The sequence below is a fragment of the Cricetulus griseus genome, chromosome 2, assembly GCF_003668045.3.
Source record: "Cricetulus griseus strain 17A/GY chromosome 2, alternate assembly CriGri-PICRH-1.0, whole genome shotgun sequence".
NCBI lineage: Eukaryota > Metazoa > Chordata > Mammalia > Rodentia > Cricetidae > Cricetulus > Cricetulus griseus.
Window position 1 is genome coordinate 134,369,308 of NC_048595.1, and position 72,089 is coordinate 134,441,396.

General features: G+C 39.0%; 3 protein-coding genes and 1 long non-coding RNA gene across 8 annotated transcripts in view; 2 read left to right on the forward strand and 2 right to left on the reverse strand.

Annotated features, from left to right (window-relative positions):
- Positions 1–13,576: 13,576 nt before the first annotated feature.
- Positions 13,577–41,241, reverse strand: Ca13 (carbonic anhydrase 13). 2 transcript variants are annotated; one of them, XM_027398738.2, is made up of 7 exons: positions 41,156–41,241; positions 37,766–37,963; positions 32,599–32,717; positions 26,524–26,619; positions 25,080–25,142; positions 24,317–24,472; positions 13,577–15,647 (listed from the first exon to the last, which is right to left on the reverse strand). In XM_027398738.2, the coding sequence occupies exons 1-7, from the start codon at positions 41,190–41,192 to the stop codon at positions 15,528–15,530; spliced, it is 789 nt and encodes a 262-aa protein (XP_027254539.1). In that variant the 5' UTR covers positions 41,193–41,241; the 3' UTR covers positions 13,577–15,527. The 2 variants fall into 2 exon arrangements, with proteins under 2 accessions (XP_027254539.1, XP_027254540.1); XM_027398739.2 differs by lacking the exon at positions 41,156–41,241 and adding an exon at positions 34,007–34,171 and having other exon boundaries at positions 37,766–37,901.
- A 118-nt stretch (positions 41,242–41,359) lies between these two features.
- Positions 41,360–43,451, forward strand: LOC103160149. Its single transcript, XR_003481905.2, has 3 exons — positions 41,360–41,517; positions 42,301–42,465; positions 42,882–43,451. It is a non-coding gene; the product is annotated as an uncharacterized LOC103160149 (long non-coding RNA).
- A 19,740-nt stretch (positions 43,452–63,191) lies between these two features.
- Rbis (ribosomal biogenesis factor) overlaps positions 63,192–72,089 on the forward strand; it is a 13,420-nt gene continuing 4,522 nt past the window's right edge. Inside the window, exons 1-4 of one of the 4 annotated variants that reach the window (XM_035439986.1) lie at positions 63,192–63,326; positions 64,747–64,863; positions 66,745–66,861; positions 67,111–67,244. In XM_035439986.1, the coding sequence (XP_035295877.1) occupies positions 64,750–64,863; positions 66,745–66,861; positions 67,111–67,182 (303 nt within the window). In that variant the 5' untranslated portion in view covers positions 63,192–63,326; positions 64,747–64,749 and the 3' untranslated portion in view covers positions 67,183–67,244. Of the gene's footprint in view, positions 63,327–64,746; positions 64,864–66,744; positions 66,862–67,110; positions 67,245–72,089 lie in introns of those variants that run through there. The other 3 variants (XM_027398741.2, XM_027398742.2, XM_027398740.2) reach the window with 3 other exon arrangements.
- Positions 67,228–72,089, reverse strand: part of E2f5 (E2F transcription factor 5) — an 8,520-nt gene continuing 3,658 nt past the window's right edge. Inside the window, exons 4-8 of the mRNA XM_035439398.1 lie at positions 71,861–71,904; positions 71,008–71,072; positions 69,878–70,145; positions 68,386–68,430; positions 67,228–67,931 (exon numbers count right to left, since the gene is read on the reverse strand). Of these exons, the coding sequence (XP_035295289.1) occupies positions 67,822–67,931; positions 68,386–68,430; positions 69,878–70,145; positions 71,008–71,072; positions 71,861–71,904 (532 nt within the window). The 3' untranslated portion in view covers positions 67,228–67,821. The remainder of the gene's footprint in view (positions 67,932–68,385; positions 68,431–69,877; positions 70,146–71,007; positions 71,073–71,860; positions 71,905–72,089) is intronic.

Here is a 72,089-nt window from a genome sequence, read left to right on the forward strand (position 1 = left end):
GTCTTCCAAAACTACTATTTAATCTGCCCTTGCTTGCTCCAACCTGAAGGTTGACATCTATGTGTCACCACAGACTGAATGTCTCTGCTCTGTGAGAAGACGGATTAGCACCTTTGGACACTGTGTGACATTCCTCAACCACTTGCCACCACCCCTGCCTGGGTGATGTCACTTGAAGGCGAGGAGGAAATAGAACAATCGCTTGTTGTCCTCTCTGCTGAGTTTGAAGGCAGAAATGACAGTTGAGGAAGGCCAAATTCACACTTCACAGTACTAAGTATGTGTAAATTATTCCAGCTAGGCTATGTAAACACACACAGGTACACCCAGCTTGTCCCTTCCTGGATCTCATCTTGCTTTGTCCAACTCTTAAAAAGTGAAATAAATCATCTAAACATTATTAGAGCAAGACATAACAGAGTTTCACCATTTTAAAATCCCTGAAAGATGAAACAGTAAGGGTTGTTGGTATAGGAATGGACATACAAAAGATTGTCCCTTGTTTCATTTTTCTTTGTCATTGATAAATTTGAAACTGTTACTTGCAAAAATTAAATACATTAACATTTCTGCAATGAACAATCAAGACCAATTGAATTCTTTCCTATGTATACTTCAAACAAGATGCCAAATGGGAAGACTAGTTCCCAGGTTTGTGGCAGCTCCTGAAATTCCAGGCTAGGCATCACTTATCTTCTTTGCAGTCCCTAAACACCCTTCATAGTGGCACTTGTTCTACCTTGGTAAACTTATTCAGAGATAGATTTTTCTCACCCTCTGCAGACCTTGAGTGAATAGGAATTCAGCGTCATTAAATGGCCTTAGCCACAGTCAGGCTCCCTTTGGAGTAAGATGTTTCATCTTCCTTCTATTTTACTTAACTATTTACTTTAATTATCTACTTTACTTTAATTAATGTATTTGTTTAGGCTTTTTGAGACAGGGGATCATGTATCCCATGCTGGAGTTAAATTCAGTATGTAGCTGAGAGTAGCCTTAAATTTCTAATTTTCTTTTCTTTGCCTCCCAAGTGTGAGAATTACAGATGTGCACAACCATGCTTGGTTCAATCTTTCTTTAAATTAGGCTGATCAAAATGTACTAATATGTTGCTAGTTTTTTAATGCTTTGGGGTTTTGTGCATACATTATTGTTTTTTGTGCATATATTATTGTGCAAATCATTGTTTTTTTTTCCTTTTTTAATTTTTCAAATACCTTACTGTTGGGATCTGGGAACTTACATGACCATCGGCATCATTAAACAGGACAACTTTTCCAATTACCCTTCACACACAAATGTCTGTGCTCTCTACACCTCAATCTACATTGGGAGATTCCAAGTAAAGAAATATTAAATGGGAAAATTTGATTATGAAAAGTTGCCCTAGCAGTATTTTCTATGGTCATAGAAAAAAATGAAAGATTTGTAAATCTCATATGTAAATGAAAAAATAAACAAAAAAGGAAAGTCATGACTAGTTCTAGGTTTTAGTGGATAAAAAGAAGTGGATAACAGGGACATCTGGGAGAGTCTAGATGACCATGACCAGATTGGGTTAGCCCATGTGGGAAGAGGGAGGAGGGGAGAAGGAAGAGCCAAACCATGAGGCCAGGAGGATGAAGAATAAACAAAATGGCTAGGTCATCAAAACAGTTGGATTATATAGGGAAAAAGGCAGCCCAGCCCCTGAGCTGGAAAATTTAGTGTAGGAGGTGGTGTGTGCCATCCAGGATAGCCCTGTAATAGGGAGAGACTGAGGGATGCTGAGGAAACCTGGCCAAATCTGCTATACTGTGTTAAATAGGCTCCTCAGGCATTTGTCCCAGGATTTGGGACCTGACAATCCAATTAGTGAGATCTGAAAGATTTTGCCATGGGCTCCTCTCATCAACAAAATGATATGCAGGCAGCAAACACAGACACTGGTTTTAAATTTCAAGTTTTACAGAGAAACTGCTGTAGCAGGAAGAGTAAGGAAGTAAGGAAACTGAATATGTCTGTGCTCCTCACCCATCTCTGCTCCACAAGGGAGCTTGAAATATTTCTCAGAGGTGCTCAGAACATCTCACCAGAGAGCAGAGTGAGAGCTGCTGGCCCATCCTGTCCTGTGTGCTAAAGGGGCAATTTTGTCTACTAACACAAGTTAGAGCACACTGTGCTATTAGTGCACAAAACCAGATAGGGGATGTCTAATTCAGAAGGTCAGAATGATGGTAGATAAAAAGAAACCAGTCTTATCAATACTATTCTATAAATGTATACTTCTACTTAACAGAAATGCCATTTTAACAGGATGGCTGCTTTGGGCAATTAGCCTGGCCTTCCTTGGCATTGTCATCTGTAAAATGGGACCCCTTGTGATACCTGTGTTTCAGGTTACTGTGCTTTGAATAGGGCCTCATGGATTTGAGCCTCCATTTATAATACTGCCATCCATTATGCTTAGTTGTGAAACCTCTTCAGGAATGGTTTGGAAACCAAAGGGACAGGGTGAGATTTAGTCAACTGCCCATCTCCTTGTTTTGTTTTGTTTTGTTTTTTCTTTTTTTTTTCCTCAACCCAGTTTGTCTCTACAGTGCCAAGTGCAGAAAAAGGACAAAGAGTGCTCTTTCTGAGTAGAGCCCTCCAGATCAGATGCAGGGGCCCACAGTACAGCAGACAGGCCTACTCCCAGGATCCCCGAACTATTTTAATGCTTGCTAAAGGCATTATTTCCCCTTTTGCATCTCTAATGTGATTCACAAAAGCTCCTCTCTCCCTGAGTGCACACTGCATTTCTATTGTAACATATCTCCCATAGCCAGGTGTTCTAGTCACATTTCCATTGGATTTCGATTTAAAAGAAAACTTGAGAGACATATAAATTAACTTAAAATTGATGAGAAGGGAAAAATCCATATTGTTATGTTACCTGACATACACACAATATGGACAGTAAGACATTAGATTTTGACCTGTGTTTTGATTCTTCAATTCTTAATTGTGCTGGCACACCTTTACTATTTCCCCTTCCTGCTGTAACATCTGAGGTAGAGTCCCTTGTTTCCTTTCTCTACCAGAAGCTGTGGTTTACAGTATCAATATCTCCTTTAATATCAACTTTGATGGGTCAAATCAGCAAATCATGCTTGATCAACTGAGGTCTAAGTATCTTAATCAAAGCCTGGCAGATTTGACAGCCCTGGCTTGACTTTAATTTGGTATTCAAGGCATGCTCCCATGCTTATATTCTTAAGAGGTCAATCTCCCACCCATGCAACTTCTCAGAATTCTAGCATCTGTTGAGAAGTACTGAATGTCAGCAGTGTCACCTAGTATCAGCACCTAACAGGAATCTGGCAGCAGACTCCTTAACTGGCAGCATGCACTCATCGAAAATATAACACTTCATGTTTATTAAGCATCTCAAGCACTATGGTAATTCCTTTCAGAACTTGCCCCTCTGTAAAATGACATGAAGTGTATGAATTGCATTGATGTCACTACCATCCTCCATTTACAATTAGAAAGTGAGGCCTGGAAATGTTAAGAAATGTGGTGGTGTTTGCCAGCCATTGTGTTCTACCCGTTATCCTTCTGGTTAGAATCAGTATGTCTGTCACAGCCACTACTATTAAGCTAACCTCCTTTAAAAATATTCAGTCAGGGAACTGGAGGTGGAGCTTAGCAGTTAAGAGCACTGACCACTCTTGCAGACGACATCAGTTTAATTCCCAGCACCCACATGATGGCTCACCATCATCTGTAACTCCTTTTACAGGGGATAAAACACCCCCTTCTACTTTCTTCATCACCAGGCACATATTGATGCATCAACATACATACAGGCAAACACCCCTACACATTAAAAAAAAAAGTATTTACTTATCAAGTAAGTAAATAAATAAATTTCCAAAAATTCCATCAATGGTGCTCATGGTTAGCCTCAGGTGTCTCATTTGAGGGTGAGTTAAGCCTCTCAAATCATGAGAAAGATGTTTATTTGAAAAACCTTCGGAGGGTTCATACTACAAAATAATAATCAAGTTCCCAGAAAATGTGTTTGTTAGCTTTCTCTAATTCTAGAAATGTCTTTAAGGAGTAGAACTGTGTGGATGGACAGATCGGTGTGTGAATGGGACCCTGGGGGGAACAGTGAGGCTGAGCCAAGCAGCAGACTACTTAGAATACAACCTCTGAACTCCAACAGGGCTGTTGTCCCGAGCAACAGAAAGGCAGGAGCTGAGAAAAGTGAAGAGCTGGGCCTTCCACCTTGAATGGACAGGAGCACAGCATGGCAGACAGTAGAATGGGTGATGAGAGGAACTCTTTGAGACAGTGAGAAAGAAGCCTTGATAGATGAGCCTTTGGAATACACCGACAGACTGCTTATAGGCCCTCAACTCAAGGCTCAAAAGTAAGTCTCATTTCCATTTGTAGAAAACTTTGGGAAGGATTATGCAGTTACAGGGGTGCAGGTGAAGGGTTCCTGAACTGTCAGCACCCGAGGCTACTCCCCTAGTAAACCTCCCCACCCCCACCCCTGTAGAGGCTGCACAGGCTGTTTACTGTTGAATTCTTCTTCAACATTCTCCTCCCTGGCAGCTGCAGAAGTGGGGTCCAGAGGGATCTGTATGGCACCCAGAGGAGTGAACAGTACCAGAACAGGTGGCAGGCTGCTCCCTGAGGAGGATGGTGGCCAGGAGATGCACCTGGGGGCAGGAGGAGGAGGGAGAGAGGTGAAAACAAAAGATTGATGTGACACTAAGTGTGAGCTGACTGAGTTACTAATGAGCATAAATGAGACAGTCCCTGGGGATATTATCAATAAAGAGTAAATGGTGTCTGGAAAGAACTTGAAATTTGCACTGACCAAGTGGTGGTTGAAGTAGACTTCCACTCTTCTCCACTGGCCAACCCAGCAGGCTTAGAATGTATGTTTTGTAAGCCAACACTGCCACCTTCTGGTTACAATGAGGATGGAACATGGAAGTCCATGTACCCTCATTTTTCCTTTTTAAAGAAATCAGCTGGTAGTTTTTTCCTGCTGATGCTACCTTAATTGCTGCTACACTACACTTTCTTTTACTCCATATTCTCTTTTTCTGCAAGTTACTTTCACCCTCTGGCATCCTCTCCTGTGATCTCTTCTCAAAATATGTCTCTCATCATGATACTCTTTTGATAGGTGTGGTAGCAGGAAATCAGGTGTTTGTTATGTTGTAAAAAAAACATCCACAGCAGTTCAAAGTATTGAAACAATATTGAAAATAGTTTGTAAACATATGTAAGCCATGGCTGCAGAACAGCATAAACTTTGCTGTCTTTTGAGGGAGTCTGAGGAAAGCTGTGCACTTAATGTATTAGTAAAGCTAAAGAGATGGTGATGTCTCACACCAGCACTCAACTGACAAAGTCAAGGAAAATCACTGGAGAATTCAAGGCCAACCTAGTCTATGCAAAAAATTGCAAACAACAACAAAAAAAACTCCTAACATATATTTTTAATTCTGTGTCCAGTCGTATATAGAAGCACAAAACTTAACAGAAATTGAATTATACTGCAATCTATACGCTACTTCAAATGACGATGAAAAAACTTTGTTCTTGAAATAAGAATCTTTTCACATTTATCATGTGCTCTGGTGCTAGAACACTAGTTAGGAAAAGAAAGAGGAGAGAGGAAGAAAAGAAGAGCAGTATCCAGGTTCACAAGACAGAGCTGGCCCTATAACCAATGGGAGTGCCGGCCCTGTGCCTCACCTGGGCAGCACACTAGAGTTGGCCCAGTTGGCAAGGGGACAGGGGAAGCAGCCATGGAGGTGTGAGAACAGAAGAGCTGACACCCCTCACCCCATCTGCCTTGTGGAGACATGGGTGAGGGAAATATGTACCCCGACCTTGCCTTCTGGTGGCAGGTGGAAGAGCTGGCCTCAGGAGCATGAGAGTGGGACAGCTGGTTCTGCCCCTCACCAACTGCTGCACTTGGGAGAGTGGACCCTGCACCTCACCTGGGCAAAACCCGGTGAGTTCGGGTGAGCCAGCCCCCATGATGTCAAAGCAGGAGAACTGGCCCCACTCCTTTCTGCCTGTTGAATTAGGTGAACTAGCCAAGGCAGTGATTGAGAGCTTGCCCTGGCAGTGACGATGAGGGAAACCTGGCAGGCTGACCAACTCAACTACCACCAGGGGCCCAGAACCAGGGCTATGAGTTGGCCCACACCAACATCCATCTCATCTATGAACTGCTAGAGCACACGAAGGGGCCAGACCTGCAGATCCAAAGTTGCAGGATCGCCATGACACAAGGCAACAACAGGATATCCAAGAGGAGACCCAGTGAGGGTCCAGTGTTGATGGTGTAGCAGAAGCCAGAGGCCTAGAACCAGACCAAAGACTCAATGATATGAATACTTGTTGGGAGCTGCAAAGTACCGCCCAAAAGATGGCGCTGCTTTCCGCCTTCTGCCAGCCTAACGGGGAGTGCTCTCTGTGGTAAACAACTCCTAATTTGGTAAAGGTCATGTATCCTCTTAATTCTGCTTGGAGACAACCAATCCTGGCACACCACATAGGGTTAGGTGATTGGTAGATGTAGAATATATCAGGTTCCATCTTCCTCTACCCGGGGCCACCATTTCACTATAAATCAAGAAGTTCCCGATTAAACTGTGTTGAAGAAGATTCCTCGGTGTTGCGTCGTTCTTGCTGGTCAAGGGTGGATGCGACAAATACTTATAAATAAGAATATATAAACTAAGGAGTATGCTATGTGACTCACTGTGTCACATTAAAGCTTCCATGACAAGACTTTTTGTTTGTTTTTGTTTGCTTACTTCTTTTAAATTTTATTTTATTGGGGGAGGTTGCAAGGGCAGAGGACAGATATGAAGGAACAGGGAGATGGATGGGATCAGGATGCATGATGTGAAGTCAGCAAGGAATCAATAAAAAGTTTTTTTAAAAAAAAGAGAAGAAAAAGGAGTGTGTGTGAGAGAGAGAAGGAGCAGGTGGGCATGGAGACTGAGAGATAGGGGAGGAAGGAATACTTAAATTATGATGCTAATTTTATTGTACTATGAAAAAGTAAGAAAGTGGGGTAAGGAAAAGGAAAGAAACAGGAAGGAATATGTCTTCAGGAGCAGGATCCGGGTCAAGGAAAAGAGATAAAAATGCAGGTGCTAAGATTTCACCACACACTTATTTAAATAATACATACAGTTGTGGCAGCAGAAAAATAAAAATAAAAAAACCTAGGGAGTTGGCAAAGAGAGACAAAAGAGCAGACTAGGAAGGGGTACATAAGGAGCAACTAGGAAATACATCTCAGCTAACAAGTGAACAGATAGAAACATTCATATATTTATGAGATATGTTTAAGTCATTTAAGATACTTTGCTATAAATTGATGAATTTGTAATAAACAACTAGCTATGTGGATTAATTCAAGAATTCTGACATATTCAATGTTAGCATATTGAAAGAGCTATCTAAGATCCTTTGCCAGAGGGAGGATTACCTTATAGCTTATTAATATTAGGGAACTCTATTGGCAATGTATATGACAAGGAGTGTTGCTGGATATTCCTGACCTGGCTGGTCCCACTGCTGCTCTTTTCAGCCACAAATAAACACAGAGGCCCCATATTAGTTATAAAACTGTTGGCTGGTGGCTTGGGCTTCTTATTGGCTAGCTCTGTCTTAATCAAAGTAGCTTTTATTCAGATGGGCATAGAATGAGCCAGCCTGATTCCATCTTAAAATAAGAAGCCATCTTGTTACAAGGTCAAAATAGGTTCATTTATTTTTTCTATAAAATTTAATTTTCTATGTCTTAGAATTTGAGCTTACTGTAACGTGAACCTTCTTGGAATTGGACTTGGTCGATTCCTGAGTCTTGATCTACACCCACCCAGATAAGATAAGGTGTTCTGCCAAATAATTTTTGAGATATTCTTCCCAGTTCTTATATAACCAAAATTCCTCTGGAAATCCCCAACTGCTGGAAACCCCCTAACCCTGCAGTTTTGAGCTATATAAACTCTACTTTCTCCTATGTTCCTTTGGTGCTTTTCTTTCAAACCCCACTTTAGGGAGACAGTCCTGTCTGAAAGAAAATAAAGCTTGCTTAATCTGACTAAAATATTGGGTTAATGGTCTTTATTCCTTTCAGGGGAATTAACACATGTGAAGAGATAAAGAGATTAGGACCCTCTGTCCCATCACTGGTGGAGGAGCCTTTAGGAAAAAATCAACAGGGCTCACATCTCCAATTCTTGTGGCTGGTGAGCAAACAGCTCTTTACCCATGTGCTTCTGTGTAATGGCAGGGTGTTCGCAGAACCTTTCATTGTGAGGACAGAGCCAATATAATTTGTGATTTCTACTGAGAACACACAAAAGCATCTATCTCACAGTAAACAGAGGGAAAATCTACAGGGGGGAAAGAAATCTGGGTCTCGGGGTGCTGGGTGACAGATGGAAAACCCTACACACTGTTCCTGAATAAAAGGAACACTGTTAGGTACATATGGGGAAACCCCTTGGGACCAAGGCTGCAGGACTTTCATGGATCTAAAGATGTTGATTGTATAACATGTTTGAAATCTGTCTACAAAACCCTTTATATCTGTAAAATCTTCATTTAGTCACAGAATGTGATTACTGTGGCTGTTTATTTTCACAGTGGGTTCACAGTGGATGGTTCTCATCTGTATTCTACCTAGCTGAGAACAGAATGAACCTACCTGAATCAAAAGCCAATTTTCCCTAGAAGAAAACTCCCATGGGAATAAAAGGAAGGAGTGATGAACCTGCCTGTATTGAGACTTTTTTAACCAACTAGTTTGTTCTCTTTGAGATGGCTATTCTTTCTGTTTTGTTTTATTTTTTGTTTTTCGAGACAGGATTTCTCTGGGCTTTGGAGGCTGTACTGGAACTAGCCCTTGTAGACCAGCCTGATCTCAAACTCACAGAGATCTGTCTGCCTCTGCCTCCAGAGTGCTGGGATTAAAGGCGTGTGCCACCACCGCAAGGCTGAGATGGCTATTCTTGGTTGTTATCTTGACTACATCTGGAATTAACTGGAATCCAGAAATGGAGGGCACACCTGTGAGGAATTGGTTTTGCTTGGTTTGAAGTAATGTGGACCTTTAAGGTAGGAGGATACATGCCTTTGATCCAGATCTTCAGGCTTGGAGATATACTTCTAATCTGGGCCACACCTTCTGTTGGAAGCCTATATAAGAACATGGGAGATGGAAGCTTTCACTCTTTGTCTACTTGCCCTGACCTTGCTAGCAAGTCTTTTCATTCCTTCACCGGCATTAGAGCCTATTCTTGGGGATTCCATCATCTATTGAAGACCCCCTGAGACATCCAGCCTCATGGGCTGAGAAACTTCTGGACTCTTGGACTTTCCACTCATATCCAACAATTGTGGTATTCACTAGATCACAGCCTGTAAGTCATTATAATAAATCACCTCTCTCTCAGTCATATATTTATATGTGTGTGTGTGTGTGTGTGTGTGTGTGTGTGTGTGTGTGAGTGTGTGTGTGTGTGAGAGAGAGAGAGAGAGATTCATTCTGTAAGTTCTGTTTCTCTAGAGACCCCTAATTAATACACTATTTTTTTCTCACTCACTCAATAAATAGATGAAAACAACACTGCTATCAGTCCTTGAGCACCATCATGAAGCTTCATGCCCCATCACACACGAGTGTCACAATCATACATAAGAACAAAATAGCACTAAGAATTAGATATTACTACATATATTATGGATAAGAATGATGCTAAAAAATCTCTCCATAAATCAAAATTTCAATTATCCAACCTAGTTGGTGAATTTATAGACCAATATGAACTGTTTTTATTATTTGGTTATTGCACAATGTCTTCAGTAAACAAAATCAGGAAGTAGTTTCCTAGCAATATTTTATTATTTATCAATTAATTGATTATTTCCTCAAAAAAGAGAGACAAAAACCCAGGCTTTGACTGCTTTATTATTATTTATGTAAAGTTGTAAAAAAGGTTGTAGTGTTTGCTTCCAAGGTTTGGTTTGGGGATCAAGGAGTTCTTGTGCTTCTTTCTGACTTACTCTGTAGGACAAAGGTTACAGTAATGATTTGTGTTCTTTATGCTTTATTACTAACTGTGTCAAATCATGGTTAAATTGATCATGTTTATTTGCTTTTATGGATGTTTAGTCTACATATATCTGTGCACCACATGCATGCTTGGTGAGCACATAGGCCAGAAGGGAGTGTCTAATCCCTGGCACTGGAGTTATGGATCATTATAAGCCACCAAGTGGGTATTGGGAACTGAACCTAGGTCTTTTGGAAGAGCAACCAATTCTCTTAAGCTCCCAGCCCTTTTCCCAGCCCCTTTTACACCTGTCTTAACACCTAGCTATGGCTCTTTGGAATGCATGAGCTAGAGTAAGTCAGTTCTCATTTTAATAACATTTTATGGTTTGGGGTTTTGTATTCTTAACTAAATACGGAGTTAGAACAAATTAGAAAAATCATCAAATGTTTACATTTCCCATTTATATTTCATTTTTTGAAAACCTTCAGACATTCATTTAGAATAATGTAAATGTTATTTCATTTTGGCCATAAAAATAATAAATATAGCAAAAAAAAAGGTGTTTTGAGACTGGCTTTATACTGGTGAAGAAAATAATACTCAGAAATGTTTGTTGCTACAGTCTTGATTGTACTGAGAAATAAGCAGTCTTAGCCATCATTTCTTTAATAAGAAGCACACATATCCAAACAAGGAAACAGCAAGCAATATTTTGTCACTATTGTAAAGTAATGGTGACCTCACTGATCCCCTTAAAGTATCTCTGATTCTCCCAGAGGTCAGCAAGCCACTCACAACTGCTGCTCAGTGGCACTTTCCTCGTTGTCCAGAGGGTGTCGGTAGCTTTGACGCCAAGATTTGTGGCCTTGGCTGTAGGAAAGCTTCCCTCCCTTTATTTTGGAGTGATTTCCTAATCGACAAGGCAGTGTTTCTTTAGCAAGCAAATTGCATGTGTTTTTATTGGAATAATCTTGAGCTCCTGCTATTTCATTGGGGAAAAGTACACTGCAAACTATGCTAGTCTTGCAATTAATCCCAGCATTTATTTTCATCCATGTGTTCATTCCCTAGTATTCAACAAATACTTTCCTGCACACCCTCCCTTCCCTCTCACCCCATCTCCTTCTCCTTCCTCTTCTTCCTTCCATGACACCCACATCGTCCCTGAGAGCTCCTAATGTAGGCTAGGCTATCTTCAAACATGCAGTGGTATTTTTGTCTCTGCTTCTTACTTGCTGGGATTATATTGGTGTTTTTTGTGTGACATATCCACAGACTACTGGAGCTTGTAATGCATGCTGTGTGTTGAATAAGTTCAAAGGTAGCTAAGGAGAATAATAAAAGATTAAATACAGACACCTCTTCCCCTGATCTGTGTCTTCCCTTGGCTACGGTGACTTGGTTAAACATTGGGAAGGAGATTTGCTCTTGGCCAAGGAAAATTCAGGCAAGATACGTTTTAATATTTGTGGACATAGAACCTGTCCTTTGGCATTTTAGTTTGCCTCACAGAGGGGAAATGGATATACACTGATGGTTAATAGAACTCCCAAGAGTGTATTACACTGAGACTTGGTCTTGGCTTTTGCTTTGCCTTTGATTTTAATGTCTAGATTTTTTAATTTTTTAAAATATATTTATTTTTGTGTATTAATATTTTGTTTACATGCATCTGTGTACTGCATGTGTGCCTTGTGTCCCAGAGTTCAGAAGAAGGCATCATTTCTCCTGGAACTGAAATTACAGATGGTTGTGAGCCACCACGAAGTTGCTGGGAACTAAACCCTGGTTCTCTGCACGAGCAACAAGTGCTCTTAAACAATGAGCCATCTCTCCAGCCCCAACCTCTGGAATTTTTCTTTTAATTCTGAGAGTCAGTAAATTGCCTTATCTACTTTGAAGTTTCTATCATCTCAAAATAATCCTAATATTTGTTCATGCCCTATGTACCAGTTTCAAAACCCCCGAGAGAGGAAATGGGGTAATTCAGAATGCATCCCACCTGAAAACCTTCCTGATTTAGTTAACTTCTCCAACACTAGATCCATCTTCTCCTTGTTGCCATGATACTCCATAAGTACCCCAAGTTAATAAACTTAGTATCTTGTATTGATCAAATCTGTTCTCAGAGCTTGGAATATTTGAGCTGCCTAAGAGCAGGAATCATCTCTCAGTCATCTTTATATCTAGCACAGTAGTTAGTATATAAGATACCCAGTAAAGTCATTGTTAAATTTCCAGGGGGCGATAGATGTGTGATAGTGGTCTTGCACCTCTGGAGGGCTCCAGTCCAGCCTCACAGTGACCCACTTACAGGACCACCCCATTGGGGTCCACCACTGGAAAAATCTAGACTGTTCTCCATATTTCTCTACCTCAAGCAGGGTTCCAGAGAGGAGATGGTCCTCTTAATAAAAAATGATGAAGGATGTTGTAATGATAAGGATGAGGATGGTCTTCAAGCCTACCGAACTTGAGGTGTGTTGCCATGGCTCCTAGACTACCACAGGAATCACTGACTCCCACTAAGGAGTGTGGAGGCTTACTGATCTTAGTAATCTCTTGGTTATCTCCCTGTCCTGTGGTATTGTTTGTTTTTGTTTTTGCTCTTTCCATTACTTTCGGAATTAATTACAAATATTTTCCCCCTCCATCTGAAATACTGAGTAATTTGTGCCTTCCTGTGGGAAAACTGCCATCATGTAGAATTGTTTCAATGCTAACAGTTATTATGTATGTGCAGCTTCCTTATACCTCCAACTCCTTCCATCACCAATCAACCACAGATGACTGGAATTGCATGCATAAAGCTGTTATTTCCAGAGGTCCTCATCAAAATTACAGACCTTCATTGATTCTTTTTTTTAGAAGTCATTCCTTCCATCAGAAACTTGAGGCTGAGACCTTCTGAATTCAGGAACACATACACTCCCCAAGAATTTCTTGGACTCTCCTGCTGTGACCACTGCTCAGAAAAACCAGCTTCAGTCTCCATCCAGAATAACCTGTACTAAAAACAAACTCCTTAACAGGAATGTTTAATGAACCCACAGACTCCCACTGGGTGATTTGCTTTAATGGGAGCAAAGAAAGGAATTACGAGGCTCTGTCAGGAAGACTTCTCTCAATCCACAGCAGGACTGGAGGATTCATTGCTGGTATAATTCCTCTTTGGGGAGTCAAAGGTGAGTCCCCAGCCACTTCGGAAAAAAACCCATTTAATTCAATACAATGAATGGCATTTTTCATTGAACAACGTTGAGAATTCTGTGCTCTTACCCCAAGTTGCAAAGCATGAGGTTATTAGTGTGCATACAGTGAAACTGTAAGGACTTGGGATGGCACCTTACTTTAAAATAATCCAGAGGAAATGGTTCTGTTTGCTTTGCATTGTATTTGAAATGTTCTTATAAATTTGAGATTATTTCCTTTTAAATAGTCTAAAATATACTATCCAGTTTCATTTGTTGCATATATAAAGCTTTGCTACTGACAAGTGTTTTTCTTGTTTTCTTTATTAAAGATGAATCAAATTAAATTATAATACAAAATGCTTTACAAGAAGTAATCAATAGGTAATATGGGAAATAAGACATCCACATGAGTAATTTACAATTCTATTGAAAGAGACTACTATGACAACTTTAAAGCACTGACCATCTACCTCCAAGAGAGCTACATAAGCAGATGAACTCCAAGGAAACCAGTGCTGGTGGATAGTTTTAGTCCACTGTGGTAAGATGTACATCCAGAGCAGACACCATGCTGCAGTGAAAATATGAGTTATCAGTTGTGTAACACATAGTTGTCATTAGAGTCCCTGCCTTCACACATTTTAAATGCTGATGAAACAGACTCATTCTCTGACTAGAACATTTCCCTGCATGTGTTTCCAAACTAAAGAAATACCTTCCCACCCAACACTGACATGTTTAAAACCATTAGGATGTCTGGTTAAAAAAAAGTGGATTAAAAAATATTGCCTTTGAAAAATTTTCAAGAAATATCCTACTTTAATTGTTATATTCATTTGGCTGCATTGATCTCAGAATTACCAAAATTATCAAATAAAACCTTTACCTATCTAACTCATTAAATATTTATGGTATATGGGTCTTCCTCAAGGCTGAAGTTGTGCACTGCAAGGGGAAAACAATGGCTGAGGTGTCCGTTCTAATCATCAGGCTCTTGTCTTATGTGAAAGGACCTCATCATACAATTTTCTCAAAATGAAGTTATTCTACCAAGATACAGAGAACATTTTCAATAATTAACTTTACATTTAGAAGATGAGAGAGATCTAAAACAAAGCATTGAAATTAAGAAACCCAGGGACATTTTCTGAGAAAATAGCAAAAATGTAACAAATAACTCAAGTCTTAAGCATGGATATTGGGTTACTTGTAGGGTTACTCCATAATGGAAACATAGTACCCATCCTACTTCATCAAATGCAAAAAAAAAAAAAAAAAAAAAAAAACCGAACAGGTTAAAACTAGTACCAAACCAAATGGCATCTTATTAAATCACGTGAGAGACTTAGCAACATGTACAAATGTGAGCTGTACAAGGAAAATGCACTAGATGGCCTAGGGATTTATGTGAGACTCAGTTCCATTTTTTCACTAGTGACAGAAAAATCAACGGACACAGGACAGCTCCCTGCTCTGTTAAAACACAGGGCAAATGCAGGAACCTGTTCACCAGCTCAGGGTGGTTTTGCTGCAGTAGTATTGTGCAACCTGACAGTCTGAACCGTGTTAATGTCATGAGCCAGCTAACACTGCCACACAATACGTCAATCATCACTTTGGTGGTTATTAACATTCTTAGGTGAATATATTACATGAAATAATACCTTAAATAGCTGTTTACATGCTGAAGAATTCCTCACCAATGCTGTATGTTACTTTGATCAGAAAAGTAAACACATTATTCTATCTTAATCCCTGTGTACCTCATGTAGTATACTATATCACACAGTACACACGAGGAGAGTTTGAGAAAAAAATACATTAAAGGAAATATATAGTCTTGATTAATAAGAAACATAAAAACTCTAAGAACTACTTGTTTAGGAATTATAACATTTTCAAAGTGAATTTAAAGTCTTAGCAAATACCATTTAAAATGTGGCAGGATCAGCCAAAGACCACAACAAACTTTTAGTACAGTCTGAGGTTTGTAAGGTTGGCCATATGGTCATGAAGGCTGAAAAGGTGTACTTTGTGGTATTAATATATGCCCAACAATGTTTACCAATTGGACATGTGTTGATGTAAATCTAGGAGAGATGAGCTAAGTTAGTTCAGATCTCTGTGGTGCCAAAGCTGCTGGTAAAGTGGAATCTATTAACTTGAAAGTCTAGAAATCTGTTAGTAGGAATGACTGAGTTCTGTTTTGTTTGCCGCCCTCGTGCTCCTGGCTGGGTTGATCCACTGGTGTCTGTTAATAGAAAGATGCTCTCACTCTGCGGCCCTTCAAGGGCTGTGGTGGACGATGATTGCTTAACAGAAAAGCCGCTGTCTCACCCTCGGCTGTGCACAGGAGGCTACGGAATCTGGCCAACTGTTGAAAATTAGAGCAGAATTAATTTCACCACAGAAAGTCAGACTGATATTAATGAACTGTGTGGAAAAGATAAAAGAGTTATAATCTTTCATCTACCAGCATCTAAAAATATTGAAATGTAAGTTTCTAAGTTACAAGTCACAGATCATAAAGAAATGTTCTTTTCAGTTCTCTTCACTATATAAACAATGATGGAACTAAAATAAAGAATATAAACATTCTACACTTGAGAATCAAAGTTGTAAAAGTAGGATGTGCTCTAAATAGTTCACACTGGTATTCACAGAACAGTTTTCCATATGTCCTCTCTCTACTCTACAACAGACAGCTGACTTATTTTGTTACAAGAATGTGCTCAAACTACCCAATATTTGAAATCTGTTTTTCTACATAATACATGCTATAAGCATTTTTGCATATCAATAAACATAAATTTACACACTACTGCAATTGCTCCAGAGGTCTATATTGTCTGTTACAAATATGATTTGTGAAATTCCAATTATCTTGGGGTATTTAATATTGTTTACTACAATTTTGCAAAAGTTTACTTTTGCAAATAAAGTCTGGATAAATTGTCTAAGTAATCTTAACCTCATGATTTACAAAAAGAAACTGCTTTTTAGAACAAGGTTTGCCATTTGTTTGGATTTTTGCTGTTTTGATGAAGACAAATTAGTAAACTGTTATATTAAGAGTCTTTGTTCCCTGTGAAGTTTTAGTCCTTTAACCTCAGAGCCACATCAGTTAGGCTTCCATCCTCTTCATTTCTTGTACAGTATCAACCAGGAGGGAGGCAGAGAAGAGACTCTCACTATTAACACAGTAGCTTATAACCATGGCCTGTGGATGCAGAGTCAACCACTCAGAAGCAGATCTGTGTCTTTGAAAATGATATTCTGTTACATCTTTTTAAGGAACCCAGACATGGTAATGAGGAGACAAATGATTACAACTTATGAGTAGTCATTTGTATTAGAGTAGATCATTCTAGTTGAAAACTGGTACGTCTTATGAGAAGGAATCGCTGATGAAATTCAGTGACAGAGGCTAATGTAGCCCTGGTCATAACTCCAGTCAAAGTAATGGCGTTTGGAATGCATTTCAACCTTAAGATAGTGACCTGTGCGCCTTCCAAGACAACACACCTCCCTAGTGATATCACTGATTTCTCAGAAGAACTGACTTTTGTTTACACACACACACACACACACACACACACACACACACACACACATTACAATTCCTCTAGAAGCTTGTTATGGATCCCTACCTCTGCATCCCTTTAACCTCACTGGTGGAGAACTGCATCTTACTGTGGACCTTTCTTCTGTCAGCATGCTCATTTGCTAAGATTCCTAAGCCTCTCTTAGTATTCTCCAGGACCTGGCAAGCCCTGCTGAGATTTCTCTTGGCTTCATGACCTTCCTGGCTGGCTCAGATATCTTATCCAGTCACGTAGGCACAGGCCTACTCAGGCAAGAAACTTGCCCCTCTTTCACCATTGCTGACTCAGCATCCACCCATTCTTGGCAGAAATATCCCAATATTGCCTGGAGGGCAAGGTAGGTGTGACCTGCTTTGCTGGTTTCCTGGCCTCCACTACTAAGATCTTCATTTCCTCTAGTAGCAACCTCAGCAAAATGAAATCCTTTTTTTTTTTTTCAGAGTCCTCTAAGTAATTTGGTGTCACAATTGTGCTCAGCTATCTTTAAGAACTCTCCACTGCCTGCCAATTTGAGTAATAATGAAAATAATCTCCTTTCTGGATCATAGGGATCCAGACACTGTGGTAAGTGCCTTACACTACATTATTTTATTTAATCCCCCAAATAACTTACCAACAATGTAGTTATCCCATCTCAGTAATGGAAATCTCAAGGGGCAGCTGGGATGTTTCAACAAATAAGTTATCTGTCAACTAAATCTTTGGCTGCCACAGAAGTAAACTGTATTAAAATTTAAAAACAACCATCTTACTTTAATCTGCTTTCACTTAGCTTTTATTGTGGAAACATTAATAAAGTAGCAGGAATACGTCAACCACCAACATATGCTCCCTATTCAATCCACACTCCTACCAGGCTCAATCCAGCTGATTTTGAGGAGAAATCTGGACATTGTATCATTGTAGTCCAAACATTTAAGAAGGTATCTCTGTAAGAAGTGGCATTTCAAGCACTTTAATGGGAACGTGGTGTAACTTCGCAGCATCGATTCTGAGCCTTAGACTACCACCATCTTACTAACTTTTCTAGATCTTTCTAGATCAGCATCTGCAGATACAACACAGGTGTCACTTTTGTGACGGTGATCTCAGAATACCTAAATGACAAGACTAGGGTGATTCCAAAAAATTTCAGATCTGCATATAGTACCCTGGACCTCTGAACAAGAATTTGTAATGAGGCCTGAGGGTGCATATTACATCAGTTTCTCCAAGGGGACTGCTTGACAAACTCAACATTGACATCCACAAGCCTGCGGCCATATGTTCATATGCTGTTACTTCCAGAAATGCCCTCCTTTCCTTTACCCCCACCACACACAACCATTTGGTACCATTTAAGCTCTTAAACATCACAGTGCCTATTATTCATGGCATGTCCCCTGCTGTCTCGCCACTGAAAAGGTGTATGATTAGGATTTCCACCATCCTCTCTCCCCTATGGTGGCATTCTCAGTCCATGGTCTAACAGTTCTGCACATTTATTTCATCCTGTTAGATTACAAACTGTCAAGGATGAGGACCTCTTTTACACATTATTTTCTTCCTGGACCACAACTTACAAAGAAAAACCCTCCCCCAAAAAACAAAAAACAAAACAAAACAAAACCCTAGCATTTGGGAAACAATATTCCATAACTTAGTATATTAATTTCAAAGACACATAATTTTATATATGACCACAAAACCCAAATGGAATGGTTTGGGTTTGTTTCTTGATAGCTCTTCCTAAGATCCTCAAGGCAATCTCCCTGTGGACAGCTAAAAGCTCAGACATGCTGTAGAAAAAGCAGTAGGAAGAGATCGAACATGGAGGATGCCAGGTGAAGAATGCATGCTTGCTTGAAGAAGGGGAAATGAGGACACTCCAAATGTGATCTGTTTCTCCAGCTAGGGCTCAGTACAGAGTGTAAGGTGTACACAGATGAAATGTAGCACTTCTCTTGAAGAAAAATGACAAAATGGAGGAATATCAAATTCTCTGCCAATAACTCTGACTGATCTATTAACCACACTTGTCCAGGACAGGTTCCAAGCCAAACCACTGCAGCAAGACCAAGCCTGTGGCACAGGAAACAGTATGAACTTCTGTCCCACCTCAAATAATTACTTGCTAAAGGTAAAGAAAAAGATGCTCATCAGAGGAAACAACAGAATACCAGGATTCTACAACATACAATGAAGCGAAAAGGCTGCATGACACCTGATTCAAGACAATGTAGCACATTCTCAATGAAAAAAATAAATAAACATTGTAACTTAAAAGGATGTTGAAGTAGCATTTGTAACTACTCCAGGTTATAGGAAGTTAAACAAAGCACATTTTCTTGTATAGGAGAAATCTAGAAAGTAAAGGAGAATCTCAAATAATTAAAATAAAAATGAAACTCAAATAGAAATTTTAGAACTAAACATATGGCCTCAAAACTAAAATTTTCCTAATATAGAACTTTCTAGAAAGGCTGACATGACAGGAAATAAATGTAAATACATACAAATAGAAAACATTTATGATTGTTAACACCGAAGCAGCAATACTGAAGTGTGGCCTCTGGCTTCCATACACACTCACTCTCAAGACTCATACACACACACACAAAGAGAGAGAGAGAGAGAGAGAGAGAGAATGGCAAGCGATTTGAACAGATATTTCACAGAAGATACATGCACAGTTAGTGTATATATGAAAAAAGTGTTCAGCATCACTAGTTATCTGATACAGTCAAACTAAAATCACACACACACCTGTCAGATAAGCTAAATTAGAAAAACTGACAGCATCAAATACTAGCAGGGAGATTGAGCTACAAGAAATCTCATAAAACACTGGTGGGAAGAAGGTAAAGAGGTGCTGTCACTTCAAAAAATAATGTGTTGGCACTTTATAAAATTAAGTATTCCTAACTTAGTAATTACAGTCATGGGCACTGGCTCAAGACAAGAAAATGTGCCCATCCAGGCATGCATGTCAATTACTCCTACATTCAAATGTGAAACAAAGTTATTCATAATTACACTAACCTGAATGTCCAATTGCTGCATAGAATTTTGAGTGTGAATTTGAATCAAATATACATATATATATATATATATATATATATATAATGCAATTGACTTTACACCAATAATAGAAATGTGTGATATTAATAAAGCCTGTAATTATTATGCTAAAAGCAAAACACAAAAATTTATCTACTAGCCAGACCCTGTGGTGCAGACCTGTAACTGTAGCTATTTTGGAAGGTGAGGTAGGGTGCTCATAAATTCAATGCCTGCATAAGCTATAGAATGAGTTCAACGCCAGACTAGGTATGCATACAAATAATATTTACTGACTGAGCAGATTGTACTTAGGAGTATATATGAACACATATGCATATTATACATAGAGTAGCAATGCAAAAAGAGATCATGCATTGAAAGAGAGCAAGAGGTGTATATGGAATGGTTTGGGGGGAGGAGCGGGAAGGGAGAAATGTAATTATATAATAATCTTAAAGATGAAAGAAAGAAAGGAAGAAAGAAAAAAGAAAAGAAAACGGGGTGTGAATGTAGTGCAGTGGTTGAATGTTGGCCCTGAGATCACCTTTGTCACAGCATTTAAAAAATCAAGTCTATTTATTGCTTGATTCAGTTAAATAAAAAAAAAATCTAGAAAATGAAAAACTGTAGTGACAGCATAAGAGTGGTTGCTCGGCCTATGACAGGAAAAGAACAAGTGTAAAAAAAAAAAAATCACAGTAAGCTCTTCGGTCAAGAGAACTACCCTGTCTTTATTGTGATGGTTGTAATATAATCTTCAAAATCAGTAACCAGGCACTTAAGTTTGTGACTTTTATAGTATACAAATAATGCCGTAGTAACTGTTTTTGAAAGAATAGGATCAATGTTAAGTATTTTTCACATTGAATTTTAGCATTTGAGTACCTGGAAGAAAAAGACAGCTTCCAAAGAAATGAGGGATTTTTATACAAAGTATCAAAAGCAGTCTATTACTGCATATAGTTAAATCAGGAAGTCAAAACTCAATGAAGTGACTCTAAGCAAGAAAAAAATATTTAAATTAAAAATAAGAAAATTTAAGAAAATTAAATCAGGTTTAATTTTCTCATTAGGTCAAATAATAACTTCACAAGAAATTTCAATAGAAAACCCTAGGAGCCAGGAAAAGAGCAACAAACTAGGGAGTAAACTTCAAAGCTGGCAGCAATATACATTGGAATTGAAAAATTAATACACACAATATTTCTCTGTGATCTTCAAAAGAAAGAGATTCCAACATTGAGATTGAAAACTATTTGTGGGCTGGGAATATGGCTCAGAAGGTAAAGGCATTTGCCTCACAAGTAGGACGATGTGGATTCAAGCCATAGAACCCACAAATAGGTAGAAGGAAGATCCAACTCAACAGAGTTGACCTTTTTCATCCACCTGCACACTTCAGCATACACACACACACACACACACACACACACACACCACATCTCTCTCACACATACATAAAAATTTTTACAGAATTAAGTGTTTTAAAATTATTTTTGATGAGTAATTCTTTAAATCATTAATATAGGATATTTATATATATATATATATATATATATATATATATATATATACTGAGCAATTCTTCCATTTTTTCATATTGTTATAAGCTTCATATTTTAGGAAAAATTCAGATTTATAGAACTACTACAAAGAAGCTACAAATATTCCCCACATATTCCAGACTCGGCCTCCCTGTTAATCATTTCTTACATTCTATGGTACATTTTCTATAACTATTGATCTGACAGCAACTTGGTATCATTAATTTATCTCTCCTCTACTCAGACTGCCTTTGGGTTTGCCTAATGACTTTTATTTACTTTCTTCTGTTTTTCAGAACTGGGGTTTGCACCCAAAGTCTTTCAGGACACTAGAAAAGTGCTCTCTACCACAGAGCCAAATCCCCTGGCATTCCTTTGACATTTCTTGTTAGTTTCTCAGTCTCATTTTGCTTTTGAAAACCCTGACATTTTGGAAGGAGTCCAAATAAAGTATTTTATGTTATGGCCCCTAACGGGGCTTTGTCTTAGATTTTTCTTTCCCCATGATTAAGTTGAAACTGGAGCTTTTAAATATATTTTTCTTCGTTTCTTAAATCCTTCATTCCATAAATAATAATTTGAATGGCCATTTAATATCTCCCTCAGTCTGGTTAAGATTGAAATATCTAACCGTGTCCCAGCAGCAGCCAATTTAAGTTAATGTTTCTAAGGGAATTGCCAATCCCCAGGAGCTCTGAAATTAAGCCATTCTCTCACATACTCTCATACATGAAAAGTCACAATAACAATTTTAGTCCAGTGATCCTCAAAAATAACACAGCATCAAATAAACAGTTGAGGCAATTAAAATACCTAACTTTGTAGGGAGTTATTTTTAGTAAGGTTCCTTTTATTCTCACAAAGAAATTAAATTATATATATCTCTGATAATGTTCATGGATTGAGGGAAAAACAATAACTCAAAGTTATTTTTCAAGTGCCTTTAGAGATTAAAGATGGTCTTGAACTATGAAAGAAAGCATTATCCATCCGCAATTAGCCATCTTGAATTTATAATACTTAACTAAGTTTTTGAAGTTTAGTAAATAAGTAAAAATCAGCAATTTTTCCAGTGAAAGGAAGAAAATTAACCCCATTTATAAGGCTACCATATCAGAAGCAGGCCATTGTTTTTCTCATTAGATGATGAACAAAATCCATAGGTCTCCTGGGTTTTTACTGTATAGGAGTGTTTTGTCTTCATGTATGTCTATGCATCACTCACAGGCCCAGTCCAATGAAGGCCAGAGGACGACAGTGGATTCCCTGGGACTGAAGTTACAGACCACTGTGAGCTGCCATGTGGGAGTTGCAGCCAGTGCTCTTAATTACTTAGCCATCTCTCCAGTTCCCGGAGTCTTGGATTTCATCCAAACTTTTATGATGTATTTTAATAAATACACACTAAGTTGTTATTTGTCTGTAATCCTAAATACAAAGGTAATAAGGGAAAACACTCAACACAAGCTCTGTGCTCACTCCAGGGGGAAATGTGTCCTGAGATGACCTTGGAAAGGCAAACTACACTTAACCTGATGGAGGTGAGGTGGAGAATACATAGCCAGGCAGATACACAGGCCTAGAACAGGAAGGCATACTGACTCACTGCAAAAATAACTAGACCTGTTGCTGTGAAGACTGCAGTGGCTAATTTTAAAATACTTGACAGAAATGAGACAAAATCTACTAAGAAATATAATGTACGGAAACACATTTCTAAGGACTTAGGACATCCTGAGACTCCAGTCCCTGTGGTCTCCTCTAAGGGCTCAATAAGCATGTCACAGACAAATGGGGGTGGTAACAGCATGAGCCAGGCCTTTATTTGACCATCTTTCACTTTGAAAGATAGATAAAAATTTGCAAGGAAAATGCAAGAGTAAATGCTTTGCCAAGGAGGGTACAGGTGAGAGCAGCCTCTTAGCAATGTTCACTCAGGCAGCCCCACAAAAGTTCTGTCAAAAAAAGTCAAAATTCAACCATCATTACTGCAGTAGAAACATGTGACAGGAGAGCTGCCCTTCTGAAGGTGTAAGATTACAGCATTTCCTCTCCTTGAAGCTACTGGGAATGCATATTTCTCAGGGTGCGGTGCCTGACACTGATCTCAGTGTTCACTGCTGAATCTGTGGGAGCAGCAATCTAGGGAATGACAGGAGAGGAGAGAATTTCCTTTCTTGAGGTGCCTCACTACTAGCTGTCCTCTCTGTATGGGACTGTTTCTTTGCCAATTGAAACAAACAAATAACAAAAAACAAAAGCAAATAACCAAGCCTTAAAATTGAGGCTTCACCCTCAAAGAAGATTAAAGGCAATGGTTCTCAACCTTCCTAATGCTTTGATCCTTTAGTATAGTTCCTCATGTTGTAGTGACCCCCAACCATTATTTTTGTTGCTACTTCATAACTATAATTTTGCTTCTGTTATGAATTGTAATGTAAATATCTGATATGCAAAATATTTGATATGTGACATCACGACCCACAGGTTAAGAACCACTTTAAGAACATAACATTTCTGAGCAGTGATTAAAGTAAGGACTTATAAAAAAGGTTAATTAAGAGAGTGATGAAAACCACGAGCCTTGAATAGTGGCACATGCCTGTGATCCCAGCACCTGGGAGCTGGAAGCAGAAAGATCCGAATTCAAGAAATATGTGGTGGAAAGAAAGAAAGGAGAAAGAAAGAGAGAGAGGAAGGAGGAATACAAGTTGTATCTAGTCCAACCATTCACCTAATAAATGAAAGAAAATGTCAGACTCCAAAATATGACAAAAATAAAAACAGCATTAAAAAATGACTTAGCAGTTTTCCCTGAGAACCTCACAATCAACTTGGAGGAATTATTATACCTGTTGAGAGCTGATATTTATAGGTTGTTTTAAAACAATCCATGTGACACTCTCAAGGAGAGGTGGAACTGTCAGAGAACCAGGGTATGTCCAGTAGTCCCAGGATTGTGGAAGCAGGGATAATGGGTCAAAATTTGTGAATCGTGTTTGTTTACCCTGAGAAAATAAAGAGAATTGATACAGATTACAAATTACACACACAGGTGCACACATATTCAACTTCTGTGTGATTACTATCATCCATTAATATTTTAGTAAAACACATTTCTGCCTTAATCCAAAAAGGATCAGATAAAGTAACAAATTCTATGGACTTATTTAAGAAGGATAAGAGTCAGGCACGTGCCTATACCCTAGCAATCAAGAGGTAGAGCAGGAGGATCATGAGTTCAAGCTTAGCCTGGGCTTTAAAGAGACTAATAGGCAACTATGAAATATGTAGAGATATCCCAGGTCAAGAAAAACTACATCTTATATAAGCAGTCTTTTAAATAATTTATAAGTCTCATTTATAAAATTATAGTATTAACTTAAATCTGTATAGATTTACTGATAATTATTTTAGATAATGTCAGGCTCTTTACAACTTTAAAAAGATAAGTGACAGTAAACTTTTTCATTTTTGGTTTTGGTCTGGTAAGTCGACTCTTCCTTCAAAGAAAGCAGGATATGCTATGTCTAATGTGTAAGATTTCAAAAGAAGCCAAAAGAATTCAGGAGCAAAGCAAGGTGTTAGTCATTAACAAGCAGTAATTAGTTTTACCTTTTCCTTAATGGAATCCAAAATGTCAGTGATCTTTTGTAGTTGGGGATTGTGTTCCCCAATCTAAAAATGTAAAATTCCAAAACAGAAATAGTTACAGTAGCAAATCAGCACAAGCATTCCATTTCAGTCCTTAAGTCTTAATTACTTTCTAAAAGCGAGAGCCAGCTCAAGCCTACAGTGACTGTCCTAGAACAAAGGTTCTCTTCTACTTGACAAGTTGATTATGCCAGAAGAATCTGAACAAGATGTTACGGGTATCCCAGACTACACCTACAGTCTGGTTCCAAAGCTTGGAGTAATAGCTTCGCATGCTTCAGACACTTTGCAAAAGATTTGTTTTTATTTTTATTTCATTTATTTTTGTGTATGTGTATATGGGTGTCAGTCATGTATATGTCCAAGAAGTCTAGAAGAGGGTGTCAAATTCTCTGGAGCTGGAGTTACAGGCCCTGGTAAGCAATCTGACTAAGGGCTTAACTCTGGTCGCCTGGAAGATCATCGAAGACTCTCAACTGCTGAGCCACATTTAAGATACAGGTTAACTTGAGAGAAAGCCTGTTTAGGAAAGTGGATGATGATTAACAGCTGTGACATTCTTCGGATCCAGACTGACTAGGCTACTACCAAATCTTTCATGAAATCTTTGATCTCCCACTTGTAGCCTAAGGTTACTCGAAGTATGGGATCAAGGGGCTTTACCCTGAAGACACATGCTTCCTAAATACAAATGTATAAAACATATGCCTTTCACTAATAGGAGTGTTTTCAATCTACCTAAAGGTTTAAACCCTGTAAGATTTGAGCACCTCTCTTGCCTTACCCGTATCCTGTTGCCACCACTTAGAGTTCATGGAAAAGTCCTGGCTGTTCCCAACATCACTCCCAGTCTCTGCCTCTCAGTCCCACCCTGGCTCCACAAGTTACAACATCACACTGATAATGAGGCATGGAAAAACTAGCACGCCCTAAAGAAACTGTCCCCAGGCATGATGACAGGACTTGCCTGTCCCCATGCAAATATCAGAAAAGGAGAAGCTGGAGACTTTTTTTCCAAGACAATTGTTCAGCATGTTTGAGATGATTTGCCAGTATGGTCAAATATGAGCTTGAAGAATCATGAGCTTGAATTTTCCGATGTTCTAGGTATCTAAATGTTGAAGTCAGGAACCAGATGAGTCTAGATTTCTACTTGGGGTTTCAGCTGTTACTTCTGCTGCTATTCTTGCTGATGCATCACTTGCTACTCACATAAAATCCTCAACTGGTAATACGGAAAAATAATTAGATACTGTTTCCAAACTATTATGGAACTTTTTACAGTTCACTGCAAAAGGAAAATACTAAATTTAGAATTCGTTTGCTATCTAAATAAAGCCAGTTGAAAGCTATTTAGAACCAGTTTGCTCTTTAAAACTATTAAAGTGCAATAGCAGTTTCTCACCTGTAGAAATACTCCCAGGACAGCCAGTCCATCTGACTCATGAGCTGCCTCTACAAAGCTGGGGTATTTGTCTGAATTCCAGTGGACAACATGGAGCTAAAAAGAAAGCAGACAACATAATTCAAACATTCCCAAAAGCATGACAAAAGATGTAAATGCAAATGAAACACTGCTATAACTGTCTGGTGCTGGGGCCTCAAATGGGTAAGGAATCTGTAGTAGTCTGAATGTAATTGGTCCCCATAAGCCCATAAGAAGTGGTACTGTTAGGAGGTGTGGCTTTGGTGGAGTAGGTGTGGCCTTGTTGGAGGAAGTATGTCTCTCTGGGAGTAGGCTTTGAGGTCTCCTATGCTCAAGCTACACCCAGTAAAACAGTTCACTTCCTGTTGCTTGGGGATCAAGATGTAGAACTCTCAGCTCTATCTCCAGCACCATGTCTGCCTGCATACCACTATGCCCCACCATGATGATAATAGACCAAACCTTTGAAACTGCAAGGTAACCCAATTAAATGTTTTCCTTTATACGAGTTGCCATGGCCATGGTGTCTCTTCACAGAAACAGAAACCCTAAATAAGACAGAATTCTTTATCCTCCAAATATACTCATATAAAATGCAACCAGAAGGATTGCAGCGTCCTGCCTATCTCTGGTAAACTATTTGAAAGTTCATTTACTATGTCCTGAATGTTCTTCCCAGTTTCTTCAGTCCTATTGCACTCCCAATATTGTTCTTATGGGACCTGGAACCTCTGTCCCTCACTGAAGTTACTGCAAATGAGCAGGAGTGGGTCAGATACCAGCTCCCAATGGGGTTCACCGAGGTGCCTGGGCTCTACAGGTACAGGAAATCAACTTTTTATAAAGTGGCTGCTGATGATAACAAGGTTGATTCTGAAACTGACCTGTCATATATTTTTCATTGTAGTCTCCAATTTTTGTTGTTGGGAAATGCAAATTCTCCTTACTATAAACTATTGTAGACCTAGTCTTGTTTTTATTTGTACTGTTAAATGATAGTTACATACATTTGTGGGGTACCATGTAGTGTTATGATGTAGAGATACAATATTTCCATGGTCATATTGAGCTGACTGGAATAGGCAGCTTACATTTACTACCTTATATAAATATTTTCAGATCCTTTGCCAAGAGCAAGTTGCCATGGGGAAAAGGAGGCTTTGGGTCAAAGAATCACAGGTGTCTGAACATGAAGAAAGAAGCAGTTAGTATTAGGAGAAAGGGAGAGAGGTTTGAGAACTTGAGACTCTTGGAAAGGCTCTGCCTACTTTACAACTTAATTCTCATATAAGCAGACATTTGCAAAAGTCTACATGTCAGAGCATGAGTATCCAGAACACAGAAGAATAAAAAAAAGAATTTGCAGAATAACCAAGCTGACAACCACTTCAGTTCTTCTTGAGAGAAGGACAGAGAGAAGCCAAAGTGCATTATGCCATGCCCAGAAGATTTAGTTCCTATCATAAATGTTGAAGACCAGCCCATGTCATTACAGGCTAGGACCTGATGATACCAGGGACCACCTTAGATAAGAATCCTTAGGGATCTGCTTGTCGATTCAGGAAGGGAGCACTCATTCAGCCTTCATGCTCATATCACCCTCACAGCCAATTGTCACAGAGAGAATTTGGCATATTCAAATGCATACTTTTATCCCCATCCTTCAAATTAAACTCCACATCTTATAGGCAACTAATATGAAGAGTTTCTGATTAGATAAAAATTATCACACACACTCAACTATAAAACTATAAAGTAGTGCAACAACCATGTGTAATCAAAGGAAACAAAGGGATATCCTGAAAGACACATATGGAAGTGGATTCTATACCACATTTCTAGTTGGTGTGAGATAGTAGAGGGAAGGAAGAATCCTGAAAATACTGGATGTTGAAACAGGTTCACATGGCTCAGGAGAGATAAAGAACGTTCCACTGTGGGGATGGGCCGTTGAGGTGCTAAAGTTGTTTCAAATGGCTCAATGCCAATTACAACAACTCCTTAAATAGCTCGCTTAGTGAGAAATGGCATCAAAGAGTCAAGAACACAACTGGTTAGAAAATGGGTGTGTAAATACAAAGAAAGAAATCTCCTATGTATACACCCTTCTGCTGACTAAACAACAACTGTTTGAAATATGATAAGAAACCAGAGCAAGAAAATCTGATTTTTAAAAAAGGCCTCTTCTCCCCCATATGACCTTATAATACCTCTACAAAGCAACTGGTATGACTTTCATATTTTGGCTTTTTTCCCCCACATTAAAAGTAAACAAATTAACATCCTCTTACTCCCTGACTAACAGGGATGTTGATTAGGGATGAATGACAGGTAATTAGCCCCCACAATAATCAGATTAAAATTCTTCCCACAGGGTGTAGTAGCACACACCTTTAATTCCAACATTTGAGCCCCAGCAGAGGCAGGTAGATTTCTATGAGTTTGAGGTCACTCTAGTCTATACAGTGAGTCCCAGGCCAGCCAGAGGCTCTTTAAGAAAACAAAAAGATTCTTACTTATTGGTAAAATTATTTCTAAATATATTACTTAACTTTAGTGCTTTTAAGATGAACATTTGTAATATGCAAAATATGCTGCCAAGTAGCATGACAAAAATCTACCATTAATGTGGAAACCTGATTTGTGCTTCCCCTACCTCAAGGTGTTAGCTTTTCATCTGTCCTGAAGTCATCCCTTTTTAAAAAGCCAAAGTTTATTCAGGCTCACAGCCTCAAGGGACTCAGTACACCATCAGTTAGCCCCTGGCTTTTTAATCTATGGCAAAGTAGCATATCTCAGCTGGAGTGCCTGGCAGAGCAAAACTGGTCACCTCATCACCGGGAATCAGAAAGTCAAGCAAAGGGGTAAGGTCCCACTATGCCCCTCAAGAGCACACTGGTAATGACCCAAGGACTTCCTCTGAGGCCACTCCTCTCAAAGGTTCATCAGCCTCCCAATAACTCTACCCTGGGGAGGAAACTTTTCAATAAGTGGGCTTGTGGGGGATAGTTCATATCAAATATAATAATGATGGATGAACAATTACCAAATATAGTTTCCAACACAGACTATTAACCTATACTTTATATATCCATGAGAATGAATCCGTTACTTTTCTGTTGCTATGATCCATGACCAAGGCTACTTAGAGAAAAAAAAAAAGAGTTTATTTGATTTGGGCCTGGGGCTCCAGAGAGTTAGTGTCTATGATTGTAGGGAAATGCGGCAAGCTGCTTCTAGGCATGGTGGCTGGAGCAGCAAGCTGAGAGCTCATATCTAGAACTATAAGCACAAAGCAGAAAGAGAAAACACTGAATATGGCAAGAGTCTTTGAAACATCAAAGCCTGCCCTCAGTGACATTATTTTCCCCAGCAAGGCCGAACCTCCTAGACTTCCCCGAAGAGCATCATCAATAGGGGACCAAGTGCTCAAATACATGAGCCTATGAGGGCATTCTCATTCAAACCAGCACTATATGTGTTGGCACAAACTTTTTCATGATGAGATTTCTTTAACCTGTCTATAATGCCACAAATCATAGTTGAGGCATTACATTATCATGTGTTGTGATTTATACGTCTGTTTTCTTTTTTTTTTGTTGTTGTTGTTGTTGTTGAAAATGCCAGGTACACATTTTCATAATGGCACATAATTTGATTACAGCTATGTTCTTAAGCAAGGGTGTCTAGAAGAGCTAATAACACATTGGAGCCATCTCCAGAGCTGAGAAGGAAGGGATTTTCTGAATTTTAGGCCAAATGTGACAGTTTCCCATACATTAGCATTTCCAGCACTGACATCCTCTTTAAAGTCCAGGTTTGTATCTACAGGCCGCTGAAGCTCACTATTCTTGCAATAGGCAAGCACCACTGACATGGTCCTCCAAGTATATCATAGACCGCACTAGTGTCTTCTCACTCCTGCTTAAATGATCGCTGTTCACCTCAACTCTTCCGTAGTCTTGTGCTTTGTTTCCCTTCTTCAACATTTGCCCCACAACAGCCTGTTCTCCACTTGGCAGTCAGATACATTTTAGAAAATAGAAAGCAGAACAGGTCAGTGCTATGCAGGTCAGGGTCCTCCCCCTTTTCTCTCTTACCAATCCCAGTCCTGGAAAGCGAAGCCTTTCTCTTCCTTAGCATGCTGACCTCATTCCTACCTCACAGCACTTTTCTCTGCTATGGCCTTTCCCTGGAAAGCACTGTAAGTCAAGATTTTTCTCACAGTGCTTTCTCCTTGTCCTTTTGTCTCAACTTACATACCCTCACAAAGAAGCCTTTCCTAACCCCACAGCCACTCTTCAGATCATATGCTATCATTTATGCCAGAGAATTCTCCACCTATCAGTTCACTCCTCTCCCCAGAGGACAGGGCATGTACTGCAACACAAAACACTGGCAAAATGGACACATTAGATGCCAGCCTCAGAGGCCAGGTACACATTCAAACAAATATGGAAACTGGAAAAGAAGTTCCATTTGCTGGTTTTTCTGAACAGTGTTATCCTAGGTGTCTTACCAAGCCTGGAAACATTAAAAGCTTAAGGATGTACATGGTAACTAACTGCTCAATCTTGCCTAGATGATTCACAGGCCAAGGTCGGTTTACTCAAATAGACTTTTTTGAGTCATGCAAGACTTGGCTTTCATTTCTCAGTAAAGTTCAGTGCTATTTGATGGTATTAAGATGAGGTATATCACACTCTGTATTTTAAGCAGAGGATTTAGTCATAGCGTTGGTAATAAATGTAGTTTTTACAAAAAGGACTACCTCATCAAAGAAAGGGGAACAAGACAATGGATCATTAATTTTGTGCTTGAAAGGAATAGTATCAGCTCAGGACCCCAGACCAAGTTCTCAGCACAAAGGAGATTTATTTGCCCCAGAGGGACAAAGAGCAGGGAAGAAGAGACAAAGACAGGAGATAGAGGATGAGGGGGAAGGGGATGGGAACAAGAGAGAGGGAGAAGGGATATTTGTCTTGAAGAGACAAAGGACTGCCTCCGGAGACAGATGTGGCCCATAGGAAAATGGCATTTATAAGGGTAAAGGGGGGAAATCCCCTGTTAGAATGAAGTGTCTAATTTTCATTGGGCATGTTAATTAGGTGAGCCAAAGGGGGCCTTTGGTTGCTGGGCTTCAATACTATAATAGCTGGACCTTGGCAGTCAGCTTCAGGAGGAGTCAAGACCCACTGGCATGACCTTCCAAAACAGAAGGAAGAAGTAACCAAATAAAGGAATAGACCTTAGTGGCGAGCTTTAAGGATGTTATCTAATGGTTTTTAGCAAGGCAAAGGAATTGGGAAGAAGGGCAAGGCCTGCCAGAGCCACGTATGCCATGTTGGAGCTGACCAGTGTCCCCTCAGTGCTGTTCATCCATGTTCTGTACAGTGAGCAGAGGCTGCATTAGATTCCTGCAAATGCAATCTGAAGTTCATGTTCCTACAGCTTAATCTTAAGCACCATAGTTGCTATATATGGAATGTGAGCTGGATTCATGGATGATTTATGTCTGTGTCAAATATGCACAGAGCTGAACATAATACAGATGTTTCTCTTCTCTCTGGCCCTGCAGGAAAATCCAACAGATGAAGTTTAATGTCACATGACTTGGGTTTTGAATAAAGGAAATCACAATGATTCCTCAATTGATAACTCTCTCTTTCCCAGTAAGTCTCCAATTTACACACACACACCCCAACAAACACACTTCTTGTTATTTTTTGTGTTATTGCTGTTTGGTTTGGTTTTGTCAGATAGAATCTTGTCATATATCCTAGGCTGCTGGCCTGGAAGTCCTGATCCTCCTGCCTCGACCTCCCCAGTGCTGGGATTATAGACATACAACACCATATTAAGCTCAGTTTACTCTTTTCTGAATATATAACCAACACTAAGCTCTCAGAGTTGGTTTAAGGCTATGAAAGGTCATAGTTGGAGCTCTCCTGTTAGGTGAGCAATGCTGTCTCAGACACAGGTGTCTAAGCAGTTGAGGAACTACTAGGGCTATGGAAGGCTTCCCCTATGGAATAGGCTGTGTGTACAGCTTACCTCTGCAGCATATCTCACTCCATCTACCACGTGCTCAGAGCCGTGGTCATCTGCTGACCCCCAGTGCAGGTGGAACTGCCGCAACCTGTAGCTTCCAGTGAGAGGACCTCCACGCAGAACTAAATACCAACACATTTTAAATGGTTAGCAAGAAAACCAACATTTACCCATCCCATCAAAACCCCGTAACTTCTCCCTGAACCACTAAACACATTTCTGTCTTTAAAATTTGTTCAGTTTGCATTCATAGATCCAACTTTACATATAAAAAGAATGAAAACAAACACCATGTAGATTTTTTTGTGGAATGCTTGGCAAGTCACAGCACACCCACAGAGAGCAAAGAGAAAAGATTAGAATTCTCCAAAGTGAAAATCTGCTCTGTTTAACTGAAAGCAAGCCAGATTCTCTGAATAAGAATATGAAATGCAAAAAGGGTTCCTTGTGAGCTTGGAAGAACCCAACAGCTTATATGATTCGATATAGGCTCTGCAGGATGTATGGATGGCCAGGGTCTGAACTTTCTATATCTGCATGGTCTTGAACAAAACCTAACTTCTAATCTGTGACTTATTCATCTAGCTACTGGAGAGAGTGACACAATCTCCCTAAGAACACTGTGCAAATAGAAGAAACATGGTAAGCAAGACACTTTCCAAGGCCTGGCACACAACAATACTGGGGATGTGTTACCCACTGCTACCATGGTATGGCTGTTGCTATAACCATAAAGAGTGGCTCACCTTCTGTGCTTGGAGTCTGTATTTGTGAAGAAACATAAAATATAGGAAGAAATTAAAGTATTTTTTAAAACTCCAAGATGTCTTTGTAACTTTGATGAAGTATATTTTAGTGTTTTCCTTCAGCAAATATAATCTCTAAGATTATGTTAATAAAATTATATCAAAAGTATATAGAAACACACTACAAAGCAGTCCTAAACTAGGCACAGGGGCACACACCTGTAATCTTGGCACCCTGGGCTATCCAGTGAGTTTAAAGCTAGCCTGTGTGACAAACTAAAGAAAAAGAAAAGAAGGGAGGAAGGAAAGAAAGGGAGAGGAATGAAGGGGAACAGAAGAGAGTTGTAAACTATTTCTGCCTAATTCTGTTGTATGCTGCAGATATAGGGACAGAAAGGAAATGCTGCATGTTAAATACACTATAAACTTCACTAAACACCACCACATACAGGAAGATTGTGTCAGACTGGGGAAACAAAGACTTAGCAACAGATATCAGAGAGTATATGAGTGATGTATGTGCACCATCAGACGAGATGCACATGTGTGATGAATAAATGAATAAGATATTTGATTTGTCTTTAAATCGATTCACTGTGATTCCCCTAAGTGACATCAGTCATATATTCCACACAGCCCTGCACTGACTGAGGATGGAATGGCACCTGAAGGAAAGTAGTCAAGGGCTCTATTGTGCTTTTCTTCCTTGCTGTTGCATAACAAAATCTGAGCTGGCCAAACAGTCATTCGCTTGCTGATAGAAAGGAGATTAGAGAGCTTGAGTAATCAATGTGGAATTGACTTTGGGAGAAGACTCAGGCAAGCTGGCTCTGGAGAAAGAAAGTGATACAAACAACATACATTGTTAGGGAGACATCCAAGAACAATGGCTGTAGAGGTTACAGTTAAAGTCAGGTTAGCCGACTTTGCTTGGCTAAGCAGTGGGGATTGTTTTACCGGTTACATATTCAGACTGCACAGGTCAGTATTTCAGTAAAATATCCAAGTGAATTCATAATAAGCAAACGCCTAATTGTGGGGAAGACTATTCTTTTGAATGGGAGTCTTCCAAAAAATCAGGTAAGGAAAAGTGAGCTTAAAATATCTAGGTTTAGCCAGGTGGTGGTAGTGTGCACGTCTTTAATCCTAGGACTTGGGAGGCAGGAGCAGATGGATCTCTGAGTTCAAGGTCAGCCTGGTCTACAGAGAGAGTTCCAGGACAGCCAGAGAAACCCTGTCTTGAAAAACAAACCCAAACAAACAAACAAACCCTATATCCTTAGGGTCTGTAATAAAACAGCTAAACTGTGGTACAAGATTAATAGTGACAATTTCTTTTTAGCTTTCTTTGTGGGAGGGTGAGACGAGACAGGGTTTCTCTATGCAGCCCTGGCAGTCCTGGAACTCAGATCCACCTGCTTCTGCCTCCTGAGTTCTGGGATTAAAAGCATGCACCACCACTGCTTCTTTTTGACTTTTTAGACAGGCTGGCTTGCTACCCTCCTACTTCAGCCTCATTGTCAGAAAGTTCAAGAATGGTCTTAATGATTACCTGGCCCTGCCTTGATGTAAGGGGAGGAGCTTGGTCCTGCCTCAACTTGATGGGCCATGCTTTATGTAAGCCCATGGGAGGCTATCCGCTTCTAAATGGAGATGGAGGAGTAGTGGTTAGGGAGGGAGGTAGATAGCAAAAAGGGAGGGGACAGGAGGAGAGGTTGGAGGGCAAACTGGTTGGTATGTAAAATAAATGAAATAAAAGTTATTTAAATAAAAATTATCAGATGTCATAAAGAATGGAGCCATGTGAGAAGTCTGAGTGCTTGTGAGAAAACTCTAAGGAAATAAGATATGTTTTGTGACCTCAATTTTTTCAAAAACATAGAATTGTTCTTGGAACATGTTGTTGTGCTCCTCCTGGAAGTAGCAGTCATTGCTTGCTGCCCAGATCCTCTATATGCCTCTATGGAAAAACAGGTTTTTGCTACGTGAGACTTGCCCACCACATGAGACTTGCCCTTCCCACTGGACATTTTACTCATGTTACTCCTCTTAACCTTCAGAGAATAAATTGTCTGCTGCTTTGAATAATGTTGGCTACCACATGAGATTTTAGTCCACCTCATTTATTGGCTCCATTCTCCCAGGTTCCATGGACAACTAGACTGATAAACACCTCACAAGGGAAGGAATTTGCAGGTATGCTGCACAATGGTGGGATACCATCTCAGATGAGCAAATAATAAACTATTGCCTCTTGCTGGAGAGATGGCTTAGAGGTTAAGAGTACTGACTGCTCTTCCACAGGTCCTGAGTTCAAGTCCCAGCAACCACATGGTGGCTCATAGCCACATATAATGAGATCTGATGCCCTCTTCTGATGTGCAGGCATACATGGAGGCAGAATACTATACACATAATAAATGAATAAATAAATCTTTTAAAAATAAGACATAAGCTAGTGTCTCTATTTTATTTCTTAAAACAAGTAATGATTTCTCCAAAGTTATACCTGCTATTATTTGCTTTCATTTAGAATTTCCAAAAAGAAATCTCTTACAAATAAAACACTAATGTAAGAGGTCAAGAGATGCCAACCTGGCAGTTATAACAGTTTGGAAAGCTCTGGATGAAGTTATCCCAGAACACCACAGGAGCCACCCGTGAAATACTATAAAATACTATATATTGAATACTATAAAATACTATATATTGAAATACTATAAAAGTATCCTGTTATAAATGTGCAACTTGATAATTAGAAGTTTTGGGCTGCTTTTCCAAACTTCTCAGTACACCAAGCACACCTATTGTGTAAGCCTGGAGGAAATAAAGTTGAATACATATAAGGCATGTTTTCCCTTTCTGTTTCACATAAAAAGGAACATCAAATTCATTTTTCTTTATTTTTTTCTGCAGGTCTCCAGAAAGATATCACTGTGATGATCTGATAAATGTGAAGAAAACGCTTGTATAAGCTTACATTGTTTTACTAACAACAATGCTTTCTACAAAAGTAGGATATTATGATTTCCATTGAAAGTTGATGAATGTAATGATTAAATATTTTAAATCCTTAATGGGGAGCTAATGACAGGTCTCAGGGGATAAAGGTGCTTGTCAGGCAAGCCTAATGACCTGAGTTCAATCCTTGGAGCCTACACTAAACACATAAGTACATTCATTATATAGGTGCATGCAAACATGAATGACAGGAAAGTTTTCACATATTTCCACTTGGATATATATCTTTAACACAGTATCATCTATACTTGGTAGCAGATAGGCTTAAAGAGTATTAAATATTCATTTTAAGTAAATAGTATTTTATTCTCCCTTTAGGTAATAAGCTGACAAGTGAATTAAATTTTTACTTTGTGAGTCCACAATTCATGTTGTGAAGGATATGACCCATGAACAAATTAAATATAATTTTTACTACAAGTAATGAAAAATTTAACGATAGATGCTTCAAGTGTTTCTATTTTTAAATTAAATCTCTACTTTCCTTCCTTCTTAAATGTCCATTATTAGGATAATAATCTATAAATTATGATAAAAGAGTAGTTGATATATCTTATCTATTATCGAGGGTGTTAGAGCAATACATTTTAATAGAAAAAATGGATAAAATATTTTGATAGGAAAAATTTTCTGAGTAATATAACATTAGTCTGAACATAATTTAAAAAGCAAGCGTAAAATAATATGACATGCCTGTCTATACATGTGTGGCTTTAAATATATATATATATACACTTAAATGTTGAGGAAGAGTGTCACACTGCTTACATAATAATAAACTGTAAGGATAGACAATTTTATCCTACATTTCTGTATGTCATTTACTATACATACATATTATGATTGCAAGCACAAAAAAAAATTTAAAAAGCAAATCTCTTAGTACTATAGGTTTACCATAATTAGTAAAACAATCCTGACCAAACACTTTCCAGAAACAGGGGACTAGACAAATGACTCAACAGTTGAGGTTAAGAGTATTTGTTGTCACTGTACAGAGGACCTAGGTTCAATTCCCAGCACCCACATGGGGACTCACGGCCATCATAACTTCTAGAAATCGCCACAGTACACATTCTTACATATAAACAAATAAATCTAAAACAATTTAAAATTTCCAGAAAAAAGCATTAAAATCACTTATGAAATACTATTAAACGTCAATATTTTCACAGTTAAGTAATAATAACCTAAAAACATTTTTTAAAAATATCATCCAGCATACTTTTTCCCACAAACTTTCTCTACTATTTTATGGTAACATTATCTTAAGGTCCAAATAGATAACATTTGAATTCACATGGAAAAATATGCTTCAATTTTGAAAATTCTAGAATGAAACATGGGAGAATAAATCGAACTATCCAAAGTCTTACCACAACAGATAAACAAAAAGAGCCAACCTGATTTGTCCTCTGAGTCGTCGAAGTCAACATTGAAGGAATGACCACTATTGCTGATGATTTTAGCTGAGGTAGGATCATACTTGATACTAAGAGGTCGGAGTGAGGAGTCATATTTCACTTCTTTGGTTTTAATCTCAATCGGAGACTGCTGGTCACCATCAGCAATGGGGAAAAATTCGTTCCAGTGAATAGGGCCTGATATGCATAGGACCAAAAGGAAAGGGCTAAGTAAGTTCTTCATTCAACAAGTTAAAGTTGATAACAAGCACTTAATTCATGCAGCACAAATGTTTGGGTCCTCTTCATCCACATGAATGTCAGGTGAGTGTGGTAGCTCACTTGTAATGCAGCACCGAGAAGGCAGAGACAGAGGGTGTCTGGAGCAAGCTGACTAGTTACACTAACTGAACTATGAACCTCTAGGTTCAGTGAGAGACTGTGCCTCAATGCATAAGGTGGCAGAGAACAAATGAGAATGGCAACCAAGGTCAATCTCTGGTCTCTACATGCACATGCAAATACACCCACATACAAGAAAACACTCATATACACAAGCAAGTCACCCATATACCCCCACCTCCCCCACCAAAAAAAGATTAGAAAAAGTAATATCCTCATTGTCAGGGCCCTGGTACCTATATTTTAACCAAGACTATTGTTTTGTGGGTATGGAAAGACTATTATTTGCTTTAAGTTGTTTTCAGAATTAAAATGTGCTTATAGGTAAAAGAATATTAACATTTCATAACATACTCCCCAAAGGTACCCAACTACCAAACTAAAACAAAAGTACAATTCATTGTTGCAAACAAAGAAATTCCATGTCAGAATCAAGAATGTGCCCTGGCTGCTCCAGAGGCCAGGAAATGTATGGAGTAGAGAGATGAAATGATGGTGTTAAGCATCAAACAAGGCAGTCATTCTAAAGATACTGCCTGTTAGTTTTTGCTTATTACACCACTCACAGATATCCTCAGGTATCACTCTGCTCAGCTCAATTACTTGTGATGTACAACTGGTCTACCCAACACCCACACAAATCTTTCACACAGAATAACCCAAATAAAATGGCTGTGCTGTGTCAATAAATACAGCATTGTTTCTCACATGGGTTTCTGAAAAAAAATAGCTGCAACATGAACACATGACAACACACCCTGTTCAATAGGTACCCTGTGAACCAGATACTTTGGGTCATAGCAATTTTGCATTAATAATCCTCAGAAGGCACTGTACAAAGGGCATTACATTTTCTTATTAGACCATTACACTTATCTTTCTGCATGAGTACTCTTTCTGCACACAATTCACTTTTCTTGTTTAATATAGAAAATCTTTCTATTTCATGGCCACCACATTTAATTAATCTAATGAGCACTAGATTTCAAATATTCGATGCATGCATCACAATGTGCAAACATTTTTACAACAGGTAAGGGGCTGTTTTCACTTCCTAATCATGTTCTTCATCAATTCCTAGTCATTCACAACCAGCGATGTTTATTGGGAAGTCAAAACTATGCAAGATAAAAAAAAAAAAAACTTGGATCAAATGGCCAATATTATCTATTCAATTGCATTATTGTATCTCTTAAAAGAGACCAGCCGTTGTACATTTTCTAGCACATTTAAATTGAAATCCACTTAAATGTCATTCTTAAATGAAAGACAGGTGGTTCCTCAGTGTTTTAGGGAATTTTTGAGTATCTATAGTGATATCTCATGTTTGGATATGTCACATGTCCTAAACCATTAAAAATGATCAGAGGTTAGTGGAAGAAGTGACAACTGCTTGGGGGCTGCGCAATCTGTCCAGAGTTCTGCTTTGGTTCCATTTCATCACTGCTCTCAACTCAAGATCCCCTTAATCTGCCCACTCAATGGTTTTGCCAATGACTAAATAATAAAAAGAATAAGGCTTGCTTAGTTAGGATGCAGCATATCCCAACAGAATTTTCCCAACAAAATCTACCTTCAAGGCATGGTCCTCTTAAAACCACTGTATCTAAAAGAGAAGAACCAGTCTACAAGTCCTAGCTAGAATGTCAAATGGGGACTGGAGAGAAGGCTCAGCTGTTAGGAGCACATGTTCTTCTTGCCAGTTACCTGTGATGGCTCCCCATCATCTGTAACTCCAGTCCCAGGCAATCCAATGCCAGCTTCTAACTTCCTTAAGTACCAGGCATGTGTGTGGTGCACAAATATACATGAAACCCAAATACTAATAAACATTTTTAAAAAGAAAATGAATAAATCTTTTTTCAAATTAAAAATTGAATAAAATGTAAAAATGACTCCTTGCTAATGTCTTTTCTAAGATGAATTTTTAAGTTTTCTGGAGAAGAATTTTATTGAAAACAACACTTTCTACCTATAGGGTTCAATCAGCGCCTACTGGCTAGCACAACCTTATAACTCCAAATAACAATAAGAGTGATTCTATCAAAGACAAAAATGAAATGTGTGAAGACTGTCTTTCCAAAATACAAATTAGAAGATGCCGAAATATTAAGATTGCTATCGTGACTTCAGTCAAAAAGAAATGAAATTAGAAATTTCATCCTTAAAATTCTAAAGTTCATCCTGTGCCATTTTAAAAGTAGTAGTCATCACAGTCTCAAGCAAGCTACAATTAGAAATGAAAATTTTCCATCTAAGGCAGGGGGATGACCATGTCTAAGCTACAGAGTGGGACCCTGTCTTAACACAAAAAGGAAAAAATAAGATAAAAGAAAGGAAAAATTTCAGTAAATTTTGCATAAAATGTACTGTAGAATTCTATCCAATAATGTACATGCTGATTAAAGTTTTTAATATTATTTGCAAACTGCACTTTGACAGACTTCTGTCAATGCTTTCCCGGTATGTCTTTGCAATTCTTTTGAATAATTACTTGAAGTAATCAGTTCAATTAAATTGACCAACAAGAAAAAAATGTTTTATCGCTAATACATTTACGATATGAAGAAAAGTACCCATCTCATTGAGAAGCTTATCAATAAGTACACTTAGCGCCACGTTATGATTTCTATAATCATTTGCTAAGCCTTGGTCTCTGAAAGGGTAGGTATGGCACGAAAGAACAGTGAAGAACAAGCCCTAAGTAAGTTTCATGTCAGTATGCAAATTACAAGTTACTAAGATTTCTTCAACAAGTGACCAGTGCTCGTGCTGCCCTGAAGTTGTCCTTGTTTCCTCACAAGTCTGTCATCTGACTTCTGACCTCTCTGGCTTTCTCCGGACAGTGGTGGGCTTTTTGAGTGAAGTGATTGAACACCCCTGTTGGCTCCGAAAGAACACAGGGAACCCCGGCCCCGACCCCCACCCACCCACCGGGCTCAGAGCTCCCGCCGACCTGCACACGTCCCCGCTGGAGCCCGTGCTCACCGTTGTGCTCGCCGTATCCCCAGCTCAACCTCGCCATGGTCCTCGATGGAGAGCCGCGGACAGTGGCAGAGCGCCCGCAGCAGGGAGCTGGGCGGGCCCAGGGTTGGAGGGCGGGGCAGCCCTGCCCGGGAACCCGAAACCGGAGGACACAGTTCACCCGCAGGGGGGCGCCCGCGTCGGGGGCGGGGTCTGTGCCTAGCAGCCAGAAGAGTTTCCAAAGGGGATTTCCTGCCTTCTGAGAAGTCGACACCCTGAGAGGTCCAGGAGCTCCTGTCTAGAAGTGAAGATTTTGGGAAATAGAGGGGACCTTGATGGAGGTGGCAGTGGTGATTACACAGGCACACACATCAATGCTGATAGCGGTAATAACTACCACTTAAAATAACAACTGCTAGTTAGGAAGTGCTATCCTCCCTGCCACCGCCCCCCCCCCCAAACCCCCAGCTCTATCCTTGGCAGTCTCTGCATTACTCATTTCTCGGGTTCCTTTTTGCTTACTACAGCTTATTGCAGGCTTGGCCCTGCATATAAGAAACCAAACCTACTGTATTCTTGGTGCTTAAACCTCACTACACTTCTGACTGTTGAAAAGGAAGGTTTTCAGACAGGATGTGTGTCCTAGGCTCCTACTGAATAGTAAAAACTGTGTGACCTTCGAAATTATCAGTGTTCTAGCTTTCTGAGGATTTGAGTTGTGGGCAATTTCCAATACTGCTTATGGACCAGCTAGCTTGAACACCTTCTTGATGGGCAGGAGCCTGACATTAAAAGAAGATGCACATAAAACAAATCTAAAAAATAAATTTTCCCTCAGTATGTATAGGACCTTTAGCAGACACATTTTCATATTTTCATGTAAACTACATACAGCCTCCCATATACTTCAAGATATTTTCTAGATGTGTTTTAATGCCTAATGCATGTAAACATTTTGTAAATGATGGTTAGGGTATATTTTTAGGGATTAGGAACAAAGGAAAAAGTCTTTAGATGTACTGTCCAGATACAATTAATTTATGTATAATTTTTATTTTAAGTTGTTTAAATTCACACATCTCACAGATAAGGAGATCCTACTATGTGTTATATGTGCTCATATATACATTATGAATGTGAATGTATTTTGTGACCTATATGTATTTAAGACTATCAACATGAAAAAGTAAGCCTCGGTGTGTGATGGTTGTCACTTGACAACATTGGTTGTCAATTTGACCCATCTGGGAAGATGGAACCTCGAAAGAAGAACTGGCCATTGGTGACCTGATCACATCTGTGAGGATATTCTTCTTGAATGCTAATTGGTGTAGGTGAGTCCACCTCATAGTGGGCAGTACCAACCCTGGGCATGTGGGATTGGGCTGTCTAAAAGGTGGCCTGGGAGCAAGCCAGGAATCATATTTTTCTAGGGTCTCTGCTTCAAGCTTTCACCTTGATTTCTTGTTTTGGCTTTGCTGTGATGGGCTGCAACCTGTGTGCTGAAGTGTGCTCCTCCTTGAGTTGCTTTTGGACATGGTGTTTATCACAGCAACAAAAAAAGAAGTAGGGCACTAGGTTACTCAGCTATATAAGTCCTTCAGTTCTGCCTCAGACCTGTGGGCAGAGACTTTAATTATTAGTGACATAATTATTCAACATGTCTGCCCTAGTTTGCCTTCTATTGCTGTAATAAACCCAACTAAAAACAACTTGGAGAGGAAAAGATTTATTTAACTTACACTTTCAGACTCAGCCTACCATTGAGGGAAACCGAGGCACCACACGTCCAGAAACTGGAGACATGAACTGCAGCAGAGACCACAGAGGAACACTGCTTACTGGTTTGTTCTGCAAAGCTTGTTCAGCCTGCTTTCTTACACAGCCCAGGACCACTTGCCCAAGGTTAGCACTGCCCACAACATGCTGGGCCCTCCCACATCAATCACACTGATCAAGGAAATGCCACCTCGGACTTTGCATACACAATAAGCTGGTGAAGGCATTATCTCAGTTGAGGTTCTTTCTTCCTGTATGACCCAAGCTTGTGTCAAGTTGTCAAAAACTAATGAGCACGGTGTCTGTGTAGTGAAAGAAGTGATGAAAAGTCAGTTTCCTAAAGCAGTTTCCCCAGCATTTTTACTTCGCACCAACTGCCCATGCGTGTAAACCCAGACAACTTCTCTGGGAGGCAACCCATGTTCATTAACTCAAGTGACTTAACACATCACGTTGACTAGTGTTCTGATATTAGTTTCCAATTCCCAATAATAGTTGTCCAATGCATGGATCAATGAATAAACCAGAATTTTGAATTTGAGCTTTTCTGCTTTGAATTTTTCTTTGGGCAGTCGGTTCACTCTCCCCAAACTGCATTACATATAATGGGAAAAAAAAAAATTCGAAGTACCACTCACAGGAGACTGTGTAGATATCCCGAAGAGCATCTGCATAGTGGTCAGCCATCCAGCTGTGAAAGGAACAAACAACTCCATGAGCAATATGCAGTAAGTCCAGGGATGCACTAGCTGGAAGAAAGAAGAGAAAAGGCAAAAGAGTGTAAACAACATTTGTTTGGTGGAAAAAGAGAAATAAAAAGGTACATACAATAGCAACTTTTTGACAAAAGCCTCTGATGAGAAGATTCATTTAACTTTATGTGTATGAATGTCTGCCTGCCCTCATGTATGTATATGTGTGTGCGCACTACATGCATGTCTGGTGCCTGGGAAGACTAGAAGAGGATGCTGGGTCTCCTGGAACTTTGGTTACAAGTGGTTTTGAGCTGCCATGTGGGAGCTAAAAACTGAACTCAGGTCCTCTGCAAGAGCAGTAAATGCTCTTAAACTCTGAGCCATCTCTCTTGTTCAGAGCAAAAACCTTTGGAAAGATAAAGCCACAATTTAGAAAAATTAGTTTCTCATATAAGGCAGGTGTGAATGGAATTGATGTTGGATTAGGAAAGAGTGAATTTGTCCACTGTATCTCTTGCTATTTTATTATGTTTTTCAGTTAAAAAATGAGATCAGTAAAGAATCGTAGCACATGCCTGTAATTCCAGCATATGGAAGGCTGGGCAGGAAAGTTCTACATTTAAGGGCATCTGGGTAAATCAGTGAGTTTGAGGCCAGTAGAGATATCACAAAATTTTGCCTCACAAAAATAAAATGAAGGCAGGTAAAGTGTTTTATGTGAAGGAGTTTGCTGCCAAGAACTCACATGGTTAAAGGAAAGCATTCACTCCCTCAAGTTGACTTTACAAGTGTTCCATGTTGCGAGCATGTACACACACACACACACACACACACACACAAACAAAATCAATTGCATATTGAACTGATTATAATTATACAGATTATAGCTATATATACATATATATACATACATATATATCTAATTATACAAATCATTGATAGAAAATACACTGGGAACACTGACAAGAACCAATGGAACATTACTATTAGGGTATTTTTGGTAGATATATTTGCTGTGTGATACTGAAAGTATTTATGTCTCTATTATAAGACAAAGAAAAATGAACAAGAATATTGATGCTGAACTGTGATGGTCATTGTGGCTCATAAAAACATGAAGTTGCAGAAGCCAAGAAAGGATCATCCATGTGGAAAATTCTGTTCACTGGAGGATATTAAAAGTAAACTAGGACAGAGAGATACAGAAAAATTAAAGGGACATAGGAAGGAACAGGAGTCTCTCATCTGAAGTCTGATTGCAGTCTCTGGCTCAGAGGGAAGAAGCAAGTCTAGCATGGCTAACAGCCTTCTCCATGAAGGTTGCCTACATAAAGACATTCCTTTTACGTAGAGATTGCTAAGAAGCATGCTATAATAACAGTGAACTGTGCTCAAGGCCTAGATGTGTATGACCACACACTGCCTTTTCATTTCCCCACTAGAAGCCTATAATTTTCTAGGAATCTCACAAGCAAAACAAGAAACTCCATTTACATGAAAAGCTATGAACTAACTGCCTGGAACTTTTTGTTATCTACTAGACAAGTGACAAAAATTTCAAAGCCCCAATTTGTAGAAATGTAAGCTTTTATACCATTCTCCAGCTGTAGTAATTTTATAAACCCCAAAACTGTTAGATGTGTTCTACCTATAGACCGGTATAACTTAAAAAAAATAAAGCTCAACTTACATCAAGAATATTGTAAAAGAAATTAAGACAGAAAGCCAACAAATGTGAGAAGGAGATGTAGCATGTATATACAAATATGACAAAAAGAAAATCCTTTTGGACTAGAAAGTATTTTATATGATAAAATAGAGTTTTGTTCTACACATAAAATATTGCCCTAAACTAGAAATAAAAGCAAGGACGTAGCCAGATGCTTAAAATTTGTTAGTTTGTAAAAAGAAATAAAGGTTTGTGAAAAATAAAACTTAAATAAAGATTGCATAGATGTGACTAACTATTATAAGTTCCTGAGGTCAAAATTAGATACGACAAAATAAAATTAAAGCATAATTGTTTATAGACAGCAATAAGATTTTCTTAAAATTCTGATCTGTTCCTAATGACATTTACCAAAAACACTAGCTTGGAAAACAGATTTTGCACTTTATCTAGACAATTACTTAGGTTTTCTACTAGTTTTTCCAGCTGTTAACTATTTAAGAAACAGAATCTTAACAAAGTGAAGATGTATTCTACAGTCTTTTTTTCCCCTAAGCTTTAAGTATATACTGTCAAAAATTAAAATAACTGTTCGTTCTTCAAATATGATATAACTGATCATATGGGCATTCAATATTCATTCTTTGAGGCTGAAGTCAATGAGGATAAAGAAACTAAGAAGATAGTCAATAATGTGGCCTTTGACTCAAGTCATTCAGGTCCCAGAAAATGTTGGGAAACCTTTAAAAGGCCTTACAGCTCTGGCAACTCACCCTTCAGAGAGATCATGGAGACCAACTTGGACTCTAGCCATTCTACAAAGAAAAGATCATTGGAGAGAAAAATATCCTCAGGACTTACATGAAAGTCACATGGATAACAAGACCTTGACCTATCCCAGTAGATGACACAACTGGTCATGGAAAAACTAAAGGACCCAAGAGGCTCTTCATAAGTCCCCAAAACCAACCCCTAAGGAGGTGCAGGTGAACTTAATAAATAGAGGAAAGGTCGTTTTGATTATCTACTTGGTCTAAACACACAATAGGGAAGCAAAATTCAAAGACTGGAGTAACTAGAAGTGATAAAAAACAAAATGAGCTAGAATTTTTAAAGGACTCGGAATACTATTCTAAGCTGTTATAGAATCACTTCTTGGTATGATCATATGGCTTCTATTTTATATTATCTATAGGGCTATAGGGTTTCAGTTGTCATATTAAAACTCTTACTAAATATTCTAAACAAGCGTAATTTAAATGATACAGCCCAGAATTTCACTTAAATGTGAAGAAAAACCAAAATGGTACAATTATACAGAATTGTATGGCTTTAAATACCTCTGCTTTGGGAGACACTTGCACTATTCCTAAGATGGACTTCTGCATGTATATTCCAGATGAATGTCTCATCTGCTTTACACAATCTACAAAACAAGGTTCAAACCTGTTAGTTTTGGATGGAATGGGAGAACTTCAAAGGACATTAAGACAGGTTGCCACAGCCTACGTAGTTTATTGGAAGAATTATTAATACCATGGACAGACAGAAGAGGAGCAACAGTGTGCAGGGGTTCCAAAGAAAAATCAGGTCCTTGTACCAGAGAGAGAGAGTATGACAGGGTCTCTAAGGAGAATCTGAGTACACATGACAGAGGAGGAAGTGTCTTCTTACACCTTTTAAGAATGGAAAATGGTTTCACAGCAAGAGCTTGCAAACAGGCTCTTTGATTTCCAGGCAAGATGTGGCACCCCTATAAAGCAAACTCATCTCCCAGGTGAGATGTCAAGGCACTGATAAGCCAGCTGAGTCAGGATTCATACAATGCTACAGTAAGTGCCTGTCAGCATCTCAGAGAGGTCTGAGGAGAGACTGAGTGCTAACTGTGAGTTCTTACATATCCCATCAGGCACCACTATCTTTTTAATGTTAGAATTAGATCTCCATATATTCTTGTGCAAATGCCTTATCCCTTTCATAATTTTAATAGTAATTCAATTAGTCTTCAAACTTTGTGTGCTTAACTGCTGTCCTGATTTTATCTCTTTTCACTTATAGATCATCTAATTCTCAGATGCTCGTAGAGCAGTCACTTCATATACCTGGGTTACTTCACTTGCTCTCTGAGTTCTAAAAGTCAACAAGAGTGAAATTCTATGTCCCATTTCATCCATAAGTACTCAGAACAACCCAATGCCCATTTCAGAAATTATTTTGGGGTCTCATCTCTTGAGGGAGGACTGTTTGGTAGCAGGCTTGGAATTTAACTGGGACTGAGACCCTCCTTTATAATCAAAAGCTTGTAAAACTGAGGACAGGAACTGCAGGATTCTGCTTGCTAATTAGAAGAACAGATCCTGAATCCTATCTCTGGCCTGGGGAGGAAGGCAGGAGAGTCTCTTTTCTTTGAAGTTCATTATTAGATAATTATCTAAACCTAACTTTATGGGGAACTTCCTTTATATTATTTTTGTACAGCAGGACACATTCTGAAAAAAAAAAAAGACCTAGCAGGGCCCCCTACTAGCAAATCAAATACACTTGCTGGCCACCTGGACAGGGCAAGTCTTTTAGGAAAACATGCTTGTTCTAAAGACTGGAAATAGCAAGAAGCTTGCCAAAAATGAAGATTGGCAGAATGGTCCCTTTGTTCTAGCTTGCTTTCTATTGCTGAGATAGAACACCATAACCAAAATCAACTTAAGGAGGAAACATGTTTATTTCACCTTCTAGCTTTAAGAAGGTATGTCAGGGAAGGAACTCAAGGAAAAAACTAAGGCAGAGCTCATAGAGGAATGCTGTTTACTGGTTTGCTCTCCATGGCTTGTTCAGTTTGCTTTTGCGTGCAACTCAAAACTACTTTCCTGGGAGTGGAACCACCCACAGTGTGCTGGGCACTCCCACATCCATCATTACTCAAGACAATTCCTCCAGATTTGGCTACAGACCGATCTAATCTAATCTAATCTAATCTAAGAACTGAAGTTCTTCCCCCCACCCCAGAAAACCATAGCTTATGTCAAGCTGACCAAAAACCTAACTAACATACAACTCTCACATTTCTACAAACAATATTTTCAAGTCATGAGTTCACTAGACCCAAGATAAATGATAAATGGGTGTTTTATTGGGGAACAACTTACACAGATAATAATAAAGAAACGCTGCAGGCTTCCTGCTCCACTCCAAAAGATGCAGTCTCTGCCCTTCTAATCTGATCTGCGATCACGGCCAGAGAGAGCCTGTGTGTGTGTGTGTGTGTGTGTGTGTGTGTGTGTGTGTGTGTGTGTGAGAGAGAGAGAGAGAGAGAGAGAGAGAGAGAGAGAGAGAGAGAGAGAGAGGAGGGGGTGGGAGGGAGGGGGAGAGAGCCACCCTATAGTTCTCTACATTCCTGTTAGTCCCCACCTGAAGCTGTGCCCAAAGGGGTGTGACCACTAACACAAATTCACTGGCAAGGAGATGCTGCTACAAGTATTTATGGATGGTCCCAAAAGAAGCGTCCCTTTGGCCATTGTGTGTTCTCATCTCTTGAAAGTGCTCTAGTTAAGGTGTTGGAGAGGTGGCTCTGCAGTTCCTAGCACTTGTTGGTTTTGCAGAAGACAGGATTCAGTTCTGAGAACCCATATGGCTCCCATTATCTGTAACTCCAGTTCCATCACCCTCTCTGGCTACTATGGGTGCTATGGGTGCTACATGCTTGTAGTGCACATATATATATACATTCAGGCAAAACATCTATACATATGAAATAAAAATAAATCTTTAAAAATAAAAAGAAGTCTTCTACTCAAATCCATAATTAATTCTGCCTACCTTCTACAGTATATATTTATGTGTCCCACATGAATCCTCTTGAAGCAGATCATGAAAAAAATAAGGAGTAGAGGATAGTCTCAACAAGATCTTGGTGACACAAAGTACCCTTCAATTTGTACCTTGTTTCCTTCACTCATTAAGTCCTGTGATTTGTGCAGTTGGGACTTAATAACCATAGAACTATCTTATTGTTCATTTTATGGTGTCAATAGTGTGTAGAATTTCAATTTCTTTAATTTTATATTTCTAAAATTGTCCTAAGATTAGGATTGCAAAATTCAGTCTCTCAGGGAGAATTTAAGTCTCCCAAAGTTTAAAGGCTTGCTTAAGTGACCTAGATGCTATGCCAAGAGGAGGATTCTTAAGCCAGAATTGCAAGGCTAACTTCAATGAGTCACTTCCTTGTCAAGTTTAAGATTGTAGCTTTCACCAGCTGGAGTCAAACATTTCAGATTATAACCTACATTCAAAATTTAAGTCTTTTATCAAGTCACACAACTTTCTAATAGAAATATACCCATATCCTGTTTTATAATATTTCACATCCTTTACTATAGAAGTAAAATACAAATGAGAAAAGAGGAAGCTAAGAGTATCATGAATGGAAATGAATTCATATAAGTTTGGAATAAATGTTGAAAGGCACAGGAAATTCAGGAAAAAATTAGCTACCAAAAAAATAGATAATATTCCCTTGAATCAGATCAGGTAAGCCACTATTGCTTATGGCTATCTTCTTTAAACTATGACAGAAAAAAATAAAGGTTGCTTTGGACATTCTCTCATCAACTCATAAAATATTATCTACTTGTTTCTGTCCCCTAGGACAGGGCAGGCTGTTCTCAGGAGGAAGGAGATACAGCCTTTATTCCAAGAAGTTTGCCATTTGGATATGACCTTCCAAGCATTGAAGACTTGCTGCACTAGCCTTGCACACCTAGCAACTCCCTCAGTTCTCACCAACACACCTGTATATCTTGTGTAGCCTATATCACCAGCTCATCCCCTATGCACTACCATTCCCATTAGCATATGTCATATTCTAAATTCTTCTCATTAGGGGAGAAATCACTTCCTGAAAATATATACACCTCCCATTTGCTAACCACCCATTTTCCATGGCTTTCCTGGGGTTAATCCTTCTATATTCAATTGTATTTGTTTAAGTTTTTCTAAAGAAATGTAGTGTGTGTGAGAGAAGGAGAAAAAAAGAAAAGGAAAGGAGGAAAAGGGAAATGAGGAAAGAGAGAGGGGGGAGAGGAAGAGGAGGGAGGGAGTGTGTGTATCCAAGGTATCAGTTCACTTAACTACAGAGACCAACAAGTCCCAAATTGTGCAGGATGAGTTTGCAGGCTGGAGGCTTCATAAGCCTACAAGTCTCAAGACTTAGGTAGGAGGACCCAGCATTTCAGTTTGAGTGCTAGGATAGGAAAATGACAAAGCCCATCTGGAAAACAACCAAGAGGGGGGATTTTCTGTTATTCAGAAAGTCATCCTTGTTATATCGCTCATGCTTTCAACTGCAGAGACCCATGCACACTAAGAAAAAGAGCCTATTATTCACTTACACTACATAATCAAACACCAGTTTCATTCCAACCACCCATACAAAGATCTTGGCACCTCATGTCTGTCCATCCAAACTGATAAATAAAATCACCATTACACTAAGCACTGTATTGAGAAGGCGAGAGTTGGGTCTCTTTTCTCACTGAATCCTCTTTGATACTGCCAAAAATTTCTATGTTCCCAATCTCCTTCACTTTGGCTCTTGTTCCAGAACCATCCAAAGGAAATATCTTGTATTATAAATGCAAGACATGTATATGTCTTTAAATTTCCACTAGTTACAATTTTGAAAGTAAAAAGAGAGAGAAGTGAAATTAGCCCTAAGGTAAGTGTTATTTCACCTACTAGGTCCAAAATGTTATCACTCCAACATGAATTCATATTTTAAAAAACGCTGGCTGTGTCAACTATCAACTTATCTCTCAGCTCAATTCTGACCTTATCACACATTAATGGCTTTGTGATAATAAAGCTTTAAAGTATTTTCTTCACAGCAAGCAAAGTGCTGAACTTTGTTCAATAGAAGGTTGTTGCCGGCAAAAAGAACAGCTCTTTCTGGTTGCAGAGTGCTGCTTTCACATTTTCTTCTTGTCATTACCAGAGATTTTAAGATTAAAGTCTAGACCCTCATAGACCTGACAAGACACATGCATCTTCAATACACCAGTCAAAGAGAATAGTAATAATGAAAAACAGAGAAAGGACATTAACTCATTGGCCTACTGTCTTCAAGGTACTGGCATAAGATTTAGGTTTATATATTGCACATATTCTAACACATTAGTGATTAACTCCATATTACCAACAATGCATTGGCTTCACATTAAGAAATAAAAGTACTTCCCCTTAAAGTCATTTAACCAAGAGGGAATCCAAATTTGAATTCTCTGCTTCACACCCCCCATGTCTTCTGTCCTCTGACATATCATTCTGAATCTCTGCCTGCCTAATTGTTGTCATATTAATCTATTTATCTGTCTATCTTGTGTGTGACTGCTGTGTGACTACTGTGTGACTGCATGTGTATCTAAGTGTGAGTGGTTTCTGTCTGTCACAAAGGACTTCTCTCTGTACTTATTAAACAGCACAGAATCACCACACGGGGAAAGACTGGGATACTTTACAGAAATCTTTAGCAGAGTGTTACGAGGGATCATGTCACTGGCTCCAATTTATCCCAACTGACCCAGATGACAAACATTATTGCTTATCCACCAATATCCATAATGTTGCTTTCAACCTGTGTGGTAGATTTTAAGAACTTAGTTTCTACTTCTGTTTTTGCTGATTTCAAGAAAGGATACACATGCATTATTCTGGGTCAGGGGCATAGAAGAGTATGTAACTTAAGATTGCAGTCCTGTATTGGCTTAGGTAGTAAAAGTTGACTACATGGGAAATCCAAGTCAAGCAAGGTTGGTTGTTACATTGTTCCCTTAAAGGCAGGCAAAAAAAAAAACAAACAAACAAACAAAAAAACAGTTTGAGCACAGGGCATGCTATGAGTCCTCAGTGACTTTGAGGTGTATTATTAACTTTGAATGTGAGGCCCAGCAAAAGTTCTAGTCAGAGTGTAAGAGATATTTTCAGAATATTTGCATTGCCACAAAGTGAATGGATAGAAAGATGTATGCATAGCTAAACAGTGCCATCAAGTGTGGCCCTTTCCATCACCAACTCATCATTATCTTATTAGCTGCAGTCTCTCCTGCAAGGTGGTTTGGTAAGTTGCCAGGACTCTGTGAAACTTCATCCTTGGTAGCATGTTTCTCTTCTGGTTGATTCAGGGCTTCATCCTTTCCCTTCCCTAGCAAGAGATTCTTGAGGAAAATTGCAATTCATTGAGGACCATTAATTCTACAGTCTGATAGCCAATGGTAGGAGCTCAAGTATCTTCACAGAATCTTTGCTATGGTGAGGACAGTTACATGACTCCTACTGAGCTATTATTAGCATCTGCTGCCCACAGCACACCCATTGTGCATCAGCAGGTTCAGCTCCCTACTCCAGGCCTACTGGGCAGCTCAATGGCTTCTCCACACAGTCTACCCTCATGCCACTATCCTGCTAAGTAGATGCCTTGCCTCTCTCCACAGAATATTCACCACCTGCCCACATTGGCTCTCCTGACAGGGGACACTGTGCACTCAGTGTCACATTTCACACAGCCTATGCTTTGTCTGTATCCTTCAACACACCCATGTACCCGCACACCAGCCCTAGCTCTCCTATTTCTCACAGTGGCACTTTCTGATTGTTTGGCAAATACCAGCCAGCTCTAGACCATGCAATTTTGCTATTCATTGATACAACCACACCTTCCTCAATGGTGTGCAGCCAGACTTTGAGACTAGAGTAACTTCCAAATGTGCTCCTCTTTAGAAACTCCCATGGCTAATAAGCATTCATTGCCACTATCTTCGCATACTCACCTGAGGTTATAGTTAATAAATCTTTACAGTGAACCTTTTCTGCACCCTGTAATATCTGCCTCCCCAGTGGACCTTACAATCATATTCTTTATGTCCTTTTTCTCAGACAATGTGTTTTTAATATAGTGTTTACTTTAATTGCATATCTCAGGTCCGACCATCCACAAGAGGCTACTGTAGGCTCTAGTTACTGGTTAACTATCACAGTTCTGAGATTATCTTTATTTTATGTGTAGGTGTAGGTGTAGCACATCCATGCAGGTGCCCATGGAGTGTTGAAGAGGGAATCAAATTCCCTGGAACTGGATTTACATGCAGTTGTGAGCTGTCAGTGTGGGTGCTGAAAATCAAACCCAGGTCCTCTGCAATCGCAGCAAGTGTTCTTAACCACTGAACCATCTCTTCAGCCCTGACAGCATAGTTTTAGGTCCATTGAATTCTTTTCAACTGCTCCAACATGAGCTACCTAAGTGGAATTTGTGGTAATTTGAATGTTACCTGCCCCCATAAGCTCACAGGGAGTGTCACAATTAGGAGGTATGGTCTTGTTGGAGTGGGCGTGTTACTGTGGGGGTAGGCTTTGAGGTCTCCTGTGCTCACGGTGACACAGTGTCACAGTTCATTTCCTGTTGCCTACAGATCAAGATGTATGACTCCCCGGCAGCATGTGTTCCTGAGTGATGCTGTGTCCCCACACGATGCTAGAAGGCTTAACCTCTGAAACTGTAAGCCACCCCATTAAATGGTTTCCTTTATAAGAGTTGCCATGGTCAAGTGTCTCTTCACAGCAATAGAAACACTAGAAAAGACAAGTTGGATTATTTTATTCATGATTCAACTTTCCTTTGGTTTCTATTCCTTACCAAATGCCACTGAGAAACAGAGCTACTTGGAAATGTATCAAAATAAGCCGAGGGGTGGAACTCACTCATTTGTTCAAAATCCTGCACACCATTTGTGTGCCAGACACTTTCAGCATAGTGAGCTAGAAGCTGCACTGGGCCAACCTCCTACATAATTCACAATGATCTCTTATTTACAGTTCTTTGTGAATCATCCTCATCACTGAGTTGGAGCTGACATGTGTCCCGAATGAAAGGAATAGAAGTGGTGCTGGTGACTCCAAGTCCCAGTCATAAAAGCTGTCAGCTGTCCCTGACACTCTTGGAACACTGGATCTGAAGGACATGAGATAGCTCTGTAAAAAGATTCACTTGGGAAGGACTTGGGGCATTATGGGTCTAGTGGGGACAAGTTTGAAGCTGTTCGTGAAGATCATTGAAAACAACTGCTCCAGCTGCAATCAAGCCATAATCTGACTGTGATATCTGACTCAACCTTTCAAAGGACCCTGAGCCAGAATATTTAGCCTACTGCTACTGTTCTATTGGCAGGCAGAACAAACCTGGGAGAGTGGAGCTTAAAAATGAAGCAAACTAAAGTCTCATGCAATAACCAACTTTATTCAGAGCAACAGAAAATTTATATTCTGAGGGCTAAGCAAGGACATGAGCAAAGTTCACATGAGTTTGTGCTGTATACAGTTACAGGAAAACCCATTCTTGGAAACAGTTTTAAATAACAAAAGTGAAATGATGGGTAATCTGAAGTAAAATAAACTCTTATTTACTATACCTGGGAGAGCCATGAAAGCACATGCCAAGAACAACCTATGTTATGGAGGCATAGAGGTTATAAGACTTTTGCTTGTTTACCTGGAGTTTTCTCACAAGCTCTCAGAAATCTCCTCACACAGCTTCATTCATGGACTGTGTTAAGACAGGCTAAGTCTTGCCAAACTCTAGGCCTAGAGACCGTAAGATAGATAATGGTGATTGGTATTTTGAGCCACTAAAATTTTTGATGATTTGCTATGTAGCCTTGGAAAACTAAAACAGTATCAAACAAAACAAGATGAAAAGACATGCTTGTACAAAACATTCTAGCAAGAGACACCAACAGGAATCAGCCTGGCATAGCCATGATCGCCTTTAATCCCAAGACTCAAGAGACACAGACAGGAAAATCCCTCTGCGTTTGAAGCTAGTCTGGTCTATATAGAGTGTTCCAGGCCATCATGGATGAACAGTATCATCGTGGATGATAGGGTTTTTGTTTGTTTGTTACTTTTTGTTTGTTTGGTCAGCTTGACACCCACTAGGGTCATCTGGAAAAAGAAAACCTCACTTGAGACAATGCTTAAGATTGGCATGTAAGGAAGTCTGTGGGATGGTTTCTTGACACAAGATTGATATAAGAGGTCTCAGCTTTCTGTGTGTGGTAGCACCCCTGAACAGGAAGTCCCGAGTTACAAAAACAACAAGCCAATAAAAAGCCAGCCAGGAAGCATCATTCCTCCATGGCCTCTGCTTTGGGTTTTGCCTCCAGAGTCTATCTTGTTCCTACCCTGATTTCCCTTTACTACGGACTATAAACTTCGGCTAATGTAAAGCCTTTCATCTCTAAGCTGCTTTTGGTATGGTGTGCCTTGCAGCTATGCAGTGAGGGAGTGTTCTAGACAGAAAGGCCAAAGAACAAAAACGTACCAGGTGGATTAATGGGCAATAAGGAAGTAGCAGGGCCCGAGAAAGAGTTCCTGAAAGTCTTGGCTGTGAGGAGAGTTCGGGATGAGGATAGCTAGGTCTGGTGAACACTTTAGAACTAATCATTCTGTCTACTAAAGTGAACAGACCAAATAGGAGGAGATTTAGTAAAGGCAGAGAGAGAGAGAGAGAGAGAGAGAGAGAGAGAGAGAGTAGACTAGGTTAGAATGTGGTTATGGCCAGTTGCTCGTCTTTATAAGCCTATGATATTTTTAGAGCCAAATATTAATGAGTCTTAGTTTGAGAGTTTACAGTCTCAACTAAACTTGGTAATTACAAAGCACTGCATAATCCCTTTTTAAAAAACCTTTGTTATCTTAAAATTCAAAATATCAAAGTGTAATTTGACACTACACTGCCTTTTTTGCTTTTTATGGTTTTCTATTTGCAATGTGTATCTACTAAACATTGGAAAATTCCTCTAATTTTAAAACATTACTTGAATTTTAATTCAGCACAACAAAAATATGAAAGGATTTCATATACCTCTTGGATATTTTCTATCTTTCTGATACATACTTGGCTATTCTTATGTAAGACCCCCAGAAGCTCAGGCCTCCAGAATCTTTTCCCAGGACTTCGGCCACCCCAATCATCATGAGGAGGCTGAAACTTGATGCAAACAGCAAGAGGCTTTAATGAAAGGTGGACGTTTGTGCAAACGGGCTCTCTCAGCATGCAGGCTAGAGAGCAGCCCTGTCCCCTAGGCACAGGCGTTTTTAAAGGCAAAAATCATAAGCTTAGGGAGGGGCCTCTACTCTCTGTCCGTTGAATATGTGACCAGAGTCATGGGTTCCTAGAAGGCCCTTTGTCTTGAGGGGAGGCCTGGGAATCAGATGGCCTCCTGACCCCACCAGTTGTAAAACCTGCAGACCTCAGGATGTGCTAACTAATGGTAGCTATCTCTTTGTTTGACAGGGACCCTTAATTGTTAATGATTGACACATTGGCCAGTGGGGCAATCTGTTTCCTTCATGAGCCCCTCAGGGAGGTTGCCCATCTGGGAATTCTTGGTACCCAGTTATCTTATAGCCTTGTAAGGGAGTAATTGCTAGTGGCTGGTAAATTCCAGGCACTAAGTCATAGTAGTAGCCTTGGTCAGTTTCTGGGCTATATTTCTTTGCTAATTTTTAAGTTTTTCACTTAGTCTTTACTTATTTTATAATCAAGTCCTTCTTTGTTACTATAGTGAGTTCAGGTTCAAGGTTTCTGGGAATTTAGCTGGTAAATTGCTCTGGATAAAATTTCTTGGTTAAATTAGAAATGTTTCCAAAGGTGTGGTATGATGTTGCTACAAGAAGACAAAATTTTCTTCTAGATGTGTCTTTATGATGATAACAATGAAAGTGCTTGAAAATAATGTGTAATTCCATGTTGCTAGTATTTCTTTGCTTTTTACACTGCAGAGAATATTATTTCATTAAGAAAAATCTCATGCCATGTGACGGAGATATAGTAATCTGAATGGGAATCTAAGAGTGAAGAGTGCATGAGAGAGGTAAATAACCACAAGTAATATGGTGTTTTAAAATAGGAAACATGAGTCAGCTGGTGTTGGTCCACAACTTTTGTCCTGACACTGGACAAGCAAGTGGATCTCTGTGAGTTCAAAGCCAGGCTGGTCTATGGAGCAAGTTCCAGGACAGCCAATGATACCCAGAGACATCTTGTCTTAAAAAAATAAATGAATATATAAATAAAATAGAAAACATATAGTGAAAAGTAAAAGTCTATAGTCTACTTCCTATATCTTTTTATCAGTCAGATGAAGTGTGTCACTTTACATTCAGCTACAAAGAATCAACCATCTCTTTTCATTAACTCATCTTTAATTTCCAGATATTTCTAGGAAGTTGACCTAGAATAAAAGGTTGAGAATCCTATATAGATTATTCAATAAATGTTCATTCATTGACTAGAAATAAATACCTCTGTCAATGAGAGCTTTAAAACAAAACTCATCATTTCCACAATCAATAATGAAATCTTTTTATGCTCCAATTTCAGGTTTGTAAAAGTAAGGCAGAATTCACTTGCCAGGTAGTTTTACTGCTTATTTATCTCATGCCCCTCCAAAACAAGACAAAACAAAAATAAACCAAACCAAACCAAAACATAAAACAAACTACAGAGATTTAGATTATATACAACTTATACTGACTGTTCTCCATACAATGAATACTAAAAAGGCCAGAATTAGTGCAAAGTCATCCAAAGGCCTCCTTAGGGTTCATAATTTGTGTCCTATGCTATGATTTCCTTGCCTGCAATCACAAAGGAAAATCTTAAACTCTGCCTCTCTCTCTCCCTCCCTCCCTCCCTTCCTCCCTCCCTCCCTCCCTCCCTTCCTTCCTTCCTCTCTGCCTTCTTTCCTTCCCCCATTCCTTCTCCACCCAGTCTACAAAACATTACTCTTACATTAAGAAGAGAAAAAGATGGTAACATCCCAGCACAAGTGTGGAAATCATCTATGTTGGTGGCAGCAGATGCACGTGACAGATGCCTAGGAGGATAACAGGAGCCTAATAGAGGTGAAGAGGCATCTGTATGGGGTGGGGTAAAAGAACTACCTGGGAATAGTTCAGGAAAATAAACTAGATGAGTTATAAATGAAGAATAATGGAAACCAAGTCACTTACCAGTGAAGAGAGAAATAGCAGATTAGTTATAAAGTTTAAATCTTACGATATCCAACTGAAAATGTAGGTTTTGGCATGAGCTCATGCTTTCAACATACAGTATCAATGGCAGTTGCTGAGTTTGTGTTGTGTTTATTAACAAGTATAACAGATTTGTAGTATGTACACTTTGGATTATATTGGCCAGCTGTATCCACTGAGATGTGGAAATGAGACACCCCTGTACTTGGCTTCTAAGTATTCCTAACTAAAGGAAACCAGGGCTCTTCAAATACTTGATTGATTCTAGGCCTGGGAAAGCACTGATCCCAGAAGAGCTGAGAATGCATCATTACACTAGAAAGTAAGAGGTGGCCAAAGAATGTAGGTGAGGTCACGATGAAACAGTGAGTGCTTGCTTAAAGTCACACCCACTGACCCAAAATGAACAGTGTAAGCATTAAAATATTTACAATACAAAGATCCTAATCTACTTCATAAGACAGGAACACGTAATCCCATACTGATATAAACAAAAAAAAAGGTGAATACATAAATTGATAGAGAAGAAAGCTTTTAGGTACAATGGAATGTAGATTATAGAAGGATGGAAACAGTCAACTCAGCATAGCCTAAATCCATTTGAAGACAGAAATATCCCTCTGTGGCTGTACTAGTGTGGAATTTTTTAGGCTACTGGTCCTAAGGTAAGAACAATGAATGGCAGGAGGCACAGACCTTAAGTACTCTCACAAGGCCTTTAGCCACTTCTTTTCATTTCCTCAGTATTTAGGGAAATTCATCATCTTCCCTAGTTTTACATCACACTCTAATAGAGTAGACGTCTTCCATACATCTGAGATCTTCCATTATCACCCCAGAGCATGAACATCATCATTAATCATCAGAGGGAAAGTGATTCTAATTCATGACACAAATGTTCAACTATTTTCATGGAAATTTGTGACAGAATATACCTTTAGTTCTTTGAAACTGCTTAGAGCTTAAAGTACAAATTTTAAATAATTCAACTGATTATGATTATACTAACCGGGCTGTTGATGTTCTACTATGGTAATAGATAAAGGTTTTAAAAGCTTTAAAGTTGGTGAAGAGACAGGTAGAAGGTATTTTAGGCTTTTATGCTGGGCGGTCTGGAGAAAACCCAACTTTATCATTGAGCAATGACAGTAGGCCATAGCACAGTTAGTTTAGTTGTGTGTCATAAAACACTAGCTACTGACACATGAGTTTAATAGAACACTCACATGATATATATAGTGTGCTGTTCTCACTTTTACACTTTCCACTTGAAAATGCAAAGTTGTTTTTAGTGTGTGGGCTGTATAAAAGTGAACACTGTTCTAGATATATCCCTCTTGCTGTAGCTTATAGATTTCTTCTTGAAGACAACAGGATAACAATTTTAACATATTTTCAGGATTTCTTTCATAAATGGCATACTTTTGTGCATTCATTATAGTTTTTACAGATACTTCTAAGAATCATTATTCTTGTGCATCCATAATCTAGGTAATAGTATGTCTTGAAGAGAATAAATGTGTTCCTACCTTCCTTTGAGGTCCTCATAAAGCCCAGAAGTCCAAACTATTTTAGGAGAATCGAGCTGGTGGGGAGAATAAGACTGAGTAGATTAATAACCTTATTTTAGATCATTAGTACAAGGCCGGCTTTGATCCTGAGGTGCTGTGAAAGAAAATAGCCCCCAAAGGGAGGGGCACTATTTGGAGGTGTGGCCTTTTTGGAATAGATGTGGTCTCGTTGGAGGATGTATGTCACAGTGTAGGCAGGCTTTGAGGTCTCATATATGCTCATGATACCCCCCCCCCCAGTGTCTGTTGCCTGCCTATGAAGATGCAAAGACTTTCAACTCTAGCACCATGTCTGCCTGCATGCTCCCTTACTTCCTGCCATAATGATAACGGACTAAACCTCTGAACTGTAAGCAAGCCACCCCAATTAAATGGTTTTCTTTATAAGAGTTGCTATGCTCATGGTGTTTCTTCACAGCAATAGAAACCTAACTATGACTTTGGTTATATATGATTTTCAATTATGTGTGATCTCTTTTTCCTTAATACTCTTATTTAACCCTTGAATTGGTTGTTTTAGAATGGGCCGGTGTGAATGAAGCATCGGTGAGTCTCAGAAGGAAAACTAAAAAAAAACTAAATATTTTGAAAGATGTGATTGTCAGTCTTAGTCAACTTGATGCGATTTAGAATCACCATGAAAATGAACCCCTGGGCATGCCTGGGTATGTTATTTTAGATTTGGTTAATTGAGGAATATGGGAGATAGCATTCCCTGGCCTAGACTCTCAGACTGAATAAAAAGGAGCGGAGTGGGTGCATTCATCTCTCTCTGCTTTCTTACTGTGCATACAACATGCAACTGAGCTGCTTCAAGGTCCTGCTGTGATGGCTTTTCACCACACTGGACTGTGAGCCAAAATAACCCCTTCCTTGAGTTACACACGTCAGGTACTTTGTTAAAAGTAACAAGACTAGTAACTAAAATAGACATGATTGCATATATTTTATTCATTTTTAAGGTTGCCAGAAAAAAAAAAGTTCAGGCCAGCCAGGTGTGGTGGTGTATGCCTATACTCTCAGCAAGAGGGGAGGCCAGCCTGGACTAACAAACCCTGGTAATATGATCTTTGTATATGTTTCTAAACACTGTCAAAAGTCACCAAGCCTGTTTTTTTCTATACTTAACAGATCATATAGTTTACAGACTAAAATGGCATTTTCAAAGTTAACATGTTGCTTATTTTTATCAGAGTAATGTCTTGTTCTTGTTTTAGAGTTCACTAACTCTCTACAATAATTCTATGAATTAAGTAGGGGAGTCAAAACTCAGGATCAAAAGAAAAAAAATATAGGTCTAAGTTAGGTCTGGTCAGTGTAATCTTTTATCTCTGATAATTGTGAAGATGAGGATTGTTCTTCCAGCCATGACTCAATCCAGGAAATCAAACGATTATCAGGAGTTTGCTGGTTACAATACTTAAACCAGTTGAACTATCAGGCCATTGTCCAAAAGCCTGGTTGTTTTCCCTTAGTGGTGCCTTCATTTTCTTCCCAGTTGCTGGATGGGTGGTCACTTGAAGCTTCAGTTTCACAGCATTCTGAGGAAACATCACTTAGTCCAAGCAGCAACATGCCTTAGGGAAGGACTTCATTACCTGACTAGGACCACTTAACGTAATAAAAGTTGTTATCCAGAAAGGGATGCTGAGCAAATAATCAATGTCTGAAGTGCCTTCTACAAAGGAGGCACAGGGAAATAAATGAACTTTTCCTAGCTTGCATTGTTGGCTGGTATAACATAACACAGAAACTAATATCTCCTTACCTTGTATAATTTTTGTTTTTTACTTGTATAAGCATGCTATTTTCTTGATGGATGTCACAATTGTAGACTAGAAACTAGCCTTCAGATTTTACCACCGCAATGTCATTCTTTTACACATGTTGCATTGTCTTTTACAAACATGTCAATAACTTCACATTTAAGGAACATAATCATGTCCCTCTTATTTGCATCAGTATTTATAACTGGTTTTGCACAACAACTTAATGATTTTTCTGTAGCTCTGGTTTAGTTTTGACTTCACTTTCACCCCCACACAATGGAGACTTTTATTTATTTAATTTTTGCCTTGCTTGGGGCCAGAGGGCTCTGATCCAAGGGCATCATCACATATGTTATGAGCTTCACAGGCATTTTGAATTTGCATTATAAGGTACTTTAGAAGTGGATCTTCAGAAAGAATACAAACTATAAATAAATGTGTTAACAGGTAATTGTGTTTCCTTCCGGAATTTATTCCTTACTTTTCTGTGTCAGATATGATATAAAAATAGTGATTCACTTTAAGAATTGATCATCGTTCTATAAGCAGATGTAGGACTGATTTGGTGCAAGGAGGACTTGAGATGATGCCAGTTGTGGTGGACCATCAGAAGTGGCTTCAGCTCTGGGCCTGAATGATGCCCAATGATCCCTTGCAGAAGGCAGTGGGATCATTGATTTATTTTGGCATAGAGCAAACAGCTGTCAGAATACTTCTAAGATTCACAATTACATATAAATGTCAACATTTCATTTATTTGAAAACTGCTTTCCCTGTGACATCTACGAAATAAGTGGAAACATGTGGAAACAGCTATGTGAATAGCTTCTTGGAAAATGTGAATTTTTTTTCTGAAACTCCTAACGCGAAATGTGCAGACCCACAGAGAACGGAGAAGGGACTTCTCGAGTTTTCTCAAAAGTTCCTCATGAACTCAGTTTGCATATAATATATATATGTCTATATATATATATTATTGTTAATGATTCCTTGTACATCTGCTGTGTTGTAAGAAATTTTCTTTTTGAAACAGGAATGCGAACTTTTTCCTCAGTGTGATGCTGGTCCAGCCCTGAAGCCGCCCGTAGTCACAGCGCCACCTGCCGGACATCCCATAGCCGCAGCTTCGGCTGGTGACTCCGAGCTTCTCCGGATCGGAGAACTCCGGCGGCCTTGCCTTTCTCGTCCCCGGCTCGCCCCTCGTGGAACAAACGACTACTACCTGGCCAAATGCCGGGAAGCTAGAGAGGCAGGGCTCCCAAGGTGGATGGAACCTCACCGGGTATGAGACTTCGCCCCAGGTGCCGGCTTAAACCTGTGTTGAAGTCGACGGCGGCCGGGTAAACGGAAAACCGCGCTGGGTTGACGCATTCCCCATCCCCTTCGAGGTGGGCGGAGCCGCGGCAGAAGGGGTGGAGCTCCGCCCTAAGGACGGAGTGAGAGGCGTGGCTAAACGGAACCAGGATTTTCGTAGTGGGTGTGGCCCCGCTCCGGGTGGCCCTCGCAGTGGGTGGGATTACCGCTAGAAAGAGCTCACGTAAGTGGCTGCTTCTTCCCGGAACTTCCTGTGTCTCGAGTTTGTGGATGGCGTCATTGGGAACCTGAGCAGCCGCGTGAATTTTGCAAAGTTTGGTAAGAAGCTTCCTAGGTTTCAGGCGCGCTGGGGTGGATTGTTTGGGGCCCATGCAGGGCGTGGTGGGACTTCTGGCTGAGGCGGTTCCGAGGCCTCTGGTCTGCCGACTTCTCCTCGGACTGCCCGGTTCTCGTGGGCTATGGAGCCACCCTCCCAGGCCCGAAACCTTGCTGCCACCCCTGGACAGGCTCCGTGTTTTAACTGTCTTCAACACAGTTTGCAAGCAGTCAGCTTTCCCAATCCCTGGGTTCATAGGTTGTTGGTCTTCTTGAATCTTTGTTACTGGCTTGGCAAGCGTCTCTTGTCCTGCAAGTCTGTAACACTTTACCTGCGTATGCTTTACGCTGTTAGTATCTGTGTATAAAATATCTGTCTACTTGCGTGTGTGTACTCATATACTTACCGATTTTTTATTACTTCGGACTTAGTAACTGATTAAATGAATTAGTTTAATTAGTTTTTTGCTTACTTTTGCTCCTGTAATCGTGTCTATCATTTTATTTCTTTAGGATTTTTCGACACAGGGTTTCTTTGTGTAGCGCTGGCTGCAGGCTGGCCTGTAATTTATAGAGATCTGCCTGCCTCTGCCTCCTGAGAGCTGAGATTAAAGGCATCAACTACCACCGCCTGGCTTTTTTTTTTTTTTTAAGGAACAAACAACAACAAACCATCAAATCATGTCCAACTCCATCATTAAAAAAATATATACCTTTAAAGTGAGAATAACAGTACTTACCACAAAGGATTGTGGTGAGGAATAACGGAGTTAAATAACATAAAACATTAGTCCAGTGACTGTATATACAGTAAAAGCTCAATAAATGTTAATTATTAATATTTAAATAATTGTCCTTTAGGTGAATTCTTAAACGATTTAAAAGAAGTTATAGGCTTAAATCTGTATTTTGCCTGAACAAAGAAAACAAGGCTTCAGGGTAAAAACCATTTGTACAGAAATATCAGGGAAGTTGTTGAAAGGCCTGACGGAGGTAGAAGTACAAGATTAAGGAATGTTTTTGATGGGGAGTACTAGAGAGAAGAAAGTAGAGCAAGAAGGGAGAAATCAACAAGTCATCAGTAACTAATAGATAATAGGAAACAGGGTAGTATATTAGTGTGTGAACTTACAGAATTGTTGCCAGTTACTACTGTAAGATGCAGTAGAGAAAAAGTTGTTGTCAGTGTATGTGGACAGTACCAAATTCTACCAATATTACCTACGTGTCTCAGGGCTGGTGCTGGGAACACAGGAAAAGAATGAGATGTGTGTGCCTCATTCATTCAGCAAAATGTGTAGGAGTGGAAGACAAGCATTTATATAGCAACTTTTAAAATAATCAGAACTAAGATGGACTTAAACATTTAAATTATTTGTGGCTCAAAATATAAGCAGTTTAACTGAATCCCTTTCTTTTCTAGACAATGGCCAAGAACAAATTTAAAGGACAGAAGTCCAGGAATGTATTTCACATAGCCAGCCAAAAAACCTTCAAGGCTAAAAACAAAGCAAAACCAGTTACTACTAATCTTAAGAAGGTGAGTCTCTAAGTATTCTGTCCTAAGTAACAAAGTCCGTTGTTCATTAGTTTCCAAGTACATTTGCTAGTAAACAGTAACTTCAGCCCTTCACAAAAGGCACTCATCTTGAAGGAGCTGCCCTCAAGGTACTGGAATGATGACTTAGCAATTAAGAACATTTACTACTTTTGCAAAGGACCAAGGTTGAGTTCCAAGCACCCCATGGGGGCTCACAACTAACTCTAGGGTGTCCATCCCATATCCTTTTCTGGTCTCTGTGGCTCCCTGCATGCACATAAATTTATGTAGGTGCACACACATACATATAAACCAAAATAGCTCTCCAAGATGTAATTGTTGTCATCTCTCTCACAAGAACTGGGATATACTTTCTAAAGATTTGTGATTTCATAAATATAAAGAAATTACAGTGGGGTAAGACAGGTGTTTGGAGTGAGTTTTCCATGGGGTTTTCTCTGTAGTTGCAGAGACCTGAATGAAAAAGAGCTGATAATTAACTATAGAGTGGGGATTATTTTCTTGAGCTGTAAGATACTAGAACTTTTACACAAGCTGATAGGATCAGAGAAAGGGCATTTCTAAGTAGGAAGCCTATTGTAGTTAGTATCAAATAATTTCTTCAGCAAGTGGCTTTATTTAATTTATGTAAATGATAGATTAAAATTTATGACAGTGAATTTAATCAAGCCAGTCAGCCACTTAGGACTTTAGTCAGCTTAACATCTGGACTCACAATGGGTCAACTTACCCAGGTTACTGAGCAAATTTTGTCAAGGAAAGATAAAGAAAAGCATCTAAAGAAGTGACTGAGTGATAGTGGAATCTATGTTACTGTAGAGATAAGGTGGACTATGAGGATTGCAAAAGGTTTTTGAGTGAACGTTACGTGACTTGAACAAGTGGACTGCAAGAAGGTGTCTTATGGGAGTAGAGGGTAGAGGTCCATTGCCTAGAATCCTGCAGATCAGGACCTTGGGATAAAGAGGCCATTTGACTAGATTTGTTGAACTCAGTGTAAGTCCATACATAGAGAGGTCAAAGTTTTGGAACTCTTGACAAATCAGGTAATTGTGGTGTTTCTGGGTGATAATAGGGAGAACTAGTGTTCTCATGAAGAATGTGGTACAAAGGAGCCAAGGGCTTTTGAGGAGGCACTGGTAGCAGCATTGAATACACCATTTCTTCTCTTGGCTTAGACTCAAGAGGGCTATACTGCACATTCCTTAGGAGGTGACCAGAAAAGGGCTCAAGAGTTTACTGTTTGAAAGGAATAAAAGCATTTGATCCAGGTTTCTTATTTTGTAAATGAGATTAAACACCATAGTCAGGATTGGTCGCATACGTTTTTTTTTTAATGTGTTTGTGTATCATATGTCACTTCTATGTAGGCCTGCAGAGTCAAGAGGGTGTCAGATCTCCTAGGAATGGAGTTAGAGGTAGTTGTAAATCACAGGTGGTTGCTGAACACTGAAGTTGGGTCCCCTGAGCCACTTGTCCAGTCCCAGATCACATATTTTGATCTGTTTATTTCAAAATCTTAAGTATGAGGCAAATTCATATAATAGTTACTTTTAAAAATCCAAACTTTCTGACTAAATTTCCTAATAAGACAGCAGTATTTTTTGTGTGAATTATCAGTTTGGTAAGGTCAAGAATTTATAGACTTTTTCTTTAAAAAAAAAAAAAACTTTTAAAAAATTATGTGTACCACATGCATGACATGTGTAAGAGCAGGTGTCTGAGATCAAAGAGCATGTGTTCAGGATATAATTTAGGCTGCCAGGATTGTACAGCAAATGCCTTTACCTGCTAAGACATCTAGACAGACCAGTACTTTAATAGCTAACAGATAATATAATTCTTTTTTGCTTGTAACAGATAAACATTATGAATGATGAAAAAGTCAACAGAATGAACACAGCTTTTGTAAATATACAGAAAGAACTTGCAAATTTTTCAAAAAGCCTTTCTCTTAAATCTATGCAGAAAGAGCTGGTAAGTAGAAAAATTAGTTGCTTTGATTGATATATTGAAGGCATATTTGGCATTTTGGTGTATATAGATAGCACTTTAAGTCATATTCAGGCTCAAACACTAAATCTGAATATAGAATTTATTATATTTCCAAAGGTATTGTATTGTTACCTAGAATTAAACCAGGTAACAATTTGTTTTCAGGGTGGCTTAGTTTGCTGTTACTTAAGCTTTTGGTTTTGTTGTTTTTGTAAATGTTTTCCCCCTTTGATTCCTCAGCAGCATCACGAAAATGAACCAGCTAATGTTGATGAAGCTACAAGACTAATGGCTCAATTGTAATACAGTGACAGTATATCATATTCCCCCAAAGATCAATAAATTGAATGTTTTATACAACTTTATTTTTTGATCTTGTTAATGTACAGGCATTGGCACATTTTAAAAACAAACTACATAAACAGATCTTTCCTATACTCTAGGAAAGTAGAATGTCAGAAGTCAACAAACTGATAGAATTAAAGTGCTAAAACAGAAGGCACTTCACAAAATCTGTTCACTCAACAGTGATGTCCTTCACTTTATATGTGGCAGTGAATGTCTGTTTGAAGGACACACAGAAATAACTTTGTGGCAGTAAAAAGGTAAAGACAAATAAGTGATCTTTTGGGCAATGTTTCATGATGACCTGAAGTCTGCTTTAACTTTCCTCTCAGGAGAGGAAGCTACAGCAGAATTCAGCATTGAAAGAAACTGAATAAAATCACTGGAGGGGCATGCTGGTAGACAGTTCATCATTTCCCCTGAAGCAGTCAGAGCCCTCTCAAGTTTTGTGAAGTAAAAAATAAAATGTTAGGAAAGAACATTTCAGAATCAGTGAACTAAAATGGTGTTACATTCATAATTTTAAATACTCAGGTTATTAAGAATTCTAAAATGTTATAGTTAGAGGTAGATAACAGTCCCAAGTTTCCATGGAATCTAATAATTTAGTATCTGAACATCAAACAAATCACAGACTCCTTCATTATCATCTAAATTAAAGTTGTAGTCATCAGCTGGGGTAGGAGAAAGCCGTAAGAGAGGAAACACTGCAAAGGAAAAACAAATTCACTGTTACAGTTGTTCTACATGAGTTATGAAGATTACCATAAAATTTCTCACAATTCTGAATCCAAAACATACACAAATAATTCCCAGAGGAATTATTAATTAGCATACTACAAATAATAGGTTTTTAATAATTAATTCATACATTTCATATGACACCCTAGCTTATGTTAGTAAAAAGTTCAGTGATTCTGGTGGACAGCTTGAAATTGCCTGTGATGGGAGCACATACAAAACTTGACTGTGACACACTATTCAATTACTTCTGGGCTAGTATGTGAATAGTTTTCAATAAAAGTATTCCTTCTGGGTTCTTTCCTTTAAAATGCAAGTAAATATAAATTCTAAAAAATGCCTACTGTAATCTCCAGTCACATGGCATTTACCCTCTAGAATAGTGATGTATATCCAGCAGTAAAATCATCAACCACTTACCATCAGAAGACATCAGTTCATCAATAATGTCTCCACTAATAGATCCTGTTGAAAACATAAATGTGATAGAGGCAATTACATTTCAACAGTGGTAGTCATATCACTAGATCATCATGGAAAGACAATTTCTTGAGTACCTACTTTCTTGGCATTCCCTTTAAACTTGTAAACTGAAGATACAGAGGAAAAGACTCCCCATTCTTCTCAAACAATCTAACACTGAGTCTGCTCACTTACACTTCATTGTCTCCATATCTTCTACATCGAAATTTACTTGCTTTGCTTCAAACAACATTTCTCCTATCTGCTCATTACTTCTCTTTCCTATCCCCCTGGTGGCACCCTATTCTAGTCTTACATTGTCTCAGCTGTGGTGACTGCAAACATCTCTTCAGACTTGCCACCCTCTGCTTCCCAAAAGAACAGTTTCCAAGTCACCCTACCCTCATGCTCACCACTGCACAACTAACTTTTACTTTCCTCCATACAAATCTGGTTTATTAGCTAGCATTTTCATTTGATATTCCAAACCTCTAATGTGGCCTCAAGTAATTTCTCTCACTATAGCAAATGGTACACAGAAAGTACTCAATTCTACCAATTGGGTTTTAGCTAAAGCTTATAGTTTATTTCATGTATCCCAATTAAACTGAAATTATTAGTACTATCTTAAGGACTATTCTTTGTCTTGTGCATCTCTTCAGCTATATTATATTATTTATGTATTTGGTTTTTTGAGACAGGGTTTCTCTATATTGCTTTAGAGCCTATCTGTCCTGGCACTCGCTCTGTAGACCAGGCTGGCTTCCAACTCACAGAAATCCACCTGCCTCTGCCTCCTGAGTGCTGGGATTAAAGGTGTAAATCACTAATGCCCAGCTAGTGAGATGTATATATGCAACACAAAGTTAAAAACCAACCCATGTCCCAATTAAAATCTAGCTTCACTGTTAATTAGTAATTAGAAATTTCAAAGTAGAAATACATATATCCCATTAGCAACCAATACAAATTATAATACAGCTTTTACTATCCACAGTGACTTCTGTATTTGCTCAGAAACAAAAGTTCTATGTAGTCTAAACATTTTAACTGATTTTATGTGCATATATAAATACATCTATTTGAATGTGTATTTCATAAGACACCCTGGCCAATATTAGTAATAGTTCAGTGATTCAGGTTGGTAGCTTGAAATTGCCTGTGGTGGGAGTACACATAAAACTGCTGACTGTGATATAACTGGTAAGTATTCCTATGGGTTCTTTCTTTCAAAGTGCATATACACATGCATACACATATTATGTCTACCAATATAGAAAGACAGGATCTACTTTACAATTTTCCGCATAGTACCTATTCTAGTGATAGGCATATAGAATATAGAGGATACTAAATTAAAACATCAAATAACCTTATTTTGTCTCCGATCTGTTTCATGTAGTATTCATATTTTCACCTGAAATTTTTAGATCAAAGGCTTTCTACCAACCTGAAGATATTTCTGTAGCTGGTGTCTGCTGGAAATTCTGGCTTCTTTCAGAAACTTGCTGCTCAGGCAGGTTCTGAGCAGCCATGGTAGATTTCTGTGGAGTCACTGATGTTAAGGACTGAGAGGAAGGCTGTGTGAGGTCATCAGGTGGGGGAACAGGAAAAACCACCGGCTTAGATGAACTGGACTCTTTATTTATAAGCAGCACATGGATAGGTCCTGAGTGACTCTTTAAATTTATGTGGTATTTCTTTTGTCCATTCTGACCCTTTGAAGTTATTGGGTATAAACAAATGAGTATTACCACTTCTAGCTAACTTGAAACATGAAAACAAAGACAGACAAAGTCATTAGGATCTAACAACTAAACTCACATGACAAAGCCACTGAGTTGCAACATAGGAGGAAAGACCAAGTAGAATGAAATACTGAAGTCTGTAAGCCACTTGCCCCTAAAAGGTAAACTTTGCTAAAATGGCTTTCATTAAAAAGGTATTTGCAGATTCTAAACAATCATTCTGTCCTGTCCTTTCCACTTCTTTCCCATCTCTCACTCTCATCTTTACTTGATAGACTTTCACTATGTAGTCCAGATTGGTTTCAAAACTCAGCCTCTCACATGCTGGGATGATTACTGCATACACACGCCACCATCCATTTCATTGTCTATAATGATACCTGTTCATGGTCAGTCATGTTCTACAAAGTCTCCACACGAATGAACTTCCAATCTTTGGAGTAAGCTACCAAATCTCAACATCTTGTTTGAGTTTACAAATTTCACAAACCAAAACTTTTCCATCTATTAATCAAAAGACATGACTGATATCCTACATAGATATAAAATTCTTCCTTTTCCAAAAGGTAATTTGTCTTTTGAAGCTCTAAAATATAATATAAATTCCTAAATTCTTGGAATATAGGGGAGAAGGGGAGTACAGATTCATTCAGATACTTTTACCAAAGTATTGAAGAAACCCAAATTCAGGTATCAGTGCTTTCAGATATATATCTTAATATCAATAACTCAAGTGTTCACACTATTTGTTCTTGTTTAGTTCAAGAAAATGCATTTGTCTCTCTTGAGACAGTAGATCTATTTCTTTACTTACGAAGGCTATGCTACATACCATTTCTGGAATAGGTACTTCGAGCTGTGTACCAGAAGGTGCCTGAATGGCCAACAGTGTATCACCTGGCAAAATAAAATATATATTTTTTCAACAGTCTTTACATGGAAATTCAGTTTATATTAAAAACGAATTTGGCAAATTGATTACTCTATGTGGGCAATACACACTACCCTTTTAGTCAACATGCATAATATAAATGCACAGAATTTTGTTATAACTTTGGAAATAATCTCATCCACATTGTCATTTCAAGCATTAAATATGGGAAGCAGAGAATGGAACAGGATTAGGAATAAGATTCCTGATTATAAAACAAATTCATCTAACTTTCCTCACGAGTTCCCTGGGTTCCACCTGTGACTAGTACCTGTTACACATGGTTTCATGAAACAATGCTTATGTTTCAAGTTCCTATGCTCCTGTGACCTTGAAAAGGCTGCTAAATCCTGCTGATTTAAGTTCCTCTTCCCTTGGCTCCTGTGCCCTCTCACATATAAAGTAAAAGCTGTGAAAAAGGTTAGTCCCATGAAAACAGAAATGTAAACAGCCTATCAATGCAACACCACAGAGAAAGACAAAAATATTCACAACTCCTGAAAATACTGAGAGGCTGAGTGTACGGGCAATTGTGAGAAACTACAGTCAACAGGTTGTTCAAAGGAAGAGTGTGGTGGCTCAGGGCTTAATTCTAGCACTTGGAAGGCAGTGGCAGGTGGATCTGTAAGTTACCGGCCAGCCTGGTCTACAGAGTGAGTTCCAGGACAGCGAGGGCTACATAGAGAAACTGTGTCTTAAAAAACCAAACAAACAGACAAATGGAAGAATGTAAGAAAAGGCTGACAGTACTCACCATGAAAGCAATTGCAGATGTCTTCATGAGTTACATAGGAAAACGTACTGTCTTATGAGTTAAGGAACAACATTTATATCAAGGACTACATACTTAATAACCTGAAGTCCAAATTGAAATTGAAGGTGCTGCAACATGGCTTTTAGAAAGACAAAGACAATTAAAAGATCTGTAGGCAGAGTTTCAACGTTTGCTCTAATAAGTAGCCCTTCTGGCTTGTGACATCTGA

Excerpts from the sequence above, each read along its gene's own strand:
- Ca13 (XM_027398738.2), bottom strand. The coding sequence starts at position 41,192 with ATGGCGAGGTTGAGCTGGGGATACGGCGAGCACAACG. Across the intron at positions 37,964-41,155 it reads GGGATACGGCGAGCACAACG|GCCCTATTCACTGGAACGAA; the intron begins GTGAGCACGGGC and ends TATGCATATCAG. Across the intron at positions 32,718-37,765 it reads CGACTCAGAGGACAAATCAG|TTCTGCGTGGAGGTCCTCTC; the intron begins GTTGGCTCTTTT and ends GTTGGTATTTAG.